We start from the raw sequence: 54558 nt of genomic DNA, 5'->3' as shown, positions 1-54558 counted from the left end.
ATTCGCAGCGCTGTGATGGCACCAACTGGTCATGTCGCAGCAACAATATTCCACGTTGACACCACAATTTAAAAGTTTCATTGCGCGTGATGTTTACATTCAAACTTCAAAGTATACCTGAAATTATATTACAAATTTAACACGGTTTACAAACTGTGTGCAAGACCGTTATTGAACGTGCTGAGATCAAATCACAGTTTGTTTATTTTATCTCATCTTCAAATTGGCTTAAAGTAAAGTGGCATCACGCGATCGCAGTCACAGCTCCAAGCCTTAGGTCGGCCCTGTCACTCTGTGCGTCCGCGTACGTACGTACGTTGAACCTCTTGCGCACCGTATGTAGCCAACCGTGCTAAGCGGAGGCGCGGGGGAAGGACGATGACCGCGAGGGTTGGGACGCAGGCCGCTGGGGCGCGTCCCCTCCGTGCCACGGACACCCGCCGAGCCCCTGGCACAGCCCGGCGCACCGGGACCCCCCCCCCCCCACCGCACCCCCCCCCCAACCGCACTTGGCGACCCCGCGGCTACTCGGCGGCGGCGCGCTCGAACTCGCACACGAAGTACGCCGGCGCCTCGCAGTCCACGTCGTTCCACTCGCCCGCGGCGGCGGTCAGCTCCACGCAGCCCTCCGCGCCGCCCGAGTCGTTGGGCTCGCCCGTGCCCCAGCGCGCCAGCCCGCCCACCAGCGCGCCGCCGTCCACGTACGCGAAGCGCCGCGCCGCCGCCGGCCCCTCGCCCGCGTCCGCCGCGTCCCGCCGGTCGCGCACGCCGATGTACGCCGCGCCGACGCCGCGGTGGGAGAGGAAGGAGGCGAGCATGTCGTTGGTGGCCTTGTCCTTGGGCATGGCCAGCGTGCCGCCACGGTGCTGGCAGTCGCTCGCCGCCTCCGCGTGGCTCTTGCCCTCCTTGACGACGAATGTAACTCTTCTGGCCCAGCTCGGAGACGCCCACCACTGCGTGCAACGCGGTTTTTTGTTGTTGTTAAATTACGTTCACGGGCGTGCGTGCGTTATCCGTGCGTACGTACCGCACGTTGAACTTATTTTCGCACCGTACATACGTAGCCGGCCACGCTAATCAGAGGTGGCAGGGGAAGGACAACAAGCTAAGCACAAAAGCAATTCTAGAGAAATTAGTTTTCAATCTCGTTTTAAAAGTGCATAGCTCTAGTTGCTTCCGAATATCAGAAGAGCATTCCAGACGGCCGCAAAAACGCGTCTGGAAGCGCGCGATGCGGCGGCCGTCTTTTTTCGATGGCTAGCCAAAAGCCGCTGAGAGGTTATCACAAATGATAGCTCAACGAAGCCTGAAGCTGCCAGAGAAATGCTTGCCAGCGAATTATGAAAGTGAGCAGTGGTTGTTCTGGACCATGGCCTCTGCACTCCTGCTGTAAAAACGCAAAGGTGAAGAGGTTCCCGTGTAGCCTCCACAGGCTGGTGGGGCGAGCGCGGTTAGCGGGTACCTGTGAAGGTGGGCACGGCGCGTGAGCATGCGGGTGACGTGGGTAACACCATGGCCAGTTACACACCGCGCCAGCAACTCACTTAAGGCTGGGCAGGACCAGCAGCAGTGCAGATATAAATTGTCATCTGATGTTACCCGTGGCCAGAAATCTAACTCGTGTAGCCAGGTGTGCAGTGCAGTGCCCTAACCACTGTGCCACCTCCCTCCAACTGGCACTGCTCTCCACACACAAGCTCAAATATCACGTCACTTGCAAAACATTCAACAGTGCAAGTAATTTAAAAAAAGTTGCGAGTGCTGTCGAGTTGATCTCCACTGAATACCCAGAGCCAGCCTCGGTGATTTTGAAAAAACTAATAACATTTTACTCCATAGCAGCTACTCGTTCACTGCCCAACCAGTGGGGAAATGATTTTGCTCGGAGTACACATTATTGCAGACTCCCATGGCAAAATAAACAATGCTTAAAAAATTATGAACATTTTTCTCTTCCACCCGACTGATTTCACCGTACGCTGGCACAGCGATTATTGCGCTGCGAGTTGAACCCGCTGAACCGAGTGCAATTCCTATCGTGGTGAGTCATATCCTAAACCGGTCCTCACCACCCCCTTTGGCAATCCGTGCTCGCTGCCGCGGTGAGTCATGGTGAATGAACCCCCAACAAACCCCACGTGCACCGTGGGCAGGCTGTCATCCGGCGGTGGATTGAGAAAACGGCTGCACGTGTGCAAGGAGTGTTGGCAGATTTGGAGACGTGGGCACTCTCCACCCTCATGGGGAAGGTGAGGATGCGCATCACGCACACCCAGCCCCCGGGGTTGGAGGACCACGGGGAAACTGTGGGTTCCCTGCAAGAAGCCGAACTATAAACTAAAACTGAACTATAAACTAAAACTCAACTTGTTATTTTTTCGCTGGCTTGTTATTTTTCCAGATAAGGCCCACTGAACTTGTTATTTTTTCGCTGGCTTGTTATTTTTCCAGATAAGGCCCACTGAACTACATAGATCTTTTTCAGAAGCGACCCATACACAAATGATAGCTCAACAAAAGCGGCTTATCGTGTGAAAGTTTATAGCAGCCAAATACTCTCAAATCATATTTCTAAATGTGGAGGGGAAAAAAGGACCCTGAGAAAAATCCACGCGGCCACGGGGAGAACATACAAACTCCAAATATACAGGCGTCGGGGTCAGGATCGGGATCGAACCCACGACCTCCTGGATACCAGGAGAGGTGGTTACCAACTTGTCATCGTGGCGAGATGTTAACTAGAGGGGGCCCAGGACAAGTTCAGATATCTGTCACCGATATGTTGGCTGTGAGCGGGAGTCAATCTTGGGTGGCTGGGCTTGTAGCGCAGCGCGCTCACCGCTACACCACCGCTCCTCACCCACGAGACACACGCTCGTAGCACGGACACCCACGTGTAATAGAACACGGACCGCGCGGTGTGCCACCTCACCATTCTTCATCAGCTGAACCTCGTTTTTTCAGCTGTGAGATGACGATGTCCAGCTCTCCCACAGTCCTACGCAGGTGGCCACATTCGCAGTGGGAGCCTGCAACGACAAATGCATTCACCTCATTCATTGAGTAACCTTGGGCAGAGAGCACATTACTCTGACCATTACAGTGGTGCAATAGGCTTAGTGCTGCTTTAATAACTGGTTACACAAACCAGTGTGGAACACTGGTGCAGTGGCTGGTGCACTGCACGCACTATGAACAACGGCCACCTGGGTTTGATTCCCGGCCGCAGCTCACATCAGTTGCGAGTGCTCGCCTTCTGTTTACACCACCGAGTCAGCGGTTAGAATTCCACATTCTCATGGCAGGAGCCTCTCTTTCGGGAAAACCACTCTCGTGACTTTTCCTCAAACTGGTTCTCATATTATTGACACCACAGGGATCAGAACTTGAATATTTATTTATACTGGAGCAAACACATTCCTGCGGAGGGAGCTGGTAGGAACGTTGGGTTGCTCGGTCAATGGCCAGGATCAATGGCGGCGTGGTGTATTCCGCAAATATGCCCGACTGTGAGGGCGGGCACAAGCCGGCGTGAGTAGGTTAAGCGTTGAGTTTTATAAGGGAACCACGGGGTGACCAGCCCCTCCTCACCCAGCCCCACCCCTCCCACCCCCCAGCCAGCCCCTCCCCACCCTCCCCACCCTCCCCACCCAGCCCCCACCCTCCCCACACTACCCCTCCCCACCCTCGCCTCCCCACCCAGCCCCTCCCTCCCCACCCAGCCCCTCCCTGCACGACGGACGGACACAATAATCCCCTGTGGGCTGGTGTAACCAGGAGGTTCCTACCAGTATCATATGAGCTATAAAGCTCTTGTTCAGAGATGGCCAGTAGTCAGGGGTCAGCAAGCAAAAATAACAAGAAGAGCCTTTTTTTATTGAATTCGGTATATAAAAAAACTCAATATTTCCAAGAGCCGCCAATGCTTGTGGTGAATACAAGACGGTGGGCCCTGAGTAAATGACGTCACGAAGCCGTTCCTTAAAGAGCCACACGTGTCTCCAGCGCCGCAAGCTTCCTGAGCCCTGGGCTGAGTCAACCCCCTCACAATGGGGATGTGACAGTTTTGCGAGCTGCTGTGTGGCGGCGCACGACGCTTGGTGTCAGAGTGTGCTTCTATCTCACCTGGGTCGCCGACTGGCCCGATTGGTCCCTCGCCACCCAGCTCTCCTTTGACGCCTGACAAAGACAAAGTTCCACAGTGTAGCCTTAACAGACTGTCGGGGCAAGTGCTGTCAGCGAGTAGCACCTATGAAGGTCGGCACGGCACACGAGGAGGTCGGTGGCCATCAGCACCATGCCCTGTCGCCTTCGTCTCCCTCGTGGCGACGTTTACACACCGCACCGGGTACTCATTTGAGGCTGAGTCGACCTCGGGAAAGTCCAGGACCAGTTCAGGGCCAGTGAGCGGAAATCGAACTCGGGTGGCCGGGTTCCTAGTGCATAGCGCTGACCACTACACTATTGGACTCCCCACAGTGCTCGCCGGGCTGAATCGACTTCCGGTTGCTGAAATAATACATTATAATAATGTCGCACTCACGACACACAAGGCGCTTGCCACAAATCAACCACAATACCTCGCTGATCTCGTCAAGGAGCATAAACCATCACGCGAACTCCGGTCATCCTCGCCGCAGCAACGCCTTTCGGCTGGCCATCGAACAATGACGGTCACCGCATCGCGCGCTTTCAGATGCGCTTCTGCGGCCGTCTGGAGCGCTCTTCCGATATTAGAAACCCACTGGGAGCTATCCACTTTTAAAGCACCGACATTGACAAACTCATTTGAACAGAACTGCTTCTTGCGTTCCGTTTGTTCTCCTTCTCCCGCACCTCCGATTAACGTATGGTGCGAAAGAAGTCCAACACATGCAGACATTGCAAACTGCGTGTTGGCTGGGAGACGCTTTGACCTCTGCGTGACCTCTCCTCGTCCTCGTCTGCCGCCTGTGGGTGCGCACAGCGGCCCCAGCCTTGTGGCGCCACCTCGTGGCAGGCAGGGCCACGGAGCTGACGGGGCTCTTCATCTCCAATCAACGCTGTGCATTTAGCGACAGGGGGCTCGTCAAACCAAAATAACAAGAAGAGACATTTAAAAAAAAAATCTAATTCAGTAAAAAAATAAACCTCAATATTTCGAGAGCCGCAATGCGCGTGAATAATGTCACGGGGAAGCAGTCCACAGGGATCTCAGTGGTGCACCGGAGCAGCAGGTTGCCGACAACTGCCCATGGTGAACTGGACTCCCACGGTAAACTGAACTCCAATGAACTGGACTCCCATGGTGAACTGAACTCCCATGGTAAACTGGACTCCCATGGTAAACTGGACTCCCATGGTAAACTGGACTCCCATGGTGAACTGGACTCCCATGGTAAACTGGACTCCCATGGTAAACTGGAATCCCACGGTAAACTGGACTCCCATGGTAAACTGGACTCCCATGGTGGACTGGACTCCCATAGTAAACTGGAATCCCATGGAAAAAACTGGACTCCCATGGTGGACTGGACTCCCATGGTAAACTGGAATCCCATGGTGGACTGGACTCCCATGGTAAACTGGAATCCCACGGTAAACTGGACTCCCATGGTAAACTGGACTCCCATGGTAAACTGGACTCCCATAGTAAACTGGACTCCCATGGTAAACTGGAATCCCATGGTGGACTGGACTCCCATGCTAAATTGGACTCCCATGGTCAGGGGTCGGCAACCAAAATAACAAGAGGAGATTTTTTTGTTTTTTATTTCACGAGGCCACCACTGCAGCCCTTCAAGAGCCACCGCATGCAGCGGCTCCAGAACCACAGGTTTACCAACCCTGCTTCAGCTAAAAACTGAATCTGCCTGTGCATTGGTGCATTTCATTTTGAAACTGTTGTTCCTTTGTATACTGTATAAGGGAGTCTTCGGTGAATCGAGATCGTGTGTTCAGGACGTACCGATACAACACACCTATGTAACACATACAACACGTGTTACATAGAGGGTTGCCACCTGTCCCAGGATGTGACCTGGACAATCCGGACATTGTTATCTCTATTCGGGAGTCCGGAATTGATTTATTCCGACATGTGCCACCGGGATTGTGTTGAACTATATGACAGTCGATTGCACAGCTTATTATTTTATTTTTATTATTTTTTCTATCGACGTGACTTTACCGATGGTGATAATTAATTCCAACTTGATGGAGATCATTAATTACAACTTGATGGAGATAATTATTCATACAACTTAATGGAGATAATTCACGTGGTGGGGAAAACCTCCGATAGAGGAGTTTCACCTTTTTCTCCGACTGCGCCGATTTTGCCGTACGGTCCCATGATTCCTTTGGAGCCCTTTTCACCTGCAAAACCTGCAAACGCGTTATCACAATTATTTTCAGAACTCAAGGCGTGTTTCTTTTTTCTGCCCACGGTGATCTTTGATCGGCGTTCAACACTTCGCGATTATAAAATACAACTATAAATAAACATGCTAGAGATGCAAAGATTAACGCATTCGCATAACTCCATTTAATATGATTCAAGGTTTGTTAGATAAAAAAAAAATGTACTCCCCCCCGCCATCCCCCAATTTTATCCTGCTTTGGCGAGGGGCATCTTGTCATGAGACAAATACATAATCCGTTCAGATCTCTCACAGAGCAACACATCCCACCGTTAGAGAATTAGAGAATGGTCCAAGGAAGCGGACGTCACAGAGCTACCCCTGAGAGCCCTCACAGCAGACAGAAGCCATTGTCCACCTGCTCTGCATATGAGAGCTGTAGTTGCCACATGGCAGTCACGTGGTGCGGCATATAATTTAACCAAATGAAGTTGAGCCAAAATTAAGCGGACAATCAAACTTATTGCCCGGTCAGTTTAACACGTAGTAGGCTTTTGCGACCAATATCATCCATGATGCAGGTTTTTGGGGTTAGATCGCGTAAATAAAAAATGTGTCGTTAAACCTGCCACGACCCGACAGCCAATAAGTCAGGTTTGTCACGTATTACATAAACAGAACGTGGCCAATTCGTTACTAGTACAGCACACCGGTGTGTTGGAGAGCCAAGCCACAACAAAACTAAAATTTCGATCTAGTACAAATATTAACGATTGACCGATAGACGCACGTGCTCATTGATGACACTTTCCTGCTTCCGCGCAGAAGACTGCCCACTAAGTGGACAGCAGCAGAGCCACGCAAATTTACATCAATAAAAATACATCCACTGTTGCAACTACTGTAGTGTAGAGGCGATCACGTGGATTTCGGATTCACTGGAGCACATATTTGTTCGGTTTAAGCACGTGACTTGTATTACATATTTCCAGACATAACAATGTTGTATAACTGTTGTCAGATTATTGATTTGTGCTTAGGGGGAAATCCACGAGATGTTAATTTTCATTAAAATCGCAGGTGCGCGGTTAATCCGCAAATCGGATAAACCGCACGCGTATAATCGAGAGCCGACTGCACATTCATGCAACTGGATTCTAACCCGGCATCTCGTCAGTGCCAGCTCAGCGCTGTGACCTCTGAGCCACGGAGCCGCCACCGTTGCTCAGGGTTTTTAGTTTGGGGCCCTCTGTTACCTCTCTCTCCCACAGCTCCATGCTCCCCATCCAGGCCCTGCTCTCCCTTATCTCCTTTTCCCCCTTGGTCTCCTGCAAACAAAACACAGACAACAGTCGCCAGTCACACGGTGATCACTGCCGGGGGGGGGGGACTTCACGTGAACACTGTATAACGTGCCATGCAAAATCATGTTTCGTTTATCAAAAATCGCTCCCCCCTCCCCTATAACCTGAACAGACTGTTGGGGTAAGTGCTGTTAGCGAGTAGCACCTATGAAGGCCGGCACGGAGCACAAGAGGATGGGTGGCCGGCACCACGCCCGGCCGCCTTTGTCTCCCCAGTGGTGATGTTTACACACCGCACCGGGTACTCATTTGAGGCCGAGTCGTCCTAGGGGAGGCCCAAGAGCGGTTCAGATTGTCGCCACCGTCGTTCGCAGCGAGCGGGAATCGAACTCGGGTCGCCGGGGTGTTCGCGAGCGCTCCCCACGCACTCCACAGCGTGCTCAGCGCCTCCCACGGGATTCAGAGTCACCGTAAGATGGGCGAATCCCACAAGTGTTAAGGGACACGGAGCGGGTCTTGATGGGACCTACCGAACCCGCTCGCCGCACAGCGCGGGTCTCGCCGTTGCGTTGTGAGCGGCTTAGCCGTTCCAGGGGTTGGGGAGTGGCGGGGTGGGGTCGGTTGGCTCAGGCGCTCCTCCTGAAGGAGGTGGGTGGGGGTGGAGCGTGGGGGGCACCGACCGAATGGGGGGGGGGTGGATCTCAATTTTTGGTGAGGCACGCGGTGGGGAGGTGGATGGGGAGGGCAGTGGGTGTGAGGATGTCGTCGTAAAGAATTCGGTCTAAGTGAGCGACTCATTTGAAAGTCTTAGAGTTGACAAAAACTAATTTCCGCAGAGAGACTGCGACAACAGAAAAACACCACAAAGACGGTCGCCGACTCAGTAAGCGCTCGACCGATGAGACAGAAAGAACCGTGGTCCCAAAACCCGAAGCCTTTCGCGTCGCTTTCAAACTTTGGGGCGGTGGGGGCGGGAGGGACACGGGGAGTCCTTTAAGTTGCCATCGACCCAGCCGTAGGCGTCGCAGAGTGAGCTCGCCGTGGTCCTGGGTGGCGGTGGCGGTTACCGTTGGGTCCGGGCAGCATGAAGGTGCTCAGGCAGGCGGAGGATGAGCGGCTGGGTGGGTCCGTGGAACAAAGGCCCAGAGGAAGGAGCAGCAGCAGCCAGCCAGACTCCATGCCTTGCGTAACCGACGCGAAGGAAAAAAAAACTCGCTGGCAGCATCGAGACGCACGAGCCAGAGTAAACACAGAGGCCTGGTGTCTGTGTGTGTCGCGTCCCTTATTGTTTTATCCTTCAAGTCGCAAGCGTCACAGCGACTTTGCATTGTCATCTTTACCATTCACACAGTGAGCGAGTGCCAAAATGTTGTGAATTCGAGTTAAATAATAGTAGTGTGCTCCTTTGGAAGGGGTGGGGGTGTTAGAAATATCGTAAACAACAACTGTCGTGCATGAACCCTGCAGACAAAAGAATAACCGAGGGAACACGACGGAGCCGTTTTCTCTCTCTCACAAAGACACAGATCCCCCGTGTAGCCTTAACAGACTGTTGGGGCAAGTGCTGTTAGCGAGCACCTATTGAAGGCCGGAAAGCGGCACACGAGGCAGTGGGTGGCCAACACCACGCCCGACCGCCTTTGTCTCCCCAGTGACGATGTTTACATCACCGCACCAGGTACTCATTTGAGGCTGAGTCGACCCTAGCAGAGGAGACCCATGACCAGTTCGGATAATCGACACTGGTGTTGGTCAGTGATCGGGAATTGAACTCGGCTCGCCGGGTTCGTAGCGGTCAGCATATAGCGCTAACCGCTGCACCACCGCTCCCCGTTTCTCTCTCTCACGCACGCACTCACACGCACACACTCGCTCGCTCACACACAGACGCGCACCTCCTCCTCTTCACGACGACCACATCAACCGTGACGAGGGCAACGAGACACACAAAGGCGAGACACCGAACGAGACGTTCACGCCGAAGGGGTTGTCCGCGGATCGTGCGCCGGGAATTGGACGTACCGTCACAGGCGGGGAGGAATCTCGGCTCGCAGCGGAGCCCGCGACCGCTCGAACTGCCATGCGCTCCGTGTCACGCGATGTTTATAAGAGCCCCTTGACAGCTGCTTGCGTTCAGCGGCAACAGCAGAGGCGGGCGACACGACGAACCGAGCGAACTGTTTTCCAACTTTTGCCCATCTGCGTGTTGGACCGCCACACCACCACCACACCACCATCCCTACTGATACGACTCACTGCTGCTGATGGTCACTTGTAGGGCGAAGCGAAATCGTCTGCCCCGTTACAGTCAGCGGCACGAGCGCCTCCTGCCCTGTGGACTCTGTCTGTCTCTAAAGGGTCCGTCGCAACAACGGAGAGGGGTGGGGGAGGATTGATGCCAACACCGCAAGAGTCGTTCGTTCGATCGCCCGGAGCGGCAGTTTAAACGATGGGGGGGGGGGGGTAGGGTGGGGGCTGAGTAAGTGTCTTAACTCGAGAGGCTGCCGTGAATTCACACTAGAGGGGGGGGGGGCACGCGGATGGCGAGAGGGGGGCGAGCAAAAGGGGTGACCACGCTCCCTGTGAGAGGCACAAAGACAAAGATCCCCCGTGTAGCCTTCAACATACTTAGGGCAAGTATTGTTAGTGAAAGACAAAGATCTCCCGTATAGCCTTACAAAGACTTAGGGCAAAGTGCTTTTCGCGAGACAAATACAAAGATCCCCCGAATAGCCTTCAACAGACTTAGGGCAAGTGCTATTAGCGAGACAAAGACAGAGATCCCCCGTGTCTCCTTACACAGACTGTAGGGGCAAGTGCCGTTAGCGAGCACCTATAAAGGCCGGCAACGGTGGGTGACCAGCACCACGCACAGGCCGCCTTTGTATCTCCGCAGTGGCGATTGTTTACGAAGCGAGTCTACCTAGGGGAGGCCCAGGAACCGGTTCAGATATAATCGTCGGGAATCGAACTCGGGTGGCCGGGTTCGCAGCGCAGCGCTGCCACCCCCACTCGCCGCCTTGCGCTCAGACCCGCAGGGTCTCCTCCCCACGTGTCGCTGCTGCTGCTTGCTGCTCATGGGCAGTGTGAAGCAGAGCTGTGGGTGGGTGAGTTGGGGGAGTTCCGTCACAATTACAGCAGCATGCAATTATGCTTAGCCTGACAGTCCGATCGCAATTTTCTTTTTTGCGTTGTCATTGGAATCCGTGACAAATTACACGGGCGGACCCGGCGGCGTGGCTGCTGAGGGGGGTAAGTGAACCACCTGTTGCACCTTCAACAGATTTAGAATCATATTCTTTGGGTCTTTCGGTAAAGCCACGTAGATAGAAAAATTATAAAAATATCACGACGTTTCGATCGCAACACAAGCATCTGATGACTATTGCTTGTGTTGCAATCGAAACGTCGTGATGTTTTTATTATTTTTTCTATCTACGTGACTTTACCGAAAGACCCAAAGAATATGAATTCCTGCAGTCACGAAAGCTTCAAGTCAAGATTTAGAATCAACATCGCGCATTTCGAGTTATTTGGCTGCTTAAAATTTCCCCCAAAACAAGGTCCATCCTCATCATCATCATTAACCATGACCAATCCACTCGTGGATGAAGGCCTACCCAAGCCATTTCCACGCCTGTGTATTTGGAGTTTTCAGGTCATTCTCTCTCCCCGTGGTCACGCGGATGTTCCTCCGGGTTCCGCGTGTTTTCCCTCCACATTTAGAATCAACATCACGCGTTTTGAGTTATTTCTGATAGCCAGGTCGCTTCTGAAAAAAAGAGCTACATAGCTCAAATGGACCTGACCTAGTAAAATAAAATATAGTTTAGTTTAACGGTACTGCCGGACAATTGATGCCAAATCTGCCAGCCGCCGGAAAAGCATCTTCATCTTCTGCAGCTAGGAGGCTGCGACACGCAGCTCTGGGTGGATTGGCCCTGGGGTAACGGTACAGAGGGCACCACGTGACGAAGGATGGAAACCCCCGGGTTACGGAAGCAGCAATTGCTTACTCACTCGAAGGGGCTCCACAGAGCCTCCTTTTTCTAGAAGGTATTTAACCGACTCCTTCATGCGGGCCAGACGTCTTGGAAGAGGTGCGATATACCCACGCTTTACCCCACGATCGACTATGATGTATCCATAGACAGGTATACCTCCAATAGTGCTCAGAATGCCGTTATTGGTAAAACAGAGCGCTATACGAAACAGCGCTATAGGAGGTAATTATCACGTGATTCTAATGGAGATGCGTTCCCGACTTGTTTTTTTTTTAACCAATGAGCGATATCTGAGGGCTTCATTGGGATATCGGTTAATAATCTGAATAATTATACTGTACACATGATATTTCTGTAAAAGCATCTTGTGATTTTTGTTATGATGACATGAAAAAATACAATAAGTTATTTCCTCACCAGTGCATTCGGTCAGAGCTTGCGTAGGATTAACCGCCGTCTGCCGTAAACACACGATCCGCAAGAAGCTGTACAGGACTAAACAATGGGATTACTCGATCAATGGATCGCCAATGAATCGATGCACTGATTAACCATTGATGAATCGATAATCTACGTGGCTGTCGGATTGACTGTGAGCAGACTTGACACAATAGACACCTCGACTCAAGTTCCACAAGACCACCTCCAATGAGCACGGTTGGCTACGTATGGTGCGAAAGAAGTTCAACTCACACACACGGTATATACAAACACACGACCCTACGGGCAACGCCACGCCGACTTTCTTCCAGGAATTTTCCTTCAGGACAAAGAGCGTTATAACGAAACAGCGCTATAAGAGGTGCGCCTGTATATTTCTGGGTGGACAGCAGTGAGGGGATGTTTAAGAAACTCGCACCATCGTTCCAACTCGCCACGCCGGGGAGATCGAACCCGGCGACTTGTGGATTTCTATCCGAGTGTGCGAACCACTGCCCCACAGCACGCTCCCTGTTCACCGCGTAGCGGACGCTGCACTGCGTTCATATTGCTCATAGCATTGTCGGCAATGTATAGAGTAGCAAAAGAAGGCACAAATGTATGAACATTGTATAATAATATAAATGTAATTTCTGTGTTACATTGAGCCGGTGATCCGTCCTCCACGGGGAAAGAACTTGGTGAATCGCGCACAGAACTCGTGACACGATCCCGAGCAGTGACCCAACCACTGCGCCACCGCTCCGCCCATCACCGAAATCGTTGTGCGTCGTAATCCCCAACAATTGTTCACGGTCACGACGGGTTGGAGAATATAATTCTACAGAAATGAAATCTGCCGCATACTTCCGCCCCTTGGGAAAGCCTGCAAATCCGCAGTGCTGGAACAGCAGCTGCTCCGGCCGCTACGCTTGGGATACTTTCCAGAAGGACAGACGGACCTTCCCGCCTGATGTAAGATAACTTTATGAAGGCTCTCGATTATCAGAGTGCACAGTATGTGACACTGGTGTATAACTTGGTTTGCTGTTGGTGTTGTACTGCATATGTGTTTATATTTTGCGTGTGTGTGTGTGTGTTATCGGCCATCCACAAGACAGAGACAGATCTAGAAACTCGTGATTTCAAGCTTTTGAAAACAGGGCCATACATAAATAAAGGATATCATGCGATGCATTGCCTCTGCTAAATATCAATAAAACAGAAATTATCAGGGTCTCTATGAAAGTCATTGCCCTCCCCTGCCCTCCCCCTCCCTGAACCCAACACTGGCACAAGGTATGCTATTATTAACGTAATCTCATGAAGAATGCATTGCACGTACAGGGCACGCGGCCACGTCATCCTCCCAAAAGAGACAATGAATCCCAGTGGACTTTTCAGAGGAGGCCCTCATTGGCCAGAGGGCAGCAGTCCACAGTCCAAATGCCGGGTGGGCCACTCGCTGGGCCGGTCTGTGCTGGGAAACGGCAAATGTGATCAGGGTAACATTTCTATAATAAAACAAATATATTAATATTTTATTACTTCTAATGTGTACGCTTCATTGCTCATTTACTTTCTCAGTTGGCGGAAGCCCCAAAGATTCTTCTTCATTTGATTTTTTTTGGACCAGCCACAAGGGGCCAATGAGTTCCAGTCCGTCACTACCTTTTCCACAGACCAAACCGGGACGTATCCCGGTCTGCCGAAGTCGAACAGAACTGGGCAGTCTATTAAAGTTCAGCACGACACTGGTACAAGGTTTCCATACAAAAGTACATTTTTGTCAGTTGCGTGACAATACACCACCAAAGACAATTCATTTACATGCAGTTCTTCTCTCTTCCGATATTGGGAGATATTCTTTTCCCCCATGATATGTCTCAGTTTTTACTTCTGAGGTGGCAACCCCAAAGATAAATATTCCCCATATAGCCTCAACAGACTGTTGAGGAAAGTGCTGTTGGCGAGCACCTATGAAGGCCGAAACGACACACGAGGCGGTGGGTGGGCAGCACTACCACCACGTCCGGCCGCCTTTGTCTCCCCAGTAGCGATGTATCCACACCGTACCAAGTACTCATTTGAGGCTGATTCGACCTAGGTGAGGCGCAGAACGGGTTCAGATATTCGTCACCTATGTTTGCCGTGAGCGGGAATCGAACTTGGGTTGCCGGGTTCGCAGCACAGCGCGCTAATCGCTACACGACATCTCCCCACTATTGTTCATTGTATGGCCAGCGCATGTGCAAGTCAACGGGTAATGTTATTTGGCGCTGCAGGAGACTCCGTGACCGGCCCTGCTGCTGCCTGGAGCCCGGTGGCCGGTCACGGCGAACCCTGCAAGCGGAGCACTTGCACACAGCGACACAGCCACCCTGTGGGCAAATGCATCGATGCTGCCAAATTGTCACATTCGACATGTTATATTTCATGCCAGAATCGTGTCGCTAAAGTAACAATTCAATGAGCTGCGCATTGCGTCGTCCAATGTCTCTCCATCTTCTCACTTCGTCTATGTGTCTCTGTTGCTCTCTGTCCCCTCTTCTGCCTCTCCCTCTGAATTTCTCTTCCTCCCTCCACTGCATCTCTCACCACTCCTCCCCCCTATTTCTCTCCGTGTGTGTGGTCTCTCTTTCTCTTACCTCCCTTCCTCCTTATTCCTACCTCTCCCATCTCAATCCCTCTTGCATCAATATCATCCACCCTCCCAACTGCTTTTGCTGCTTTCCTTCGCTCTCCTCTTTCCGTCCGACGCCCCTTTCATTTTCTCGTCGCTCCTCCCCTCTCCGTTGCTCTCCATCTCATAGGCGTCAACCCACGCGGTTTACCCCGTATTCTTGTGCAGGGAAATCGAGTTTTCACGGCGTTTTTTTTTGCCTACTCGTTTGTGTTTCTCCCTCGTGATGGCACTTTGTGGGATGAACGTTGAGATGTATAAGGGGCACGGGGTGACCAACAATGTCTGAATTGGTCTGGAACAAGGTGGGCACTGATAAGGGGTTGACAGGTCTGCCGTCTCTTCCTTCCTGCTGTATATCCCTCCCCCACCTCCCTCCTACATTCCCTCCGTCACATCTCCCGCTATGGGGCCATCCATTGAGTAGGTACGCAAAAATCTGTCAAAACTCGACCCCTCCCTTGACGCACGCGGACTTTTTACACCCCCCCCCCCACCTGCGTACGTACGCCTGACGCCCCCCCCCCAATCCTATAGAACGGCCGATATTTAATTCACGCAGAAACGATCAGGGATTACTAATATTAACGTATTTAAGTAAACAGACAGTCCACCGCCGGACTAACTCAATTGAATGTAAACAAATTATTATCGAGGCTTCACCCCCCCCCCCCCGTTTCCTATGCGCACATTGTCAGTAGGGACCCCATACACAAGCGTACGCATTTGGGTTACCCCCCTCCCCCCTCCATGCGTTCGTACTAAGTGGATGGCCCCTATCTCCGCAATATATCTGGCGTCTCTTGCGCCCATATTGTTTCCACTGTTTGTTTTCTTTAATTCGCGCCTACTTCGCTTATGACCGTTAAAACCCTCGTTTGTTGTTAAATATTCCTCAGAGGGCCCGTAACTCGTTCCCTGCAGTGCTGATGGTTTTTGTTGCTGCTGTTCTCACGCACGCTCCACGGATCTCCCGTGTGAAATAGCCGGGAGAGCGTCTCAACGGCACCGCCCGCGTCACACGACGAGGACGCATCGATGGGTCCTTTTTGCCGGTATCCATGCATGGAATGTGCCGTTCGCCTTTTGGCGTCCTCTGGCCTGACACTGGTGAGACGAGGCCACAGAGAAAGCTGTCTCTGGTAGAGGCCAAGCAGTTTCGAGGTCAATGCCACATATTCATTAGTTATCAGAGCATGGCTGTTTGCATGGTTTGCGACGAGTATTTGTGGTTAATGCAGACCAATAATGCCTTGCAAAAGGGTATCTCTTTGGCGTTTGAACATCTGAACACAATTCCTGTTTAATTGCCAGAAAGAGTAAAAACCGATTCATTATTTTAAAAAACGAATGAACCTAAACTTACTTATAGTCGTAAACTCATCCCTCTCCCACGCGACCGGGTGGAGGGAGAGTGCGGGGAGGGGGGCTTTACGTTAGCACGCACCAACCCGGATGAACGCTCCAGGACACGGGTGACGTCATCACGCAAGCTGCGCTTGTGTTGATACCTGGGGTTTCTCCTGTGCTCGCCTCACGCGGTCATAGTGTTTATGAATAATAAAAGATTGACTTTTCAGCTACCAGGAGTGGGGTTCGAACCCACGAGGACATTCGTCCATTGGATCTTAAGTCCAACGCCTTAACCACTCGGCCATCCTGGTACACAGCAGCACAATGGGGAAATCATTATATAATGATGGGATCATAACGGATTCATAATGGATTGGTCGTGATTATTTGGCCAGGTAAGGCCCACTGAGCTATATGACTTTTTTTTATAAGCGACCTGACCATATATGATAGCTCCAAGGAGTGGCTTATCATGTGCAAATTTATAGGAGCAACATAACTCGAAACGCTTGGCGTTGATTCTAAAAGTGGAGGGAAAACCCGGAGGACCCAGAGAAAAATCGACGCGACCACGGGGAGAGAGACACACATGCAAACTCCAAATATACAGCAGGCGTCAGGATCGGGATCGATCTCCTGCATACCAGGCGAGGTAGTTAACATCTCGTCTCACGTTGCCCTACGAAGCAATACAGGGTGTTTCAAAATATGGACCCGATTTGAAATCGCTATATCTCTGCAACCACGAACCGTCCATGAATGAAACTCTTACCACTTGAAAGGGCAGGGCATAGAGAGGGCGGGGCATAGGGAGGGCGGGGCATAGAGTTTCAAATGTTTACGAGAGAGGCCTCTCCCAGCGCACAAACAGCCCCTAGCCTCAGTCATTTGCAAGACGCGCTGCCTCAACGTTGGATAGGTCGCACGGGACCCCAAGACTTGGTGCTACACTCTTGGCCCCCAAGATCCCCAGACATCGCACCCTGCGACTGTTTCTTGTGGGGATACGTCAAAGACCGTGTTTTTGTGCCACCATTAGCGACTAATCTGAATGACCTCAAAAACAGAATCACGGCAGCGGTGACTTCAGTGGAAGAAGACACTTTAAGAGGCGTTTGGGACGAATTCAACCATCGTCTCGATGTCCGTACAGCAGGTGGAGGGCACATAGAGCATTTATAAAATGGTTAGTAAAACGTTATAACTCATTAAACCGTTTGTAACTTTTTGTGTAATTGTAACATGTTGCCATCGTGAAATATACTGCTTTGAAATTGGGTCAATCTTTATGAAACACCCTGTACTTCGCGCGAGCTGTCGCCACTTCCACGTGGGCCTCTTGAAAATCAGAGGAGGCATTTACCGCGCGACTGCGTCACTCGTCTCAGCCACCATCGCAATAAAACTGCGGCGAGCTGGATCCTGCAGGAGTAAAACAGTAACCGCACCACACAGGACACAATCAACAGAACAGTACTGCATACGACAGGACAGGTTTTAAGGCACAGCAAGGACTTCAAAGTTAATGCTGATGGCTCTTCTACTCATGTTTTCTCGCCAAGCGGGACAGACATTAACCGCTTGGTTCATTGCGCTGCGCAAACCTTTGAGCCAGACATCGCCAATTTGTCTGCTTCACATAACGACACTTCATTTTAAATTTTGGTGGCAAAGCTCACTTCGTCAGGATCACTATGTGGGTAAATATGGTGCTTCGTTAGATAGTATTTGAAATCGTAATCATTCATCTGCACAGTCGAAGTTCGTGAATTTCATCTGACCTGTATTGATTCCTGTGGGTTTTCCCTTGCTCGCCTCTTGAATAAAAGTTAACAGCTACCAGGAGTGGGGTTCGAACCCACGAGGACATTCGTCCATTGGGTCTTAAGTCCAACGCCTTAACCACTCGGCCATCCTGGTTCTACATAACAGCAAGAGGGAGCTCATCATCATGGAATTATAATGGATGTATGATGGACGGATGATTGTTGTCATTTGTCCACGTTAATACTGGTAGGAACCAACTGGTTCTACCAGCCCACATGAGATTATTGTAATAATAATAATTACAATCAGCGAAACGTCGTACTCTAATTTCAAAATGCTGTTGATTCTCTATTCAGCACACCGGTGGGCTAAAGAAGTGAATTATTTTGTCCTTTGAAAAACGTGAGACATTTTTTACTGTTTGGCCGTGTCGGGTGGTGGAGGGTTACGACACATTTATAAATAACGCGATCTGACCCAAAAAAACTATATTATGAATAATATTGGTCGCGAAAGCCTACGTGTTAAAGTGTATAGTAGTCTTCTTGGTTCTTTCGGTAAAGTCACGTAGAAGGGAAGTAATAAAATAATAAAAATAAAACATAATAAAACAATTCTCACGACGTTTCGGCCACAACGCAAGCAGCCGTCCTCAGGCGAAGAATGAAGCACCACCAAGCTTGGAGCGTATATTTAAGCTAACCCAGCTAACCCAGCTTAAATATACGCTCCAAGCTTGGTGGTGCTTCATTCTTCGCCTGAGGACGGCTGCTTGCGTTGTGGCCGAAACGTCGTGAGAATTGTTTTATTATGTTTTATTTTTATTATTTTATTACTTCCCTTCTACGTGACTTTACCGAAAGAACCAAGAAGATGAATCCCTGCAGTCACGAAAGCTTTAAACCGTGTATCTATATATATAAAATCGTGAATGTCTGTCTGTCTGTGTGTGTGTGTGTGGATTTCGGACCATTCGCACTTTCATTGGACGGCGGTTGCCCCTGGCAACGGCTAGCGACGCCTTCGCCGCTTTCATTGGACCTGGCAACGGCTAGCGACGCCTTCGCCAAGGGCTGCAGTTTCATTGGACGGCGGTTGCCCCTGCTAACGGCTAGCCACGCCTTCGCCACTTTCATAGGCTCCGTAAATAATTAAATAATAGCCATTACTCAGTATTGTTCGAGCGCTAGGGGGGGGGGGGGGGGGGGGACCGGCACCCGTACCCAGCGTCAGCCGGGTGGGAAAATCAGGCGAGGCGGGAGGCTCTGCACGGTGCTAGGCCTCGACACCCACCACGCCACTCTGAGGTAAATTCATCAAAGTTTTTCCTACTCTTCACTCCACCCCCACCACAATGTGTGCAATTTATATTACTTTTAAACCCAACGCGCCAACAATCGATTACTTAAATGTTCACTGTACAAATAGTCATTAAGCTGGGTCAGCGTACTGCCAGTCTATCATGTAGACTGTAGCCTACTTATTAAACTCGGTGAGCGTACTGCCACTCTATCATGTACACTCTAGCCTGCTTATGAAGCTGAGTGCGTGTACTGCCAGTCTATAATGTGGACTGTAGCCTGGTTATTATAATCGATTCTTTATATGTTCTTTGTACAAATAGTCATTAAGCTGGTTGAGCGACCCCAGTTCCATTCCAACTCACGCCTACCACCGCTGACGATTATTTGAAACGGACCTGGGCCTCCCCTAGGTCGACTCAGCCTCAAACGCGTAACTGCTGTCGTGTGTGAACATCGTCACTGGGGAGACAATAGCGGCCGGCCATCGTGGATCCAAGTCCCGGGCGAAGCCGGGTCATGTGTATGTGTGTATGTGTTTATGTGTATGTCTGTGTGTCTCTATGTATGTGTGTGTATGTGTTTGTGTGTATGTGTGTGTGTATGTATGTCGGTTTTTTTGTATGTCTTTATGTGTATGTCTGCGTGTCTGTATGTATGTGTGTATGTACGTGTGTGCATGTGTTTGTGTGCATATATGTGTGTGTGTATGTATGTGTGTGTATGTGTTTCTGTGTATGTATGCGTGTGTATGTATGTGTGTTATGTGTGTGTCTGTGTGTCTGCATGTATGTGTGTGTGTATTGTGTATGTGTTTGTGTGTATGTATGTGTGTGTTTGTGTGTATGTGTTTGTTTCTGTGTATGTATGTGTGTATGTATGTGTGTGTATGTGTTTGTGTGTATGTCTGTGTGTGTATGTATGTGGGTTTTTTTGTATGTGTTTATGTCTATGTCTGTGTGTCTGTATGTATGTGTGTATGTACGTGTGTGTATGTGTTTGTGTGTATGTATGTGTGTGTATGTATGTGTGTGTATGTGTTTCTGTGTATGTATGTGTGTGTATGTATGTGTGTTATGTGTGTCTCTGTGTGTCTGCATGTATGTCTGTGTGTATTGTGTATGTGTTTGTGTGTATGTATGTGTGTGTTTGTGTGTGTGTATGTCTGTGTGTGTGTATGTGTGTGTATGTGTGTGTATGTGTTTGTGTGTATGTGTGTGTATGTATGTGTGTGTATGTGTTTGTGTGTTTACGCTCGCATTACACAAATGTGTTGCAGGTCTAAGGCGTTCCTCGCGCAGCATTGCCGCTTTATTATTTCAGTCGTTTACTGCCGTACGCACCCTGAAAGTCGTGTGCGTCTGCAGCAAGCGCGTGTATGTGTACCTATGGACGCGCGCGCGTGTGTTGTGTAGGGGGAACGGTAGTGTAGTGCTTAACGTGCTGTCTGTGTCTGTGTGTGTGTGTCTGTGTGTGTGTCTGTGTCTGTGTGTGGTGTGTGGGGAGCGGTAGTGTAGTGCTTAGCGTGCTGTCTGTGTGTCTGTGTGTGTGTGTCTGTCTGTGTCTGTCTGTGTGTGTCTGCGTGTGTCTGTGTGTGTGTCTGTGTGTGTGTCTGTGCGTGTGTGGTGTGTGAGGAGCGGTGGGTGTAGTGCTTAACGCTACGCTGCGCTACCAACCCGGCGAACCGAGTTCGATTCCCGCTCACGGCCACCACCGGTGACGATTATTTGAACCTCCCCTAGGTCGACTCAGCCTCAAACGAGTAACTCGTGTGGCGTATTAACATCGCCACTGGGGAGACAAAGGCGGCCGGGCGTGGTGGATCCAAGTCCCGGGCGAAGCCGGGTCATGTGTATGTGTGTATATGTTTGTGTATGTCTGTGTGTCTGTATGCATGTGTGTATGTATGTGTGTGTATGTGTTTGTGTGTATGTGTGTGTGTATGTATGTGGGTTTTTTTGTATGTGTTTATGTGTATGTCTGCGTATCTGTATGTATGTGTGTATGTACGTCTGTGGATGTGTTTGTGTGTATGTATGTGTGTGTCTATGTATTGTGTGTATGTGTTTCTGTGTATGTATCTGTGTGTATGTATGTGTGTTATGTGTCTGTCTGTGTATCTGCATGTATGTGTGTGTGTATTGTCTATGTTTTTGTGTGTATGTATGTGTGTGTTTGTGTGTATGTGTATGTCTGTGTGTATGTATGTGTGTGTATGTGTGTGTATGTGTGTGTATGTGTGTGTATGTATGTGTGTGTATGTGTTTGTATGTGTTTGTGTGTTTACGCTCGCATTACACAAATGTGTTGCAGGTCTAAGGCGTTCCTCGCGCAGCATTGCCGCTTTCTTTTTTCAGTCGTTTACTGCCGTACGCACCCTAAAAGTCGTGTGTGTCTGCAGCAAGCGCGTGTATGTGTACCTATGGACGCGCGCGCGTGTGTTGTGTAGGGGGAACGGTAGTGTAGTGCTTAGCGTGCTGTCTGTGTCTGTGTGTGTGTGTCTGTGTGTGTGTGTCTGTGTGTGTGCGTGTGTGTGTGCGTGTGTGGTGTGTGGGGAGCGGTAGTGTAGTGGTTAGCGTGCTGTCTGTGTGTCTGTGTGTGTGTCTGTCTGTGTGTGTCTGCGTGTGTCTGTGTGTGTGTCTGTGTGTGTGTCTGTGCGTGTGTGGTGTGTGAGGAGCGGTGGGTGTAGTGGTTAACGCTACGCTGCGCTACAAACCCGGTGAACCGAGTTCCATTCCCGCTCACGGCCACCACCGGTGACGATTATTTCAACCTCCCCTAGGTCGACTCAGCCTCAAACGAGTAACTGGTGTGGCGTATTAACATCGCCACTGGGGAGACAAAGGCGGCCGTGAGGGAGGGAGAGTGGTGAGGGAGGGATAGTGGTGAGGGAGGGAGAGTGGTGAGGGAGGGATAGTGGTGAGGGAGGGAGAGTGGTGAGGGAGGGAGAGTGGTGAGGGAGGGATAGTGGTGAGGGAGGGAGAGTGGTGAGGGAGGGAGAGTGGTGAGGGAGGGAGAGTGGTGAGGGAGGGAGAGTGGTGAGGGAGGGAGAGTGGTGAGGGAGGGAGAGTGGTGAGGGAGGGAGAGTGCTGAGGGAGGGAGAGTGCTGAGGGAGGGACAGTGGTGAGGGAGGGAGAGTGGTGAGGGAGGGACTCAGCCGCAAAACGAGTAACTGGTGTGGCGTATTAACATCGCCACTGGGGAGACAAAGGCGGCCGGCCGTCGTGGATACAAGTCCCGGGCGAAGCCGGGTAGTACAGCTAGTAGTAGTGTATAGTCGTGTAGTGTATAGTGTTGTGTATAGTAGTATAGGGTAGTGTATAGTGCAGTGTATAGTGTATAATGTATAGTAGTGTATAATGTATAGTAGTGTAGTGTATAGTCGTGTAGTGCTGGAGTCTGTCGCCAGGAAAGGGAGATCTCGACCGCCCTCCTCAACTCGCTGCCACCGCGACCCTCACCAGGACAAGCGGACTGAAAACAAGCGAACGAACGAACCGGTCAGTTAAATGATAAATGAATCCCTGTAAAGCCTCGACAGTCCCCGCCGTTCCCTGGAAGCTGTCCCCATCCCCACTGAGCCTACCACGAGTTGACAGCTCGTCACAGCGGCTCCCCTACAGCCCCTGTGGTCGAGTTCGAGAGCGTTCCTCTCACTAGCGCAGCGGTCGTTTTGTTTTCTCTCTCTCTCTGAGTGTTCGTGGTCATTGTGTTCTTGAAGACACCGTGCGATTTACGACTTGCGAGTTCCGTGAATAACCACACCACGCAGGACACGAGCAACAGAACGGCACCGCACACCACAGGACAGGCGATATAAGACACAATCAGAAGTTCAAAGTCAATGCTGAAGGCTCTTCACATTTCCTGTTGCCCACTGGGAGATACATTCACCAATTGGTTCATTGTCCTGCACAACGTTGAGCCAAACATTGCATTTCCCATTTGTTGCAAAGGCGTTACCGAGTCACGACCCCTGTGTCGGTGACTATCATGACGCACAGTTTCATTGGCTCCTGATGGTGGCAACGATCTGCACATACGATTAGTACGATTGGCTACGTGTGGTGCGAAAGAAGTTTGGACAACGTATCATACTGGTAGGAACCTCCAGGTTACACCAGCCCACAGGGGATTATTGTGTCCGTCCGTCGTGCAGGGATGGGCTGGGTGGGGAGGGGAGGGGAGGTCGGGTGGGGGGTGGGACTGGGTGGGGATGGTCACCCCGTGGTGCCCTTATAAAACTCAATGTTTAACCTACTCACGCCGGCTTGTGCCTGCCCTCACAGTCGGGCATATTTGCGGAATACACCACGCCGCCGTTGACCGAGCAACCCAACACGTTCCTACCAGCTCCCTCCACAGGAATGTGTTTCCTGGTATTTCTGCTGTGACAACACGCTCCATTCATGGTTTTAAGAATAAAAAGTTAACAGCTACCAGGAGTGGGGTTCGAACCCACGAAGACATTCGTCCATTGGATCTTAAGTCCAACGCCTTAACCACTCGGCCATCCTGGTTCTGTACATAACGACATCGAGGATGTCACTGTATGGTTCCAGCCCGGGATGGCCATGGCGTGCGATGCACCGTCATCGCGTACACCCCGTAGGCGGGTGTAGTACCAGCCCTAGCGGGGCTTGGTGAGCGCTGGGATAGCGCGGCCACCACGCGTGGCGTGTAGTGCGAGCTCCCACAAGGGGGAGAGGTAGAGTGTCAGCCCAGGGGCAGGGTTGCCCCGGGCCATGGCATGCTGGTTGACCCCGCAGACACGTGATCTGGAGTGTCCACAGAGAAGGCCCCAAGTGGGGGGGGCTAGGGGGTGATCACGTGTCTGGGGAGAGCTCCCGAGAGGGATCCAGGGGGAGCTAGAAGGCTCGAGAAGGCGGGCGGGGCCGAGGGCGGAGCGGCCCCGACCCGGGGGATATAAGGCGGGTCCCTGCGAGGGCCGGACTTCTTCGTTCGACAACTGGAAGCCCTCCGTCTACAAGCTAGAAGCTCTACGTCCTACGAGGCACCAACACGTGGTCGGTGACCCGAGTGAGGGCCCGACCCTTCGTAGCTGGAACCCCTATGTATAGTGTAGTTAGCTGGGTGATCATCACCCTAGGCTGTACCTGGTGAAGGGGCAGTTAGTTACCCCTTTGTGTTCACGTGTTGATGTTACAATAAAAGTGTTGCCTCTAAAGAACAACGTCTGCGACTCAGTTGGACTCACTACATATATACCAGCAAGAGGGAATTATAATGGATGTATAATGGACGGATGATTGTTGTAATTTGTTCACGTTAATTTTACCTTTCCTGAAAATCATCGGACGGATTTTCCACACTACGACAGAACTCGTATTCATTACCACGACTGAGCAGGGTGGTCCAGATTTCTTGTGACCCCGACCCCCCCCCCCCCCCCCCCCCATTTAATTCTCTACAAACTTAATGTTTTTTTTAAGTAAGGTGGATTTAAAACGGAAATGGATATGCAATGAAATAACTAATTTATGGGTCATATGGACCGCCCTTTAAAGGAAAAATAAGCTTTCCCCGTCCCAACTGAGCCAAGTGCTGCACCTTGAGTCGAACTGTATTGATTGATGGAGTTTCTCCTGGTTTTGGATCTTTCGGTAAAGTCACGAAGAATGGAAATAATAAAATAATAAAATGAAACATTATAAAATTCTCACGATGTTTCGGCCACAAGACAAGCAGCAGTCCACAGGTGAAGAACAGAGATGTCTGAAAGACATTATTTCCCTTCTACGTGACTTCACCGAAATATCCCAGAATATGAATCCCTGCAGTCACGAAAGCTAGCTACCCGGAGTGGGGATCGAACCCACCAGAGCATTTGGCGCGATTTGACTCGAAATCCAACTTCTTAACCACTCGGCCATCCTGGTTCTGCACTTGGTAGCAAGAGGGTGGAGACTCATGATGTAAGTATGGGGTTATGATGGAATTATATAATGCGTTTGGTGTTGGTGCTCATTTATCTAGGTTACGTTGCCCTCACTTGGAAATCAGAGGAGGCATTTTATGCACGACCAGAGTACGGCACTCGCTCCGACTAAAGTAAAACCCCGGCTTGCTGGACCTTAAGATATCCGGAGTTCACATTTTAGCCGAACTAGGTCGGCAAAGACCTCGGGTCGGGCCCAGGATATGCTGGCGGGATTATGTCAGTGTATAGTCGTGTATAGTGTAGTGTTTACTAGTGTATAGTCGTGTATAGTAGTGTATAATGTATAGTAGTGTAGTATATAGTGTAGTGTATAGTAGTGTATAATGTATAGTAGTGTCATGTATTGTGTCGTGTATAGTAGTGTATAGTGTAGTGTATACTAGTGTATAGTTGTGTCTAGTAGTGTATAATGTATAGTAGTGCCGTGTATAGTGGCGTGTATAGTAGCATAAAGTAGTGTATAATGTATAGTCGTGTAGTGTATAGTGTAGTGTATAGTAGTGTATAGTCGTGTATAGTGTAGTATATAATCGTGTATAGTAGTGTATAATGTATAGTAGTGTCGTGTATAGTGTCGTGTATAGTAGCATAAAGTAGTGCATAATGTATAGTCGTGTAGTGTATAGTGTAGTGTATAGTGTAGTGTATAGTCGTGTATAGTGTAGTATATAATCGTGTATAGTAGTGTATAATGTATAGTAGTGTCGTGTATAGTGTAGTGTATAGTCGTGTATAGTGTAGTATATAGTAGTGTAAAGTAGTGTATAATGTATAGTAGTGTAGTGTATAGTAGTGTATAGTCGTGTATACTGTAGTGTATAATCGTGTATAGTAGTGTATAATGTATAGTCGTGTAGTGTATAGTGTTGTGTATAGTCGTGTAGTGTATAGTGTAGTGTATAGTGTAGTGTATAGTCGTGTAGTGCTGGAGTCTGTCGCCAGAGAAAGGCAGGTCTCGACCGCCCTCCTCAACACGTTGCCACCACGACCCTCACCAGGACAAGCGGACTGAAAACAAACGAAGGAACGAACCGGTCAGCTAAATGATAAATGAATCCCTGTAAAGCCTCGACAGTCCCCGCCGTTCCCTGGAAGCTGTCCCCATCCCCACTGAGCCTACCACGAGTTGACAGCTCGCCACAGCGGCTCCCCTTCCAGCCCCTGTGGTCGAGTTCGAGAGCGTTCCTCTCACTAGCGCAGCGGTCGTTTTGTTTTCTCTCTCTCTGAGTGTTCGTGGTTATCGTGTTCTTGAAGACGCCGTGCGATTTACAACTTGCGAGGACGGCACTCTTCAATTGTGAGGAGCTCCGTGAATAACCACACCACGCAGGACACGAGCAACACACACCACAGGACAGGTGATATAAGACAATCAGAAATTCAAAAGTCAATGCTGAAGGCTCTTCACATTTCCTGTTGCCCACTGGGAGATACATTGACCAATTTGTTCATTGCGCTGCACAACGTTGAGCCAAACATTGCATTTCCCATTTTTTGCAAAGGCGTTCCCGAGTCACGACCCCTGTGTGGGTCAATATCATGACGCACAGTTTCATTGGCTTCTGATGGTGGCAACGATCTGCACCATTGGCTACGTGTGGTGCGAAAGAAGTCTTCTGTTGTGACAACACGCCACGTTCATGGTTTTAAGAATAAAAAGTGAACAGCTACCAGGAGTGGGGTTCGAACCCACGAGGACATTCATCCATTGGATCTTAAGTCCAACGCCTTAACCACTCGGCCATCCTGGTTCTATACCGAGATAATGACTGTGGAATTATGATGATTTTATCATGGATCGTCATGGCGGTAATCTATAAACGTGACATTGTCTTTGGAGACAATAATCAGCGCGAGCTGCAACCACTTCCACGCGCGCCTCTCTCCTGAAAATCAGAGGAGGCATTTCCCGCACGACTACAGTACTCGCTTTCTCTGTGCCGCCAACTCTTAACTGTGGATACAAGCGCACAATAGGGTGCGTATACTTGGGGGTATTAGGAGTGTATGCGGAATCAATTCAAACTTCACGAAATAGTTCTACTAAATACAGTATATGTGCCACTTACCAATATTAGAAAGTTACAAGATTCAACCAAAAGTCTAAAATTAATGGTGAAGGCTCATCACATTTCCTAATTCCCAGTGGGACACACATGAACTGATTGGTCCGTTGCGCTACGCAAAATGTTGCTCAATTGTCTGCTTTATATATACCTACACTGTATTTGAAAGTGTGCATTTGGTGGCACAGCGTCTCCCCGTCGTGACCTCTGGGGGGAAATGATGAGGCTCAGTTTGATTCGCTGCTTTAACACTGGGAAGATGGCACCTGCTATATTGCCGTGTTTGCAACAGTGGCGGCTCCTGCAAAATCTCTCAGGGGGGGCAAATGTCTGGATGATTGATAAGGATAAGGTCCACCCATGCAATGGATAAATTAACAGCTTAAGCATGTAAAGGCAACTTCACTTCTTTAATATTAATAAAAAATAAAGTGACTCTTACAATACATCTTGTTTGTTTCTATACTCACTATTAAAAAAAACACTCAAGTTTCTTTTATTAAAGATTCCACTAGGTGGCCACAAATTATATTGTTGGATGAAACGTGCTTAAGTATTATGACGTAAGCACGTTAGGGCGAGCCCTCCCGGAAGCCATAGAGAATGCATTGCAGCGCCCCCGTTCGAAAAAAAACATCTTTGAATGTAAGTCTATGGGGCCACTCGGGGCGATTCTCAGCCGGAGTGAAATCGCCCAAAAAGAGGCGGTACTCCACAGAACGTGACATGACGCTGATTGGACTATATCCAGACGCTGCAGTGACGGCTAGCGTGACTCTGTGGTTGAATGACATTGGTGTTGCGTCGCCCAATCGACCTAATGAAGAAACCGCCCCTGGTTTGCAATCATTGTCGTCATCTGCATAGCCCAAGTGCTACACCTTCGTCTGGCCTGTATTGCTTGCTTGGCTTGTCCCCTGTGCTAACCACCATTCATCTGATTTTTTAACGAATAAAAGTTCGAGTACAGCTACCAGGAGTGGATGTAGAGTCCAACGCCTTAACCACTCGGTAACTCTAGAACTGCATTTACCATTAAGAGGGTGGATAATCATGATGGAATATGCCCGACGGCGTCAGTCGTCATGCCGTGCCAAAAATAATCCCGCTGTAACGTCAACAAAGTTTTCTGCACCCCGAGATGTAACAACTTCTCAGCGTGCAGAATCCAAATCAACTCATATCGCAACGACGACGGCACAACAAGACGCCAGCGATCGTGCAAGCCTTCCCTCCACATCAACAAGCCGTCACTGAGAGCCGCTCCCGGCGTCCCATCGGACGACGGATATCCCCTCTCCTTCGCAGCCCGACTCCGTAAGGCCCCCAGCGAATCATCGAGCAATTGCTCTCGAATCCACACGGAACGCGGCAAATTTAAAACCCCGTCGGCCGGTTCCGGACACGTGGACTGGCCCCACGGCGACGGCAAAAATAAAATCTTCTGGCCCGCCGCCGTTGACCCTGGCCATTGACCGAGCAACCCAACGTTCCTTCCAGCTCCCTCCGCAGGAATGTGTTTCCTGGTGTTTCTCCTGTGATAATCCGCCCCATTTATGGTTTGAAGAATAAAAAGTTAACAGCTACCAGGAGTGGGGTTCGAACCCACGAGGACATTCATCCATTGGATCTTAAGTCCAACGCCTTAACCACTCGGCCATCCTGGTACTATATCAGCAGCACCGAGATAATCACTGTTTAACAAAAAAAATTGTTTCTGGGTAGGAAGTGTTATTTCCTAATTGCTTATGCCTCAAAAGTACAGAAAATGGCTATTATTCCCCACAAACTTTGCTTTTGTGACCAAGAGAATTATATTTTGAAATGTACCTATTTTCAATGAGAAAACGGGCGAATTTGTATCTTTTCACTCACATTAAGTCAGAAAAAAAACATATGAATCAAAATTAACATGTATTTTACTAAAGTAATTCAAAAATGACTACACAAGATTCCAATACCAAGGCGCACTACAACAGGCGGGACTGGCCACAGCAGACCGAGTTCTCTGTGGGGAGGAACAACGTCAAGTAGAAGCCACTGGTTGACCCCCAGAAGGTGATGATGCCACCACTGCACATCAAATTGGGCCTTATGAAACAATTTGTCAGAGCTGTAGATAAGGAGTCAGCAGCCTTCAAGTACCTTCAAGACTTCTTCCCTAAGTTGTCCCGAGGGAAAGGTCAAAGCCGGTGTCTTTGTCGGACCACAGATAAAGAAGATCCTGGAGTGCAATGAATTCCCCAAGAAGCTCACTCGTAATGAGAAAGCAGCTTGGAACAGCTTTGTTGCAGTGGTTCGTGGCTTCCTGGGCAATCACAAGGCCGAAAACTATGTGGAGCTGGTTGAGACTCTGGTGAAGAACTACGGCACAATGGGCTGTAGCATGTCCCTCAAAGTCCAAATCCTTGGTGCTCATCTTGATAAATTCAAGGTGAACATGGGAGCGTACTCAAAGGAGCAAGGCGAGCGCTTCCACCAGGATATACTGGACTTTGAACGCCGCTACCAAGGACAGTATAACGAGAACATGATGGGAGACTACATGTGGGGGCTTATTTGTTAAAGTGAATTACAGTATAATCGTAAATCTCGAAAAACTACTCACTTATAAATCTTTTCTAGTAATTTTTGTATTACTTCAGTATATATACATGTTAATTTTGATTCATATATTGTTTTTTTCTGACTTTATGTGAACGAAAAGACACAAATTCGCCCGTTTTCTCATTGAAAATAGGTACATTTCAAAATATCACTGTCCTGGTCACAAAAGCAAAGTTTGTGGGGAATAATAGCTATTTTCTATACTTTTTAGGCATAAGCTATTACGAAATAACACTTACTACCCAGGAACAAAAATTGTGTTACATCGTGTAATCATTGTGGAATTATGATGATTTTGTCATGAATTGTCATGGCGGTAATCTATCAACATGACATTGGCCTTAGATACAATAATCAGCGCGAGCTGCAACCACTTCCACGTGTGCCTCTCTCCTCCAAATCAGAGGAGGCATTTCCCGCACGACCACAGTGCAGCACTCGTTACGACGAAAGTAACACCCCGGCTTGATGGACCTTTGCATAGCAAACCCACAACATTTACAATTCGCTGGTGATTACAACAACTGGCTTCATCGGGCGATTTGCCAACAAACCGGTCTGCTGAACCAGTAACGAATTGTCACGCTTTGTTTTACGTGACAAAGATTCCTAATCGGCTGTGTCGGGTGGCGGCGGGTTTAACGACACAATTTTCATATTTACGCGATCTAACCCAAACAACATCTATTATGGGTAAAAAAAATGTATCTGTAACAGGCGACGTATCGGGCGATAGCCCTTCTTCGCAGCGCACGAGCAAGGGCTATTGCCACAAAACGTCGCCGATTCAGTCTGTCATTTGAAGGTAGGGTTACTGACCGACTCGTCGAGATCTTATTTTACTTGAGCACCGCTGCCATCGCAGCGGTCGCATGTTGTTGTTGTGTTTGTTTCACACATTGTTCGTGTTTATCGTTTTCTTGAAGGCATCACGCGATTTACGACTTTGAGGGCAACAAACGAAAATTGTGAGTGGTATTGTACTCTACAGGATGGTCCAGATGTTTTGTGACCCACATTTAATGCTCTAAAACGTAATATTGTTCTTCTTGGTTCTTTCGGTAAAGTCACGTAGAAGGGAAGTAATAAAATAATAAAAATAAAACATAATAAAACAATTCTCACGACGTTTCGGCCACAACGCAAGCAGCCGTCCTCAGGTGAAAACCAGGTCCGTCGAGGCGACAGAGTCTGAATGAAACAGCACACGAGCTTGGAGCATATATATAAGCTGGGCGCATTGACAAAGGAATTTGCATATCAAAATGAATTTAGCATATTTATGGGAAATGCAGGAATGTGATTAGTACTGCATATGCATGTGCATTATGCAGGATTAACAGCATCAAAGGGAGCTGCAGTTACTGCTGCTGCAGAAGTTGCTGCTGCTGCTGCAGTTTCTGCTGCTGCTGCAGTTGCTGCTGCTGCACTTGCTGCTGCTGCACTTGCTGCTGCTGCTGCTGCACTTGCTGCTGCTGCTGCTGCACTTGCTGCTGCTGCACTTGCTGCTGCTGCTGCAGTTGCTGCCTTATCCATTTTAATATAACACTATGTATTATTCTACCCACCCTAATGTGTATCATACTGCTATATGTTTACTGTACAATTACGACACCATACATTACTCTGCACACTGCACCATGCCAGTGAGTGGAACGTGGTCTGAAAGTCACCATAAACGTGAACACAATCAGTTAAGATCCGAAATGGTTTATTACGTCCTTCCAATGATTGCTAAGCCAGAATCCATCTTCTCGGTTGAAATTGTCTCTGTGTTTGTATATGTGGATCGCCTCATGAACGAATCTCTCATGATAGCCAGATGGCTTGCAGAGAACCTCTGTCTTGGAGAAGTCAATGTCATGTGAGCCCACTGAATTGTAACAGTGATCTGCCACGGCTGAGGTGTTTGTCCTACCGTGTTTCAGGTCTGCCTTATGTTCACGGATGCGGTCCGAGACATGTCGTTTGGTTTCTCCAATGTAACTGCTACCACAGAGGTAGCAGTAATGTATGGTGTCGTAATTGTACAGTAAACATATAGCAGTATGATACACATTAGGGTGGGTAGAATAATACATAGTGTTATATTAAAATGGATAAGGCAGCAACTGCAGCAGCAGCAGCAAGTGCAGCAGCAGCAAGTGCAGCAGCAGCAGCAAGTGCAGCAGCAGCAGCAAGTGCAGCAGCAGCAGCAAGTGCAGCAGCAGCAGCAAGTGCAGCAGCAGCAGAAACTGCAGCAGCAGCAGCAACTGCTGCAGCAGCAGTAACTGCAGCTCCCTTTGATGCTGTTAATCCTGCATAATGCACATGCATATGCAGTACTAATCACATTCCTGCATTTCCCATAAATATGCTAAATTCATTTTGATATGCAAATTCCTTTGTCAATGCGCCCAGCTTATATATATGCTCCAAGCTCGTGTGCTGTTTCATTCAAACTCTGTCGCCTCGACGGACCTGGTTTTCACCTGAGGACGGCTGCTTGCGTTGTGGCCGAAACGTCGTGAGAATTGTTTTATTATGTTTTATTTTTATTATTTTATTACTTCCCTTCTACGTGACTTTACCGAAAGAACCAAGAAGATGAATCCCTGCAGTCACGAAAGCTTTAAATCGAAACGTAATATTGTTGTATTCCAATGGGTGTGAAAACAGAAATTAGTAAGCAAAAGGGAAAAAACTTTTAGTGGTCAATTAATTGTGGGGTCACAAGACATGTGGACCACCATGGATATTACCACACCACGTGGGCCACAGTAAACACAACATTGGCTGCTTCAGAACAGACAACCATGGTGTTTTTTTAAATATTTTATTTATTATAAATAACAATAAGCAAACATTTATCTGTCCCATTTCAGAGACGACGTCGCGAGGCCTCTGGCGATGGTCGAGTAGCGAGAGACGCCGCGAACTCTCGGTCCGAGCAACTCCCAAAGTGCTGCGCGAAATAAACAACGACAACAACATCGACGCTGGTTTACATGTCTGTTGAACGATTCGCGAGTAGGGATAGAGACCAAAAGATCCATCCATGAGGCAGGAGCGTTCCAGACCGACGTGAGATGCGACTGCAGGATGGCAGGGAGTGGGTCTTGACGGCCCAGAGGTTGAAGAAAACTGCCCTAAAATTGTCCTGGGTTACTCTTTTTATTCTCTAAACTTCAAAGGCCCAGAGTGACGTCGTACCGCGCAGCCAGTCGTGCACTCACCCACGCCGTCGTCCCTCTCCACCATCTTCACCGTGGCCTAAGTCCCTCACTTCAAAGGCCCAGGGTGGCATTGTACCCCGCGGCCAATTGTGCACGTACTGCCCCCCCCCCCCGCTCCCGTGACCGGCGGCGGCCACCCATTGTCCCTTTGTCTTGCACCCTTCACGCCCAGGGTTCCGTCCTCCCCCGAGTTGTACCTCATTGCGGTTGGCCCAGGGAACCTTTTCTTTCTGCGCCCGCACAATTTTCAACCAATTTTATGGGCATTGCAATGAAATCTGCCCTCCGAGGGTAGGCCAATCTCCTTGCACCGGGAAACCGTCGGCCTTTCCCTCCAGAGGCCCTTTGGATTAAAACCCGATGTGGCAGGCAATCCCCAGGACACTACGTGGATGCGCTGCATGTTTAGTGCCAGGGGGGGAGGGAATCGCGGCGCTTGCGGAGTTGCCCCGCGGTTGTGGCACCACACCAAACATATGTTGTCCTATCATGCCAAATCGTGCCCCGTCACGACCTTTGTGTGCGTGGCTATGATGATGCTCATTTCGATTCGCTGCTTTAACACCAAGCAGATGGCAGCAGTATTCGTTTCCAAAGCATACTCATTCATCTGCATCGGCCAAGTGCTGCACCTTCGTCCGACCTGCATTGCTTTCTGGGGGTTTCTCCTGTGCTCACCACCATTCATGGGTTTTTTTTGCTTTTACAAATAAAAAGCTCAATACACCTACCAGGAGTGGGGTTCGAACCCACGAGGACATTCGTCCATTGGATCTTAAGTCCAACGCCTTAACCACTCGGCCATCCTGGTACTATATCAGCACAAAAGAGGGAATCATTGATTTGAAGCTTTCGTGACTGCAGGAATCCATACTCAGTCTGCCTCAGCAGCAGACCATGCTTTCCCACCTGATGATGGACGCTTGTGTTGCGCCCGAAACGTCGTGATTTATTTTATTTTATACCTATGTAACTTTACCGAAAAAAACAAAGAGTATAAGGGAATCATTGTTTGATGATGAAAGATTGATGATAGATTTTGGTCAGTTGAACCCCCCTCCCATTGCGAGAGATTGGCAACATAATGAGCATACAATAAAAAATGAATTTCATTTAAATGATTCCTTTGCGTGGTGTTGTTCATATCTCATGATGAGGAGAGGTTGGGGAAGGGGGCGGAGGATTCCAGATAATATGAATCGTGTCTGCCTTCCCCAACCTCGTAATGGATCGGCGCTGAGCCAGTGGTGGAAATTCCACGTTCCTATGGACGGGGCCATTCTCTCTACAGGTTGACCACGGTTTCCCTTCCCAAAGATTTGTGCTCATTTTGCCAACCCTGGGGAGATAATGGGCTGAATTCATCGTGTTTTATTTTTTACAAATAATCCTTGCCAAATATTCAGGCCTGTTAGGACGTCCACGGTGGAGAAGGAGTATAGAAATGAGCTTATGTGCTGGAGGAATCGGTACATTGCAGCAACATGAGACATTTATCTTGTTTCTATTCAACTAAATTATTAAACTATATATTTGTTTTCCGGTTAAGGCTCACTGAGCTATATAGCCCTTTTTTCAGCAGCCACCTTGCCACAATTGATAGCTAAAGGAAGTTCCACATCACGTGGATACGTATAGCAGCCTACTACTCTAAACGCGTGTTCATTCTAAATGCGAAGGGAAAAAAACGGAGGACCCACCCAGAGAAAATTACACGCAATCAAAGGGAGACACACAAACTCCCAATATACAGGCGTGGAGATGGCTTGGGGAGGCCTTCATGCAGAAGTGGATCATGGTGAATGATGTTGATGGACCTCATTTTTTCTTGACGTCTATGTACTATAATTTATGTTTAAATAAACTCTTGTTTATTTAAAACTAGCCCTTTCCTTACCGCGGTGGCGAGATGGTATCTTCCTTGCCTGGTTTGCAGGAAGTCGTGGGTTTGATTCCGACCCTGACACGTATATTTGGAGTTTGCGTGTCTCTTTCCTCCTGGTTGTGTGGATTTTTTCTCCGAGTCCTCTGTTTTTTTTCTTCCAAATTTAGAAACATACGTTCAGATTATTCGAGGCCTATGCATTTCCACACGATAGGCCACTTTGTTGAGCTATCATTTGTGGCCAGGTCACTTCTGAAAAAAAACTGATTAAGTGTTCTCTCGTTGTTCGCGAGGGATACGTTCTGGAGATGCTCGTGAATATCAAATTACGTGGATAATTATATTGGCCTTTTATTTTAATAAATTACCTTAAATTAATACGTAAATAAGATATTAAACACGTGGAAATTATCTTATCACTTTTTTGCTCATCACTCTATCTATCATCCCTTTACCTCTTATCACTTTATCTCTCATTACTTGATCTCATCAATTTATCTCATCACTTTCTCTCTCGATGCTTTCGTGTAGAGTACCAGATGCGATTCGCGGATAGCCAGAATCCCGGATAGCAAGTTCGTGAATAACGATGGAATACTTTAGCTCAGTGGGCTTTACTTTATCTATTTAACTTATTTATTTGTTGTGATTTGCTTACCTCGACTATACTTTGCACTCCTATAGTGTGTTCGGATTGCTTGTTGTTGTAACTTTCTGACCTGTCTCTACTGGACATATGTGAACAAGAGCTTCATAGCTCGTCGGATTTCTCCAGGATAAATAGAGACTGTTTCCGCGAGAGTAGTTGCAGGATAGGTGGGGGACGGGGCCCCAGAGGGCGGTTCTGTTAATCTTGGAGACCTCTGATCATCATCCACTAGGGGGCCTCCACACTGCAGGCGACGTGTTGTGGATTTCATCAACGACGTCATACGCCTGTCTCTCGCTCAAGAGAGACACTTTCGAGCATGCGATATTACCAGTGCCGGATAAAGCCAGTGCGGGGCCTGTAGCATCTGTTATAAAGAGGCCCTAAATAAAAAAACATAAATATGAAAACACAAATTTTTTACTTGCATAGTAAAGTAATTGTATGTTTTTTTATTTGTTACTAGCGGGAAGTACCCGGCATTGCCCGGGTCCAAAAAATGTTTCACACCTACTCTTAAAAATCTAACAGCAGTGCATATTGTGGTGGTACCTGCTATGATTACAGCAATGCATACCGACTGTGGTGGTACCTGCTATCACTACAGTCGTACATGCTGACTCTATTGCAGTATTTATTGACTCTATAGCACAAAGTACTCACCTGACAGAGTGGCGTGGTGAGGCCTAGTCCCATGCAGAGCCTCCGGCCTCGCCTAGATTGTCCAGCCGGCCGAGGTGGCACCTTGGCAGGCTGGGGCTGGGTTGCTAACCCTGACCCCCCCCCCCCCCCCCCCCCAGCCACGATCTCCCCGGCCGCTCTGCAGTAATATCTACGGCCTATAGTGATACCATCTATCGACTGTATATAGTAGTAACTTGCACGCATCAGGGTGGGGGGGGGACATCACACAGTGAAGATTTAAGCTCAGCGTGCAGTCTATTTTTATAGCATTTTAACGCGAAAGAAAATGTCCCCCTCACTCCCAGCGAAGGCATGCGACTTGGCATGGGACGTCCCCCTCCACCAAAGGTGCAGAATCACTGAACCGGAATTGATAGCTTGAAAGCATTTAGCGCGGGGCCCTTGAAAGTGCGGGGCCCGGAGCATATGCTACTTTTGCTACTCGGATAATCCGGCACTGGATATTACCTGTGTCAGTTCAAGTGTAGTTTGTTCAATCAGGTGAGAAGTCAACAGACCAGGATGTCTCGTCTCGTTTGTAAGAGTAACCCGAGTCACCAATACGACAAAAGAAAAGAAAAACTACTTTCGTCACACGAGGAATTGTACGTATTTCGAATTTCTTTCACACTGTAAGTAGCCAACCATGCTCATCGGAGGTGCCGGGGAAGGACACCAAACTTCTTCTTCCCAGCGTTGTTCCCGCTGTGGCGCAGGGTCCGCTTTTCGGCATTGTCTTCTCCATTTGGCTCGGTCCAGGGCATCTTCAGGGGATGCGTTGACCGTCTTCATGTCTTCCTTTATTCGGTCCATCCATCGCTTCTTCGGACGTCCGCGTGGACGGCGGCCCTCTGACTCAATACGCACGGCAGTCTTGGCCACTGATGACTCTTCACTTCGCATCACATGGCCGTACCACCGAAGCCTTGCCTCAAGCATATTGTCCGCAATGGGGGCCACACCAAGTCGCTTCCGAACGTCTTCGTTCCTGACACGATCCCATCGAGTGAGCCCGAGGCTCCATCTGAGGACACCAAACTAAACACTCAAAAAACTATTCTATAGAAATGAGTGCGCCTTTTGGCGTCATCTGGTCGAACACCATATGAGACTAGGCTCCAAAGAAAGCTGTCTCTGGTGCGGACCAATCAGTTTCAAAGACAATGCATAAATTATCAGAGTATTGTTTTTTGTTTGCATTTGACTGCAGGTATTGTGGTTAATGTAAGCATGATTCCTTGCAAAAGGTGTCAGTTTTGTTGCCAGAAAAAAGGGGAAAAACCCTATTAGTAGAAATGAGTGTTTGAATCTAGACTTAAAAGTACACAATTGAAATAATTGAAAGCATAATTCCCACCAGCCTAAATAAGGACACAATGTAGTACAGAGACCTACTGAACTTGATTTTTGTGAGTGCTGGAAATATTGTACTGAGTGTTATCATACGGTGTATGCAGAAGTCTGTTGAACAAAACAGAGGCGCCTATTTGATGTGACATTAATTTGCACCTCTGATTAGCATGGTTGGCTACGTACGGTGCGAAAGAAGTTCAACATCCACACTGTCCATAGACTAGCACTACCCATAGGCTAACACTGCACATAGACTCAACACTGCACCTCCGATTAGCACGGTTGGCTACGTACGATGCGAAAGAAGTTCAACATACATCGATGTATTGAGCACCCAAACACAGGAGCAGGTCAACACAAGCGCAGTCAGCTACTATTTAGGGTGCCACCTGTCCAGGAAAAATGCAGAAAGGTGGCAAACTCAATCCTGAATAATCCTGAATAATGCTCTAGCCCCGTGGGGTATCAACTATATGTGACCTCTTGGTGAATTTATTTTCACCCCCCCCCCCCTAGCCTGACCCAACATGGTTCCGAGAAATAAATGTACGAATAATGAACATCGATATTTGTACCAATTGCCCATTTTGTGAGATATCCCAAATAGCAAAAAAAACTGCAAACGAATAAAACAATAACGTGGCGTCATTTGTTTGCACTCGCTGGTTACTCTTGGAAACCCGGAGAGTTGACGATTGATGAGTTGGGGACGGTCTTTTAGATCGTTCGAGGTTACCACGGGGATTACAATGTTATTGTAGTTATTTTATATTGCCAGATTCATTCGTGATTATTCACCAATGACTCCCATGTACGATATAAATACACACATTTACTGGTAAGAACCTCCTGGTTATACCAGCGCCCCAGGGGATTATTGTGTCCGTCGTGCAGGGAGGGGCTGGGTGGGGAGGGAGGGGCTGGGTGGGGAGGGGAGGGTGGGGAGGGGTTGGGTGGGGAGGGTGGAAAGGGAATGGGTGGGGAGGGTGGGGAGGGGCTGGGTGGGGATGTTGGGGCTGGGTGGGGAGGGTGGGGAGGGGCTGGGTGGGGAGGGTGGGGAAGGGCTGGGTGGGGAGGTTGGGGCTGGGTGGGGAGGGTGGGGAAGGGGCTGGGTGGGGAGGTTGGGGCTGGGTGGGGGGTGGGAGGGGTGGGGCTGGGTGGGAAGGGGAGGGGCTGGTCACCCCGTGGTGCCCTCATTAAACTCAACGTTTAACCTACTCACGCCGAATCGTGCCCGCCCTCACAGTCGGCCATATTTGCGGAATACACCACGCCGCTGTTGACCCTGGCCATTGACCGAGAAACCCAACGTTCCTACCAGCTCCCTCCACAGGAATGTGTTATAAAGCACCTCACGTACCCCCCTCCCCCCTCCGGGGACATTGCCACTTACCCGCATGGGTCCGCGTACTCCCCGGTTGAGACCCACTGCTGTAGCCGACTGAACTGGTCTCTCCAGGACGTGGCGTCTGTGCTCTGGTGGCAGGAATTAGTTTGAACGGATATCTGTCACCGATTTTGCGTTGAACTTTAACGCGGAATCGTGCACAATTTTGATAGATGTGGGCTGGGTTTAGTTTTGCGGGAAAAATTATGTGGCAACCGCTGCCAGCAGAGTGCAGCTCACGCAATAATTTACCGTTCACCCACTCAAGCGCCGTATGTTCCCCGTGGCAAATCTTTACACAGAAGATGCTGTGTAGCCTTGAATGTCATCTCGTTTGTAACTTTTTACGATCTCTGTGACACTTTTATGTGAGTGGCCTGGTAACTATGAAAGCCTTCACTCTTAGCCACGATTGATCTCCTGCACTCAACGTAGAAGTGATGTCCTGCACAAATGAGCACGGAGGCATTGCTCATCTGTTAATACCCCCGCTCCCTCGAGCCAGTGGTGGAAATTCCACATTCCCATAGCGGGGAGCGAGGATATCCATTGACTTTCCCACAAAGCGGTGCTTATATCCTGCACCAGTGATATATATGTGTGTATTTTAAGTTGCCCAGTATTTTTGAATATCCCACAGAACCACAAGGACAATGTTGGACGTTCCCTCTGTCATTCAAAGTTCAAAGTTCATTTATTAGGTATAGTCCTGTGAGCCATTCGGCTCTTGAATCGGGTGCAACCGCAACAAACAAAAAACTAAAACATGAACAAGAAAACATCTTAAAGTGACTATGTGCAAACAGAAAATCCAAGAAAAGACAGCAAAATATTGCAAACAACAACAACCACAAGACAACTTAGATTAAGGCCATCAGTCTAACTCTGTACTACAACAAACAAACATGGCCAAACCAAAAAACTTTTCGAAAATCACCAAAATAAAGCCATAAAAGCAATGAAACAGTGGTCATAGGAACTGTGACCGAATTTTCACAATAAACGACGTAAACAACATGTACTACCAACATGTACTATCATTGTCATTCAATGAACTTCTGGAGTGATTCTCCTCCTTGCCTTCTAGACCAGGGGTTGTCAACCTGCCGCTCCGGAGCCGAATGCGGCTCTCCCAGGAACTGTTTCGTGACGTTCATTAAGGACCACCGCCGTCTCGGAGTCACCCACGATACACGCGGCCCTTGAAAATATTGAAGGGCGTTTGTTTTTTTACCGAATTCGACAAAAAAGGTGGCTCTTCTTGTTATTGTTCTTTGCCGACCCCCTGCTCTGTCGCCTTTGTGACCTGTTTCTGCAATGTGAGCGCACATTCACGGCAGCAAAAGCCATTTGCAAGAGGTGCTCGTAAACACTAATCCAGATGAGAATCTGTGAACCCATTACATTTAACAAATAGTTGTGGTTTTACATTGAAAAATACTGCGTGGATTAGACAACATTGTGCGAGATCAAGCATTCTCTCGTGCCTGATTTGATGGATAGCTTACTTCAGCCGGTGTCTAGTTGGAGTTCAAAAGACTTCATAATGCCAACAGTAATACAGACTTTATAATGCCAACAGTAATACATACTTCATAATGCCAACCGTAATACAGTCTTCATAATGCCAACGGTAATACAGATTTCACAACTCCAACAGTAATACAGACTTCATAATGCCAACAGGAATACAGATTTCACAACTCCACCAGTAATACAAACTTCATAATGCCAATAGTCATACAAACTTCACAATGACAACAGTAATACAGACTTCATAATGCCAATAGTCATACAGACTTCACAACTCCAACAGTAATACAGACCTCATGATGCCAACAGCGTGAACACAAAAGTAAATGCTTGTTGGATGTGCAAGTTTTGCACAACGTTTAACTTCGTTTCATTTGCATGAAATTGAACCCGAGGCTGCGGCACTGACGTGGTGCTGTCAATTGGGCGAGCTAAACGATCGCTCTTGTCGCCGAAAGGGCAGGGTCCAGGAACCACGATTGCATTATTGGAGTTCGCGGCGGTACAGGGACACCTGTGTGTCACAATCGTTTGCACGCATTTTTTTTTTGCCTGCGTCACCGTGTGCATAAAAAAAAAATTACAACTCAAAAAAAATTCCCAAGGACGTGGGTTCTTATAATTTGCATGTGATCTTTTTGTAAAATGTCGATGACCCATCCGTTTTTAAACGTTGATTCTACAACTTTATGATTTATTGGTTAGGACGCGACCCTGTCATTTTACTTTTCTCGCGCCACTCCTGGCAGAAAGGGCGCTCTTGAAAAATTGCCAATAAAAAAAGTCTTCTTTGGAAGAGGTGGGAGTGCTGATCCCACACTTTACCCCAACCACCACAGGTGACCTGCCGATCGACCAAAATGTGGTCGTGAGCCATCGGCACTGCCGAGTGGACAGAGGCGAGAAGCCACCGCTGCTGTTCGACCAACCTTGGAAAGTAAACGACGAGGTTTCTTTTATTAAGGGGGCGGTGAGGGAGGGGGGTAAATAAATAAATAGATGCTCATTCACAAAACAGTGGAGGGGTCCTCTGGCCACAGGCAAAGGCGCAGCCCTGCAATCGGTCGCTCACGACATTTCTGGTGGAAAGGCCTCCACTAGACAATGATCTAGTACCCTCGTCTAGAGGGTATTTAAACTACAAACTATATTTTACTTTACCAGGTAAGGCCCACTGAGCTATACGGCTCTTTATCAGAAGCGACCTGGCCGCAAATGATAGCTCAACGAAGTGGCTTCTCATCATGTTAAAATTTATAGCAGCCAGATACTCTAAACGCGTGACGTTGATTCTAAATGTGAAGGTGGAAAACCGGAGAACCCGGAGACAAACCCACGTGACGACGGGGAGAACATGCAGACTCCAAATATACAGCAGCAGGCGTCAGGGTCGGGATGGAACCGACGAACTCCTGTATACCAGACGAGGCAGTTAACATCTCGCCACCAGAGCGCCCCTATTCGCACTGCTCTATCACACTGCCTTCGAAAGAAAGTATCCACACTTTGCCCCACGATACAGGCGAGGGAAGAAAGAGAAGACGAATCCACAACTCACAGGTTATAGCAAGTTTCCACTTCGTGACCATCGCTAGAACGATGCAGTGGGTTAGGCTAAGCACTCGATTACAGATGCACACAATGTCAAGGACATTTCAGGTCAGGTACAAGGGACATTTGAGGTGAGCTTGTAGGCAATGATATTAAACGTGGGAACAGGCGTGTTTACTCATCGGCACACTTTGAAGATGATGTATGAAGAGATACGTCGCGAGGTCGGTATGCCGCACTGGCATGCACTGCTGCTGCAAGGTATGTCACTGTGTTGTGCAGCGTAAGAAACATACGTCAGTGTTTCAACACGAAAAAGCGTGTCAGGGATATTGGAAACCTGAGGCTACAGTCATGCGCTGAAGGCAATAGCTCTTGCACAATAACAACAACGCACACACACGAAGAAAAGTATACACATGCCTTTGTAAGAGAGCCGGAGTGGTTGGCGATGTCACGCTGGGTGCTCACAGCATTTGCAGTGCTGTGATGTCGCATACATCCAAGTCCAGCGAGCGGTGGAAACTCCACATCCCTGTGGCACGACCCATTCGACCCGAGCATGATCACATTTTTATCTCCGAATAAACATGGACGGATATTGACGGGGGCAAACTATCGAGCTGTGTGAGTTTGTTGAACGTTGCAGACGTTTCACCAGCGATTTGTTGCAAAGGAGAAGCAAGCGGCTGTGAGCTCGAGATAAAACCAGCACATGTGTAGGGCAGGGAAGAAGTGCGCTGATCGGCTTTCTCCTGTCGCAAAAAGGAGGTGTTTGGGATTTGTATGTATGTGTGTTGAACTTCTTTCGCACCATACGTATCCAACCGCGGTAATTGGAGGTGCGGGGAAACGACGACAACACTCAACACAAAAAGCAGTTCTCGAAGAAATTCGTTTTCAATCTTGCACAGAACAAACCGCAGAGCACAAGGTAAACAGAGAAAACAAATAGAGGACTTTGAAGTTGTTTTTGCGTTAACAATTAAAATGGAAACAAATAAATACAAAGTAATTTTTTTTACTTAAAACTTTCGTGACTGCAATAATTCATATTATATGGTTCTTTCGATAAAGTCACGTAGATGGAAAAATAATAACAATTAAATAATAAAAATAAAGTGGATAAAAATAATGATAAAATATCACGTTTCGATCGCAACATAAGCGGTCGACCGTTTGTGTTGCGATCGAAACGTCGTAATATTTAAAAATATATATTCACTTTATTTATTTTATTTTTATTTTATTGTCATTATTGTTTTTCTATCTACGTGACGTTACTGAAAGAACCATAGAATACAATATAATTTGTGAGAGAGAGAGAAAAAACTTCTCATAACTGTCAACGCAATATTACACCAAGGGTTTATATTGTACAATAATAATGCAAATGTCTAATAGTGGAATCCTGGTGCCCAAACATCACAGTGTTAAGATGTTCACTGTTTTGTCGATAGCAATAAAACAACAACAACAACAAAACGACACAGACAAATTGACGTCTCTACAGACATGAACGTGGATTCTATTCAATTCGGACTTTTCACTTCAAAAGAAAGGCACCATGGCTGGGTGGCTGGGTGGTTGGGTGGCTGGGTGGCTGGGTGGCTGGGTGGCTGGGTGGTTGGGTGGCTGGGTGGCTGGGTGGCTGGGTGGCTGGGTGGTTGGGTGGCTGGGTGGTTGGGTGGCTGGGTGGCTGGGTGGTTGGGTGGCTGGGTGGCTGGGTGGCTGGGTGGCTGGGTGGTTGGGTGGTTGGGTGGTTGGGTGGCTGGCTGGGTGGTTGGGTGGCTGGGTGGCTGGGTGGCTGGGTGGCTGGGTGGCTGGCACGCTTAATTCCCGTGGTATGCCACCAAGCCTGCACTTCAGCACCTTCTCGACCTTAGATTCAGATCCGATAGCCGTGTGGTTTTTTTCGTCTCCTTTTCATCTCTTGGCAATGCAAGGTCCACGTTTTGTTGCTGCTGCTGCTGCTGTTATTGTTGCTGTTGTCCGTGCATCAGCTGATTCAGAGAATTCTCGCCGACAATGTCAGCTGTGCTGCACAGGCCAACTGTGCCACCCGCTCCGCCACTACTCCACGTGGAGAGACGCCGCCAGGGAAATAACAAATTAACTGCGCGCCCGGAGATAACATTTTTTTTCAAACTTGTAAGAATGTGCGTCGTGATACCGGCAAACATTGGAGTGTCCTTGCAAATGATGCCCTGTAATCTCACCACATTGCTGTTGATGGGTGGACTCTTTCCCTGCTTTTTTCCCCGCATTGTCAACAGATTTAAACCCCGCTGAACTCACCGCGAGCGTCACATTCGCTACAACTCCCGCAGTGTGTTGACACCGGTCATTTGTTAATAATAATAACGTTTAAATTCACAGCACATTTTCAATTTTAACGACGGCCTAATTAATGTCGCTGCAAGTGTGGTGTCGCTGTTTGCCTTTGGCACAGTTTGCTTCGGTGGTTTTTGTAGCGTATCGCTGATGGCGATGTAATTTACAGCCATACAAACATCAACCCATGTTGACTCCATTCGTACATTTGTTTTGCACTTTGGTCTGAAGTCAACATTATTGCAATGGAGTGTTACATTGAGGATAGGCCAGCACGGTTGGCTACGTACGGTGCGAAAGAAGTTCAACATACGCACATAAATCCAGTGCCGCAAGGTATTTATCTGGCGGTCACTGTCCCGTTGTTAAATCAAGAACCCGTTGGGATGCGATTTCTCTCTGACAATTGAGGTCTGGGGAAGCGAGAAAGGGTTATCCAAGATTTTCGATTTAAAGCTTTCGTGACTGCAGGGATTCATCTTCTTGGTTCTTTAGGTAAAGTCACGTAGAAGGGAAATAATAATAAAAATAAAACATAATTAAAAAAATTCTCACGACGTTTCGGCCACAACACAAAGCATTCAGCTTTCATGACACGAGTCCATGAAGGCCTACATTACATTATGGTCAGCAGTCTTCAATGTTAAATGCATGGAAGACGGTGAGAAGACAGTGAGCAGACAGTGAGCGGATGACTGCAGCTCAAGGTTGTTTCTTGCCACCAACCGAGTAATATAATTCGCACGGTCGGCTACGTACGGTGTGAAATAAGTTCAACATACACACACACACACGAGGCTTTGTTTCCCTGCCACTGGCAAAAGTTTTCGTTCACTCACAGAGAGAAAATTATTCAAAGGAGTGGGTAACCACAGAGAAGCGGCAAGACGGCCAGGACTGGTGCCAACAATTGCTCAAACTCTGTGCTCCTATATTGGGTCGTTTGGTCATAGGCTTCCCCCGCAACCTCCGATTAGCACGGTTGGCGACGTACGGTGCGAAAGAAGTTCAACCTACATACATGCATTTGACTGTTCCTGGAGATTCCCCCCCCCCCCCCAAATAATTGCTGTCTTATCGAGTAAACATGTTCAGAAAAAATATATTGGTTTGTAAAATAAAAGTAAATTTTGTCTGCAGCTCTCCGATGTTTTGTCGCGTGCCGCTCGGCGTGATGTCCGATGTTTTGTGGCGTGCCGCGATGTCCGATGTTTTGTTCCACACGCTGCTGGAAGCTTCTCTCAGGAACTAGAATTCAGTTGGGGCGTGATGTTCCAGAGTTGGAATCGAGTTCCTGACGAAGGTCCCAGCACAACGAGAGAAACGTCGGATATCGCGCAGGCACCGACGCGCGTTACGACCCGAACGCACGGCGGAGAGCTGCGCCGAATTACAACATTTGAACAAAATAAATCGACACGTCCTTTGTCTTTTAAAGAGATGTATTTACAGTGCCGGGAATGGCAGAGTATATTGTTAAAACGAGGGGACTGATTCCACTTGGATATGTCCACTCCTGCTTTTTGTGTTTAGTTGTCCTTCACCCTGCACCTCCGAGCAGCACGGTTGGCTACGTACGGTGCGAAAGAAGTTCAACATACATACATCTATGTTACTACAAATTGTGTGGATCACTGCAAAGGAAAACCACTATTGCAAGTGGAATACTTTGTACTTATGCAATTAGAACGTGTTTACTTGATCTATTTTACCTATTTATTTGTTTAACGTTCCTATACTTTGCGCTCCTGTGTTGTTTGTTGTTGTAACGTTCTGACCCGCCCCTATCTGTGGAAAAAGAGCTTTATAGCTCATCGGATTCCTCCAGGATAAACAAAGATTATGATTGTGTATGCCACGCAAGGTTGGACTGTAAGAAAAGTAAAAATGCTAGCACGATCAGTGTTTAAGATAAATAGGTAATTTATGACTAAAAAAAGAAGATTCTGCAGTTCTGATAAAGGACTCAACCCCTCATGGATCCCAAAGGTCAACATCCAGCTTACAAACAGCCCCCCGCCCCCACCCCCGTGTGAGCAACTCGTCCGGGCAGTGTGGTTTTTTTTTTATTAAACCTACTGAAAGTCTAAAGGAAAATGACTTTTGCATCCCAAATTACTGTGGCCGACTGATATCGGTTTTATTTGATCGTTTTGAAAAGCAAAGCGTTTGATGGGTTCAATCCCAGTTTCAGTGAATATTTGTAATTATTTTAAATCTGTTTCCAGCAATGGCCACGTATCCTGAAATTAAGTGTGTTGCCTGTTCATGTGTCTCCACGGATCGCAGGAGGTGAATCATGGCACATGGTCCCCGTGTTTCACGTCCACCCAACGTCTCATGGCACAAAACTGATATAAACGAAAAACTATACAGTTTATTTTTACTTCACCAGGTAAGGCCCACTGAGCTGCATAGGTCTTTTTTTCAGAAGCGACCTGGCCACAAATGATAGCTCAACGAAGTGGCTTATCATCACGCGGAAATGTATGACATCTAAACACTCTTAATGCATGTCGATTCTAAATGTGGAGAGAACAACTGGAGGACCCGGACAAAAATCACCGCGACCACGGAAAAAAAGACACGCAAACTCTGAATATACAGGCATCGGCAGGGTCGGGATCGAACCCACGACCTCCTGTATACCAGGCGAGGCAGTTATCATATCACCACCGAAGGGAAATGTTAACGACCTCGCCGATAAAACTGTAACACAGAACTCCTCTCACCCACGGCACTATCACTCACGACTCCTATTATCCGCGACAGTTCTAGGGTTCATAGAAAACTCCCATTATCTGCGGCCCTATTTCTTCCTATTATTCGTGACTATCCGTGAGTTTACCCATAATGCAAAGTGGATCGGCTTCCTACGATTCGCAACAACAAAAAATGCGGATAAAAGGAGTCGTGCGGCAAATTCATCCTACTATCCGACGGGTTTTCTGCTATTTTTTGTTATCCCCACGAATGAGAAGTCAATTTGTGGATAACCGCACATTTAACAGGATCCGCGATATTGACTTCCCCCCATATCACCACGGATACGATTATTTCTCCTGCACGGCATTACACCCGTGTGTCAGTGCGAATTACTTCAGCATTTCAATAAGTTTTGCAGACATATTAAGTAGTTGTCAGGACGGTACAACGTCTCGCGGATTCCGCATGTGGAGTTGCGCATCGAAGGAATAAATCCACCACGTGTGGCGACGGCGTCTGTGACGAATGCGCGGCTCTCTTGTCACAGCGTGGCTTCCAGGACACGGCATGCAGTGACAGGTGAAGAATGTTGCCGCGTGTGCAGGAGAATATGTGCCCAGTGTGCAAAGTGCACCAAAAAAAAAACCTTGAGGCTTTAACAAAATGGCAAACATCCAATCGGACAGCGACGAAACTGTGTGTTTAGCTTTGTGAAAATCTGCCGGTCGTGTTATGACAGATTCATGAGCCAGCACACATCTTGCTCATTAATCAGATTACTTTTTTGCGATGTTTAAGTCCAACTGAAAGGAGACCTGTGGTTGATTACGCTCGGCTTGCTTGTAGTTACACTTTATACAGCTAAATCTAACCATACTGCATGATATATTTTTTCGAAAAAAGTTTTGCTGGCTGGCTAGCTGCCTGCCCATAATTTATTGCTTTCCTCTTTCCATCCTGTCCCCTGTAATGGTCATGTCCAAAGGACGGTCACATCCGGGGGGATGGGCGGATGGACGGTCACGTCCAAAGATTTGCACGTTGCTAGTTTGAAAGTCAAATCGTAATTAAATATTGTATTATTTCGTTCCGTGTGATTTAGAGTATCAAGGTGTTCCGAACTACACTTGCGTGGCCACGGTGGTCAGAACGCGAGGCTTGAAGTCTGAATGTTGCGAGTTCAAATGGCACTCGAGAGCCAACTCGGCTACTCGTCCATCCGAGATCAGTGAATGATTCCTACCCTGAGAGAAGGCAGCAATGGTCACGGTTGGATACGTATGGTGCGAAATAGTTCAACATACAAGGTGCCACGGTGGAGAGATGTTAACTACTTCGACTGGTCTACAGGAGGTCGTGGGTTCGACCCTGATGCCTGCTGTAAATTTGGAGTTTGCGTGTCTCTCTCCCCGTGGTCGCGTGGATTTTTATCCGGGTCCTCCGGGTGTTCCCTCCACATTTAGAATCACGTGTTTAGAGCATTCGTCTGCTAAACATTTCCACGTGAAAAGCCACTTCATTGAGCTATCATTTGTGGCCAGGTCGCTTCTGAAAAAGATCTGTATAACTCAGTGGGCCTTACCTGGTAAAAAAATTGTTTAGTTCAGTTTTGCATGGTGTACAGAGACTAGGGTTGTTAAACGGCGACCGGTAACCACTCGTATTATAAAAATTCGGGAAGCACTAACGATGTCCTGTTAAATGTGAGGAATGCACCGATCGGCACGAACGGACGTAAAAACGGCACGGTGCGTGTGGCTGATTGAGGCTATCGGCAGCTGTCTCACAGCACCCCAGCCTACGGCAGGACGATCTAAGTAAGACGATGTTTTCTGAAGACGGAACAGGCTGTATTGTCATGAAAGGCAAAAACCGTGGGAGCCGACGGGAGGAAACCACTGAGACGTATGTCACCTCCCCTCTTCGCTCCGCGAACTTTGAACAAATGTCAGCGGTGCAGCGGTGACCCAGACTGGTGACTACGAGAGAAGAGAGTGAAGATCCGAGACCAGTGTTGGCACATTTCTGCAGGCCGCTGTTTTGTAAACATCGGTGTTTAGTGTTTCACGATAGGATGCATGACTGTTTGAATAAGGGGCCGTCCATAAATGACGTCACGCACCAAGGGGTGGGGGGGGGGGGTCAGACATTTGTGACGATGTGTGACGAGAGGGGGGGTTTGAGAAACGTGACGTCACATCAAAATGCACAACTTTAAATAAATATAGACAACACGTTCTACTTAATTAAATAGACTTTTTAATAAATGTTTTCTCCAACAACATCAGAGTGCAGCGCCGCATTAAATACGCACTACATTGACAATAGTTTAGAGCGATTTGAAGCATGTTTTATTTTGCGAGGGGGGGCAGAGCTTTGTGACGTCATATTTGAGGGGGGTCTGACTTTTTGTAACGCCGTGTGACGAAGAGGGGGGGGGGGGATTCGTCCAAAATCGCGTGACGTCATTTATGGACGGCCCCTAACCGTTACACGCAAGAGACAAACATCCCCCGTACAGCCTTCAACAAACTGTTGGGGCGCGATCTGTTTGCGAGCGCCTACGAGGGCTGGCACGGCACACAACGGGGTGGTTGGCCAACACCACATCCGGTCACCTTCGTTTCCCCATCACTGATGTTTTATACACTGCACTCATTTAAGGCTGTGCTGACCAAGTGGAGGCCCACGACTGGTTCAAATATGATCCACTCTGATCGGTTGTGAGCTCAGATCGCCGGGTTTTATTGCAAAGTGCGAGAATCACTGCGCCACCGCTCCCCACAGATAACACTTAAAAAACACACAAGGCCACAGGCACGGAATACATCTGGTGACAAGTTATAGGAATGTCCTGGCACCGTCCGTTTTTTTGTATTATTTTGGCTGAGGTAAGATCACGTACTGTAAATAATAGTTTTAAGACATCAATCAATATTCACGTACGCATGTGTTTGACAAGCGCTAAGGTTAATTGTTGATTTTTGTTTTGGCAAGTTCGCGTGAGTGAAATATGTGTCATGCACCCTGCTCCACCCGACGCAGCCAATCAATGCATCTGTCAAGTGAACAAACGTGCCAATGTGCTACTGATTCTAGATTTGAAGCTTTCGTGACTGCAAGGATTCATACTCTTAGTTCTTTCGGTAAAGTCACGTAGGTAAAAAATGAAATTAAAATTAATAAAAAAAATTACTTTAATTAATTTTTATTAATTTTTTTACCTACGTGACTTTATTTTTTTTCATTTTTTACCTACGTGACTTTACCGAAAGAACTAAGAGTATAATGTGCTACTGCTTCCGCAGCACCACCTGTGCTGTTGGGAGACAATGTTACGTGAACAACATCGTCAGGAATCTTTTATTTTATTTTACATGAATGGGCAACGCCGTTGAATGAATGGGGGATTTCACTGGTGCTCACCCCGTCACCCTGTGCCGTCAGGTCGAGTATGACCTCTGGTGACATCCACCACCAGACTCCACCATCTAAGGCCGTAATTATAATATATATTGGGGCGGACACATCCCCCACAATATTCAAGAATGCTCAAAATGTCCCCCTCAATATATTGCTATAAAATAGATTTATGTGTATATGCTTGTGGTTATGGGTGTACTTTATGAATCCCTAATCTCTGCCACTACATACAATGAAACAAGAAAAGGTAAAAAAAGAAAAAACAGAGCAATGTAATACAATACACTATTAGTCATTATTGTAAAAAAATAAATGAAAAGTCCATCCTATGTGTTAGTGAATGTTTTAATATTTTAGGCAGGAAATTATTTTTCAAATAGTTTTTTTTTTCTGGGGGGGGGACCCCCAGACCCCCTGGAAGATTTGGTCCCCCCGAATGTTGACTCCATGGCTACGGCCTTGCCGCCATCCACACCACCTGTCTCTCGCTGCCTTTCGTAGCTGGGTTAGTGTAAGGCCAGCGGTGTTTTTGATGTCGTCCATCCACCTCCTCCAAGGTCGACCTCTGCCCCTGCTACTTTCTCCATTCTCAAGCAAAGACCGATTCCTCTCGTCCAGAGGTTCTCACAACGTGTCCAACACGATGTCAATTCCTGCTTCACCAATAAGGCCTCGAGTGGAAGAGTGGGATCGATCTCTCTCGAGACGCACATGTTTAATATGTTGGCTTTCCATGGTATAAGTAGCACTGGTGCTACGCACTTATACATCTAGATTGAAAACTCAATTTCTTCTTTAGAACCGCTTTTTGTGTTTAGTTTGTTGTCCTTCCCCTGCCCCCGCACCTCAAATTAACACGGTTGGCGACGTACGGCGCGAAAAAAGTTCAACATACATACACACATTGTGATTGCTAACGTATGTTTTAGTTGGGACTGCAGAATGATCTGGCCGGGCTGTTGTCGTGAGCCCCCTTCACTCCCCCGACACGTGGCGTGCCGTCAAAGGGCAGCAATGTTCTTGCCCGCCAAGACAAACGTTCACGATGAATTCCATCGATTTCCATGAGCCAGTCGAGACAACGAAGTGCACGGTGAGGAATACGTGCAATGAGAAAGAGAGAATTTCAACATACACACACATTACATTGGTAGCTGGGAGGAGAGCGGCGCGCCTCTGGTAATGATAAACACAATGGGGGGGGGGAGGGGGAGAATCTGGGCATTTGTGATTCACGCGTTGCACAAAAACCCCGCGGGGGTAAGAGGAAGGCGGCGGGGTGGAACGTGACTTCGAGTGACGCACAGCGACGGCCACGCCTGGTGCACCTGGGACCACGTGCCTCGTCCTCGTGGCCACCGGAGACCACGTGTCCCCTCCTCCTCCTCTTCCTCCTCCTCCTCGTGGGTTGTCGCGCGGTCTCCCTCGCTCATCCGCGGACTGGCACGGCGGGGAGTTGCTGCCTGCCGCATGCGACGACGGAATTGAGAGATGCAACTTTTTGGGTTGGGGAGTAGGGGGTGAGGCAGGATTATTGCTCGGTAGCTTAAATTAGATGCGCTAATTTAAATAGCAAATACGTACAGTACGAGTGGATGCATGATTGGTAGAGTGAAGAGAAGGCGAAATGCAAACCTATTCGATTAACTGATTTTTTGTTGTTGAAAATGTTAACTAGCATCCAGCCGCACATCCTTTGGACGTGACCGTCTGTCCGTCCCTCCAAGCCAGCCAGCCAATCTTTTCCCTAACAAACCATGAAAGTAACCATTCTATCTAGATTTGAAGTTTTCGTGACTGCAGGGATCCATACTCTTTGGTTCTTTTGGTAATGTCACGTAGGTAGAAAATATAATAAATTAAATCACGACGTTTTGATTGCAACACAAGCAATCATTATCAGGTGGGAAAACATTTCTTGCTGTGGTTTTCCCACCCGATGATGATTGCTTGTGTTGTGATTAAAACGTCGTGATTTAATTTATTTTATTTTCTACCTACGTGACTTTACCGAAAGAACCAAAGAATATAGTAACCATTGTTTGAACGACGGTCTTTCCCCCACCCCCAACTTCCCTCCCTCCCCACCCCTGAGTGCCCCCCTCTCACGTGACAACACCTATAGCCCCCCCTCCCACCCCCTCGTCGCCCCCTTACCCCCCCTCCATATGTGCCCCCCAAGGTACACATGTAACATAAGGGGGTGAGTGGCCAGCACCACACAAAGGCCGTATTTGACTCCCCAATGCTGATGCTTTACACGCCACGCCAGCCACTTATTTAAGGCTGAGTCGACCGAGGTAAGGCCCAAGACCGGTTCAGATATTCGTCACCGATGTTGGCCTTGAGCGGGATTCATACTCGGTTCACTGGGTTCGTAGCCCAGTGCACGAACGACAACACTACCGCTCCCCACTACCGCAACACCACCGCATTATAACAGCCGCACATCATTGCGTCTTACACCGTGTCACGTCCCCTCGTGAACACATTGTCGTTTCACACCATCATCATCTCCATCATCTCCGTCATGATCATCATCACCATCTATCTCATGGATCATCCCCCCCCACGTCCCACTCTCGTGGTACAATTCGGTCACAACACGCGTACATGAACAATATTTCAGTACAGGCTTTTTCATGTGCGTTTGTACATGTGTATGCAGTAAACTTGCCACCGCCTTTGTAGTGTACATGCTACTTAATTGCAGAGCTTTTGGGTCCTTTGTAGGAGGATGGTTGTCGCTCGAGAGGAAAAGTTAGAATTCTTCACCATTTAAAACGAAAGGCGACCGACCGCGGGACTTGTGGGGCCAGAGGCGGCGATCAACAAAAAACACAATCTAGCGTGGGGTAGAATTCTCGAGTGGAATTTTAATTAAAACGCCTAAAAGACCGCACTTTAACTGGTTTCTACCTATTAAATGGTTTTGCGCATCTAAATAGTGTTTACATTCGCTCAGCATAGCAATTACCGTTGAAACAACCACTTATTATGGAAACCAATCACGTCAGGAATGTCTGTTCAATGAACAGAGAGCAGTGTGGAGAGAGAAATTTCCATTTTTGAGTGCTCAGATGTTGACTTCAGGGAAGATTTAGAAATGTTGCCACCTAATAGATTCTGTACATGGTGTTTGCTGTAACACTTGAGGAACATATGTATCGTATTGCCCTCGAAATAAAGTGGACGGGGTACTAGGTTTGCCACTTACCTGGGTTTGACCCAGATAGTCCGGCATTTGGCATCAATGTGTTCAGGTGGGAGGAATTTATTCGTACCAGGTGTCTGGTGGTATCCTGTTGAAATTCTATTGCACCGGATCTCAAATAATTTTTAGCTCAACGTCTTCAAAGAGATACTATTCCTAATGTATAGGATTCATAAAGCTCCGTATTCACAAAAATGCAATCATGTCTTTCTTGCTTTTTTTTTACGTGGATCCAAATTTTGGAGAAATGTATTCCTTTGGCTGAGCTGGCTTTAATGCACATCCACTCCCTCTCTGTCCAACACCCGTATACGTTGTGCGAACTGCTCAGATTCTGGGAGCTTCAACAAGCCAAACTCACGCAGTCAAGTCAGCCTGCATCACGTCACACTGCCTTCTTGCACAAATACATTGTAGAAATAGCGTGAGCGCCAATTAAAAAAAATATAGGCGCCACGTTGGAATGATTCCCAGTGAAGGTGTACAGTTGCCAAGGCTTCCGGCACTTTGTTGACTCTTCACACTGCGATCAATATGTTGGAGTCTCACTCCTCTCCAATCGCACTGCCTTGATTGTTATTGCGATCTGAAACCATTGTGGCTTCCGCACATGGGCGTAGTGAACTTCACCCAATGTACTCGTTGATTCAAACACTCTCCCAGTGAGAATAATGAGATGGACACATTTTTACGAGATATATCCCATTATCATGGGATCTTTTTTTGACAGTATCAAAGTATGCAAAATAAGAATTAGGCGTTACACTTTCTGGCAATACAACAGATGTTAAGATGTTCAAACACCAAATAGATACG

At 48.2% G+C, this 54558-nt stretch overlaps 6 non-coding genes and 1 pseudogene across 6 annotated transcripts; all 7 read right to left on the bottom strand.

The window, feature by feature from the left end:
* Window positions 1–503: 503 nt before the first annotated feature.
* Window positions 504–9657, bottom strand: LOC133352971 (collectin-11-like; annotated as a pseudogene).
* Window positions 9658–16333: 6676 nt separating this feature from the next.
* On the bottom strand, window positions 16334–16416 carry TRNAL-UAA (transfer RNA leucine (anticodon UAA)). Its single transcript has one exon. It is a non-coding gene; the product is annotated as a tRNA-Leu (tRNA).
* A 1526-nt stretch (window positions 16417–17942) lies between these two features.
* TRNAL-UAA (transfer RNA leucine (anticodon UAA)) lies at window positions 17943–18025 on the bottom strand. The gene has a single exon. It is a non-coding gene; the product is annotated as a tRNA-Leu (tRNA).
* A 5585-nt stretch (window positions 18026–23610) lies between these two features.
* Window positions 23611–23693, bottom strand: TRNAL-UAA (transfer RNA leucine (anticodon UAA)). The gene has a single exon. It is a non-coding gene; the product is annotated as a tRNA-Leu (tRNA).
* Window positions 23694–26803: 3110 nt separating this feature from the next.
* Window positions 26804–26886, bottom strand: TRNAL-UAA (transfer RNA leucine (anticodon UAA)). Its single transcript has one exon. It is a non-coding gene; the product is annotated as a tRNA-Leu (tRNA).
* Window positions 26887–28785: 1899 nt separating this feature from the next.
* Window positions 28786–28868, bottom strand: TRNAL-UAA (transfer RNA leucine (anticodon UAA)). Its single transcript has one exon. It is a non-coding gene; the product is annotated as a tRNA-Leu (tRNA).
* Window positions 28869–33751: 4883 nt separating this feature from the next.
* On the bottom strand, window positions 33752–33834 carry TRNAL-UAA (transfer RNA leucine (anticodon UAA)). The gene has a single exon. It is a non-coding gene; the product is annotated as a tRNA-Leu (tRNA).
* Between the last annotated feature and the right edge of the window lie 20724 nt (window positions 33835–54558).

This window comes from Lethenteron reissneri, chromosome 42, assembly GCF_015708825.2.
Source record: "Lethenteron reissneri isolate LAM-NWPU_2019-01 chromosome 42, ASM1570882v1, whole genome shotgun sequence".
Lineage (NCBI taxonomy): Eukaryota > Metazoa > Chordata > Hyperoartia > Petromyzontiformes > Petromyzontidae > Lethenteron > Lethenteron reissneri.
This window is presented reverse-complemented; position numbering and strand designations above follow the sequence as displayed.